We start from the raw sequence: 72089 nt of genomic DNA, 5'->3' as shown, positions 1-72089 counted from the left end.
AAACACGAGCAGCACCAAAATGACAGGCGAACAATAACACACAACACACGACTAACAAAACGAGAAACTTATAGGGGACATCATTAACCCAAACGGAAACAGGTGTACAATAAAGACAAAACCAAACAAACATCGATAACATACAATGGTGGTAGCTAGTACTCCGGGGACGACGACCGCCGAAGCCTGCCCGAGCAAGGAGAAGGAGCAGCCTCTGCCGAAACCGTGACAGTAACCCCCCCTTGACGTGCGGCTCCAGCCGTGCGCTGACCCCGGCCTCGGGGACGACCAGGAGGACGCGGAGCAGGGAGCGTGGGGTGACCATGGTGGAACTCTGTCAGGAGAGACGGGTCTAGGATGTCCCTCCTCGGCACCCAGCACCGTTCCTCCAGGCCGTACCCCTCCCACTCCACAAGATATTGGAGACCCCCCATCCGACGTCTCGAGTCCAAGATGGACCGAACTGTTTACGCCGGAGCCCCCTCGATGTCCAGTGGGGGCGGAGGAGTCTCTCCTATCTCACCTTCCTGGAGTGGACCAGCTACCACCGGCCTGAGAAGAGACACATGGAACGAGGGGTTAATGCGATAATCATTAGGCAGTTGTAACCTGTAACACACCTCGTTCAATCTCCTCATGGCTAAACCGCCGACCCAGCTTCCGGCAGGGCAGGCGGAGGGGTAGGTTTCTGGTCGAGAGCCAGACTCGATCTCCAGGTGCGTACACCGGCCCCTCACTGCGGTGGAGATCGGCGCTCGCCTTTTGTCGACGGATGGCACGCTGCAGATGGACGTGTGCAGCGTTCCACGTCTCCTCCGAGCGCCGTACCCACTCATCCACCGCAGGGGCCTCGATCTGGCTCTGATGCCACGGTGCCAGAACCGGCTGGTACCCTAACACACATTGGAAAGGGGTTAGGTTGGTGGAGGAGTGGCGGAGAGAGTTCTGGGCCATCTCTGCCCAGGGAATATACCTCGCCCACTCCTCCGGCCGGCCCTGGCAATACGACCTCAGAAACCTACCCACATCCTGGTTCATTCGTTCTACCTGCCCATTGCTCTCCGGGTGGTACCCCGAGGTAATGCTCACCGAGACCCCCAAGCGCTCCATGAACGCCCTCCAGACTCGGGAGGTGAACTGGGGACCTCGATCAGACACTATATCCTCGGGTACCCCGTAATGCCGGAAGACGTGGGTGAATAGTGCCTCAGCGGTCTGCAGGGCAGTAGGAAGACCCGGCATTGGGAGGAGACGACAGGCCGAGAGGTGAGACCAGGGTCGTTGTGGAACGGGCAGGGGTTGTTAACTTCCCCTTGGGCAGGTGTCTGGGCGCCTTACACTGGGCACACACCGAGCAGGAGGAGACATAAACCCTCAAATCCCTGGCTAACGTTGGCCACCAGTACTTAGCGCTAAGGCAGTGCACTGTCCGGCCAATACCTGGATGTCCAGAGGAGGGTGACGTGTGAGCCCAATAAATAAGTCGATCCCGAACCTCGAGCGGAACGTACGTCCGACCCACAGGACACTGTGGAGGGCTAGGGTCGGTACGCAACGCCCGCTCGATTTCAGCATCGACCTCCCACACTACCGGTGCCACCAGACAAGACTCCGGTAGTATGGGAGTGGGCTCAACGGACCTCTCCTCTGTGTCATACCGCCGGGACAGGGCGTCTGCCTTACCGTTCTGGGACCCAGGGATGTACGTGATTTTAAATACGAACCGGGCTAGAAACATGTTCCACCGAGCCTGGCGAGGGTTCAGTCTCCTAGCTGCCCGGATGTACTCCAGGTTATGGTGGTCAGTCAAAATGAGGAAAGGGTGTTGAGCCCCCTCAAGCCAATGCCTCCACACCTTTAGGGCCTGTACCACGGCTAACAGCTCATTGTCCCCTACTTCATAATTCCGCTCCGCCGGGCTGAGCTTTTTGGAGTAAAAAGCACAGGGGCGGAGTTTAGGTGGCGTGCCGGACCGTTGAGATAGCACGGCCCCTATACCGGCCTCAGACGCGTCCACCTCTACCTGAAATGGTAAGGCGGGATCCGGATGCGCTAGCACCGGAGCCGAAGTAAACAGGCCCTTCAGTCTCCCAAAAGCCCTGTCCGCATCAGCTGACCACTGCAAGCGCACCGGACCCCCCTTCAGAAGAGACGTTATGGGAGCTGCCACCTGTCCAAAACTCCGGATAAACCTCCGGTAGTAATTCGCAAAACCCAAGAACTGCTGCACCTCTTTAACAGTGGTTGGGGTTTGCCAATTACGCACGGCTGACACACGGTCCACCTCCATCTTCACCCCTGACGCGGACAACTGATAACCCAAAAAGGAGACCGACTCCTGGAAAAACAGACATTTCTCTGCCTTGACATACAGGTCGTGCTCCAACAGCCTCCTCAACACTCGGCGCACCAGGGCTACATGCTCGGCTCGGGTAGAAGAGTACACCAGAATGTCATCTATGTACACGACCACACCCTGCCCCTGCATGTCCTGGAAGATCTCATCCAACGAAGGATTGGAAGACTGAAGGAGCATTCATCAACCCGTATGGCATGATGAGATACTCGTAATGACCCGAGGTGGTACTAAATGCTGTCTTCCATTCATCGCCCCCCCTAATGCGCACCAAGTTATACGCGCTCCTGAGATCCAGTTTTGTGAAGAAACGCGCTCCGTGCAATGATTCCGTCATAGTCGCAATCAGAGGGAGTGGATAACTGTATTTCACAGTGATCTGATTGAGACTACGGTAATCAATGCACGGGCGCAACCCTCCATCTTTTTTCTTCACAAAAAAGAAGCTCGAGGACGCAGGGGAAGTGGAGGGCCGTATGTATCCTTGTCTCAGAGATTCGGCTATGTAAGTCTCCATAGCCCTCTTCTCCTCTTGAGACAGAGGATACACGTGGCTCCGTGGAAGCGCTGCTCCTGCCTGGAGGTCTATCGCACAATCCCCCTGTCTATGAGGAGGCAACTGCGCCGCCCTCGATTTACTGAACACAAGTGCCAAATCCTCATACTCAGGGGGAATGTGCATTGCGGGCCCCTGGTTTGGACTCTCCACCGAGGTCGCCCCCAGGGAAACACCTAGACACCGCCCCTCACACTGGGCAGACCACTCCTTAAGAGCCCTCTGTTGCCACGAAATGGAAGGATTATGGGTACTCAACCAGGGAATTCCCAGCACCACCGGATACGCAGGAGAGTCGATCAGATATAGCTGAATAGTTTCCTCATGACCCCCCTGCGTACACATCCTAAGTGGCGCTGTGACCTCCCTAATCAATCCCGATCCCAACGGACGGCTATCTAGTGCATGAACGGGAAATGGGGCGTCAACAGGGAGGAGGGGAATCCCTAACTCTAAACAAAATTTCCGATCAACAAAATTCCCAGCTGCTTCTGAATCTACTAGCGCCTTATGCTGGGAATGAGGTGCATCCTGTGGAAATCTTACAGGTATACAGAAGTGCACAACAGAGAGCTCTGGGTAAGTGGGACGCCTACTCACCTGGAAGGGCTCCCCAGTGCGTGGCCTGTTGTCCTCTCCCCTAGGAGACCCTCCCCAGCACCTAGCCGCGGTGTGCCCTCCACGGCCACAGTTGGTTTAGGGGACGGCCCCCCTCGGGCTCCTCCTCCTCCTCTCTCTAGCGCCAGCACCCCCGAGCTCCATTGGGCTCGGCTCGGAGGTGCTGGAGGGTGGAATGGACGAACCCCACTCGGAACGTCTGCGGGTGGCCAGCAGGGTGTCCAGCCGGATGGACATGTCCACCAACTGGTCGAACGTGAGGTTGGTATCCCTGCAGGCCAGCTCTCGACGGACGTCCTCCCGTAGACTACAACGGTAGTGGTCGATGAGGGCCCGCTCATTCCACCCTGCATCCGCCACTAGGGTCCGGAATTCCAGGGTGAACTCCTGTGCGCTCCTCTTCCCCTGTCGGAGGTAGAATAGACGCTCCCCCGCCGCTTTGCCCTCAGGTGGATGGTCGAACACGGCCCTGAAGCGGCAGGAGAATTCCGCGTAGGTGATGGTGGCGGCGTCTATCCCCCTCCATTCAGCATTGGCCCACTCCAACGCCTTGACGGTGAGACAGGAGATGAGGGCGGAAACGCTCTCGTGTCCCGAGGGCGCCGGGTGTACGGTGGCCAGGTAGAGCTCCACCTGCAGAAGGAACCCCTGACACCCGGCTGCGGTGCCATCATACGCCCTCGGGAGCGAGAGCCGAATTCCCCTGGATTCCGGAACTTGGATGGCAGGACTGGTCGAAGGTGGAGGTCTGGGAGGTGGAGGTGTGGGTACCCCTCTGTTATCCCATCGGTGGAGCGTGGTGATTACTTCCTGCAGGGCGACCGTGAGCTGTTGTATCCTCTCGTCCTGCCTGCGGACGCGCTCCTCCATAGGATCGTGCGCTGCTGCGGCTCCTGCTGACTCCAAAGAGGTGTGTTATTCTGTCAGTAACCGGCTGAGGTGGATGTGGTGGAGGAGTCACACGCAGGACACAGAAGCTAAGTTAACCGACTTTTACTGCACAAAACAATAAACAAGACACTGACCTCAAACAAAACAGGAGGCGAGTGACACGCACCAGTGCGTAAAATACAATACTCCAAGCGCACGAAAACACACATTGCGACAGACCAGGAAAATACAAAACACGAGCAGCACCAAAATGACAGGCGAACAATAACACACAACACACGACTAACAAAACGAGAAACTTATAGGGGACATCATTAACCCAAACGGAAACAGGTGTACAATAAAGACAAAACCAAACAAACATCGATAACATACAACGGTGGTAGCTAGTACTCCGGGGACGACGACCGCCGAAGCCTGCCCGAGCAAGGAGGAGGAGCAGCCTCGGCCGAAACCGTGACATATAGCCATTGAGTATAGAGATAATGTCCGGTTTCAAAAGGAAATGCCTCACTGATGAGGAGATACAATACATATTTAGTAATTCTGATGAAAAATCTTTGTATGAGAGTGAGTCGGCGCAATCAGATAGTGACGAGGAATATCTGCCCCAACCTTCTGGACTGTGAGCGTGAGATGTCTGAGGACAATGGTGCCCACGCCAACCTTGCAGGCAATGAGCACCCTTCACCTTCCCAAGATGCTGGTGCTGCTGCTAATCTTGTAGGCTGTGAGGGAGAAGAGGTTGAAATTGAGGAGGATGATCCCCGCTGCTTGAGATCCTGTCACTTCACACCATCAGAGATATACTTCAATGACACCCTGTCTGGCGTACAAAGCACCCTGCCTACCCCCTGCCTACTGTTCCTTCTTGAGGAATTGGTGGATAGTGTGGTGCAGGAAACCAACAGGTATGACCATTATCATATTACAAAAACCCAAGGCTCTCTTCAAATGTATCAAAATTCAGAATGCCTTAGTCTACTAAATATGCATATTTGTTTGGAGGTATTCTCATGCACTGAAAGAGAAGACTGCCCCCCTGGCGTAAAAGGGAAGCTCTCAAAATGGGTGAACTTGGGCAGCTTGGGCAGGGCATTTGGAATAGTGTTTGTGCCTCACAAGGACTTGTGCATTAATGAGTCTCTCATGGCTTGGAAAGGAAGGCTTGCAATCCGCCAATACATCCCATCAAAGCGCCACAGATTTGGAGTCAAGTTCTTTGTTTTATGTGACTGTCTGACAGGATACATTATGTACAGGACCTGCTCATCCACACCGACGCCACCACAGATATAAGGCATTTTGAGGGTCTTGGCATATCTGGATCAGTGGTGATTACCATGCTGCAGACAAACGCACATTTCCATGTTCTGTCCACTGTGAACACTTCTATAATGTTGGACACAGGAAAACTGGACTATGTCATTGGAGAGAGGAACATGAAGCCAGACTGTGTCTTGGAGTACAACAAGAAGATGGGGGCAGTTTACAAAGTGGACATGCAGAACAGTTTTGTTGAGTGTGCCAGAAAGTCCATTAAATGGTACACAACACTTTTTTTCCACCTAATAGACATAGGTCTCCTCAACGGCCACATTGTTCACCGACAGGTCAGAGGACAGATGATCTCGTACCAGCCGTACAGGATATACCTGATGCGGCAGCTCCTTGAGGACCTGTGGGGGAAAATTACAAAATGAGTCATAGAATCCCGTGTTTTACTACTGAGAGAATTGTCTCTTGTTATATGCTTGTGTTTTTATCTAACCTGATACAAACTTGTCTTTATGTGACTTAGTCACAAGACTGGGCATATACAATGAGGGAAATAAGTATTTGATCCCCTGCTGATTTTGTACGTTTGCCCACTGACAAAGACATGATCAGTCTATAATTTTAATGGTAGGTTTATTTGAACAGTGAGAGACAGAATAACAACAAAACAATCCAGAAAAACGCATGTAAAAAATGTTATCAATTGATTTGCATTTTAATGAGGGAAATAAGTATTTGACCCCCTCTCAATCAGAAAGATTTCTGGCTCCCAGGTGTCTTTTATACAGGTAACGAGCTGAGATTAGGCACACTCTTAAAGGGAGTGCTCCAAATCTCAGCTTGTTACCTGTATAAAAGACACCTGTCCACAGAAGCAATCAATCAATCAGATTCCAAACTCTCCACCATGACCAAGACAAAAGATCTCCAAGGATATCTTGGACAAGATTGTAGACCTACACAAGGCTGGAATGGGCTACAAGACCATCGCCAAGCAGCTTGGTGAGAAGGTGACAACAGTTGGTGCGATTATTCGCAAATGGAAGAAACACAAAATAACTTTCAATCTCCCTCGGCCTGGGGCTCCATGCAAGAGCTCACCTCGTGGATTTGCAATGATCATGAGAACGGTGAGGAATCAGCCCAGAACTACACGGGAGGATCTTGTCAATGATCTCAAGGCAGCTGGGACCATAGTCACCAAGAAAACAATTGGTAACACACTACGCCGTGAAGGACTGAAATCCTGCAGCGCCCGCAAGGTCCCCCTGCTCAAGGAAGCACATATACATGCCCGTCTGAAGTTTGCCAATGAACATCTGAATGATTCAGAGGAGAACTGGGTAAAAGTGTTGTGGTCAGATGAGACCAAAATGGAGCTCTTTGGCATCAACTCAACTCGTCGTGTTTGGAGGTGGAGGAATACTGCCTATGACCCCAAGAACACCATCCCCACTGTCAAACATGGAGGTGGAAACATTATGCTTTGGGGGTGTTTTTCTGCAAAAGGGGACAGGACAACTTCACCGCATCAAAGGGACGATGGACGGGGCCATGTACCTTCAAATCTTGGGTGAGAACCTCCTTCCCTCAGCCAGGGCATTGAAAATGGGTCGTGGATGGGTATTCCAGCATGACAATGACCCAAAACACACGGCCAAGGCAACAAAGGAGTGGCTCAAGAAGAAGCACATTAAGGTCCTTGAGTGGCCTAGCCAGTCTCCAGACCTTAATCCCATAGAAAATCTGTGGAGGGAGCTGAAGGTTTGAGTTGCCAAACATCAGCCTCGAAACGTTAATGACTTGGAGGAGATCTGCAAAGAGGAGTGGGACATAATCCCTCCTGAGATGTGTGCAAACCTGGTGGCCAACTACAAGAAACGTCTGACCTCTGTGATTGCCAACAAGGGTTTTGCCACCAAGTACTAAGTCATGTTTTGCAGAGGGGTCAAATACTTATTTCCCTCATTAAAATGCAAATCAATTTATAACATTTTTGACAAGTGTTTTTCTGGATTTTTTGTTGTTATTCTGTCTCTCACTGTTCAAATAAACCTACCATTAAAATTATAGACTGATCATGTCTTTGTCAGTGGGCAAACGTACAAAATCAGCAGGGGATCAAATACTTTTTTCCCTCACTAAGTTCCGTTTGGGTACGACCGCAGCATGTGACACATCCCATGGTTTTACTATCTGCAGGAAGTCAGCTGTATGGAAACTTTCAGGAAGGAGCACATTAGAGTGTGAACTGTGACAAACGCAGTTTGACAGTTGAGCCCTAGTGCTATCAATCTCGGGCTATCTTATTCTGCACAGACAAACCAATTGCCTTTTTATACTATGTTCTTCCCGTTTCCACCCATCTGCTAAACTGCCACGAAGACAAAGAGGTTGTACTTTCTATAAAAGCCGAGAGCCAACTCTGTTCGTTGGACTTTTAACTCTGCACTGTTGAGTGGATTGTTTACTGCTCCATTTTGCCAAATCTTATAATAAAGTTGCCATTTGAGGAATCTACAGTCTCTCTCTTCCTTTTGGTTAGAATTTCCACCACAATATTTGGCACTCCAGACGGGACAGCTAACTCCGCCTGCTGATCGTTCCTGGGGAGCCCAAAGTTAACCGTGCACGGAGGCTACAGTAGACGTGGCTAAGGGAGCCCACACTCCGATTAAGCAGAGCAGAAAGGGACCCACCAAGGACCCGGCAGGGAGCGTCAGTGGACGGATACGCCATCCCGAACAGACAGAGTTAAGGGTGAGACTGATTTTCTTAAAATGTAACCTCCAATTGGGGAATGTTCTGGGAACTTTTAGAAACTCCTGTTCTGGGAATAGGTCACATGTTAGAGATACCAGGACTCCTGATGAAAGTGATTCCAGGATAAGATCCTGAGGTACTATAGAGATACCAGGATATGTTCCTGAGGTAGAAGTAAGAAAATCATTGTAAAATAAAATTAATTAAATCAGTGGACTGATAAAACGGTTGGTTATGATTGGGAAACCAGCTATACATTTAAAACCTACATGGAAATGTGCATAGGAGGAACTACCATGTGGGTATAAAATCCAAAAATTACATGAGTAATGAAATAATATTTTGATGAAGAAGAAAAAAACTATTTGAATTATAAGAAAAGAAGACATTCCTAACTAAACACTGTTGTTTTGTGTTTGTGTCGGAGTGTGTGTGTATAGACTGAGTTTCACAATGGGAGCCAAGAGCAGCAAGGGAGAAACTTGCTTGCCCGACCCACTGACTGGACCGGTGAAGGTAATGGCGGATAAGTGTGGCAGAACATTCTGGAACAGGTACTGCTCTGGCACAAGGTAGCAGATTTTCCCTTAAAAGGCACATTGAGTTGAAGCTTTATTTGCAGAATGTAGAAAGAAGTTACAGGGCTTTGAGACAACCAAGAAAGGCAAGGCAAGTAAAGTAAAGTAGAATGGGGTTATTTTAGGAAGTGGAAAGAGAAGCAGAGAGAAGGGCAGACAGGAAAGTTAAAGGAATAATGGTGAAAGGAAGTAAGAAGGAGAAACAGTCCCGTGTAGCTCAGTTGGTAGAGCATGGCGTTTGCAACGCCAGGGTTGTGGGTTCGATTCCCACAGGGGGCCAGTATGAAAATGTATGCACTCACTAACTGTAAGTCGCTCTGGATAAGAGCGTCTGCTAAATGACTAAAATGTAAAATGTAAATGTAAATGTAAACAGACGGAGGATGATAAGAGAAGGAGAAACAGGGATGATGATGATAATGACTTTCCACCCCCCTATTATACCCCTGTCTCCACTGCACCAGCACCCACCCTGGTTGTCCAACAGCAGCCCGCTCAACCGTCTCCCCCGCCGCAGCTCTACCCCGAACAAGACCTGATACAACTGCAGGACCAGCAGACTCCTCGGAGGCGGCCCATGAGCAGTGGGAATCCGTTCCTTACACCGCCCACATTGACTCCTGTCTCTGGTGTTGATGGACTCTGATAACTTAGTCCACCATCGACGTCGACCCCTGCGACGCAGCTAAGTCCCTCACCCCCAACAGTCACGACCAGAACAGGTCAAAAAGGGGACCCAAATACTACCTTTCTCCAGGCACCTTTGGTAACGTTCCGCGACCTGTGGACGGTGAGGAGGGCCATGATGAATGGCACCCGCTCGTTGACATCCATATGACTTGGAGACAGGACGAAATGAAGGACATTGCTAAAGAACTTCCAGATCCTACAAAAGATGCTGGTGACTTTACCACACAGTTATTCAAATTGGTGTGACTGTAGAGACCATCAGCGGCCGAGTTCGCTCCCATTTGCCATATCAAGATGAGGCTGCGATGGGCAGACGTGGAAGGGGGATATGATGAAAATCACCTCTGGGAAGAAGATGGTGCCTGTCAGATCCAACTGACTACACTGTGTGATCGCATAAAATAACATTACCCGCCTATGACCGATTGGGCAGCTAGCCAGAGTTGCACGCAGAAAGCTAAAGAGTCGTTGGAAGACTACAGACATAGGCTGGAGACCTGCTACCGTAAGCATAGCGGGCTCAAACCAATGACTAATGGCCGGAGCAATGACTATGACAGCCTCTTGAAGGCTGCCCTAATGAATTGACTTTTGCCAGCCCTTGGTAAACAGGTTAAGACGACCTGCATTGGCTGGGAAACTACTACCCTACAGACAGTCATTGAACACTGTAAACACGCTGAGAGGTAACAAGATAAGACGAAACAGAGAATGGAAAAGGAGGCCTTCTATCAAGGACAGGGCCAGCAGCTGAAGGCTCAGGGAGCTCCTCCAAATGATGGACAGAGGGGAAGAGGAAGGGGTAGAGGAAGGGGAGGGGAAGTCAGTGCTGACGGACGGGCTGGACGACAATCACTACAGGGTAGGAAGTTTGCTTGTTACAACTGCGGAAAGGAGGGACATTTCACCAGAACATGTCGAAATGAACCTACCGAACAGGGGGCAGCGGGGGGAGGTTGGAAAACTGGATCATCACCAAAAACAACCCTTTACAACCCACATATGGACTGACGCGAGGTAGAGACAGTTGACACCCTTGGACATCATATAAATATTATTTCAAGCCCCCTTGAGGAGCCAATGGTTTGTCTCTTCGTCAATGGTGAGTCTGTTGATTTTCTAGTAGATACTGGAGCTGCAATGTCTGTCATAAATTCTAAATCCATGTCCAAACCTCCCATGTCAAATGAGTCAGTCAGCACTGTGGGAGCCACGGGAGTGACTATGAAAGAGTTGCTCACGATGCCCCTACCTGTTAAAGTTGATGACACATGCATAAAACATCAATTCATTTCCTCTACATGTTGTCCTGTAAATTTGTCAGGAAGAGATCTTCTCTGCAAATTGGGAATTAACATCCTTTGCAACAACAAAGGCTTCACTGTTGTACAGCCTCAGGAGACATGTCATCTCATGATGCTGTCCGACACGGTCTCAACATCTGATTGGTACTATGCATGGGACGTACAGGATATTGATGGGTCACAATATGACCCTATTGACAAAATGTTCTCAACTGCTCTCAGTTGTTGGAAAAAGAAAGGCAGTTTTATGTCACAAACTGACTTACATTGCACCGCCCATTTCTCACCATTGACAAGAGATTTACACTTTGAACAAAATTGGCTTAAAGGAACCCGAAGTGATACGTATAGTGGGCCCCTAGTTTGTTTCTTAGAGTAAACATAACCAAGGAACAGGCTTTATTTGATCCTTTTAGTGACAGGGTACCACGTTTCGATAGCTAAGACAGATGATGTTGCCTGGGAGGATACTGGTGTTTGGTTGAGGTCTGTCTTTCAGGTCACTGACTGGGAACTTAGGGCGGATGGGTCTAAATTTTCCCCCAGCACACATACACTATGTGTTCCCTATTTTTGGGTTGCGACTGTTCAATGAGGCATGCATGGCCTAGAGGGTGCTAAACCAACTAAACAGATGGTTTCTGTGGAGACTGAGTCTCCCAAACTCTCTGTGGGCTAAAGATAAGTATGACATTGGGCGAATGAGGGGGGTGAAACCGCTTACCGTCACACCATATAGACCCAGCAGAGCTCAGTATCCATTAAGTCAGTAGGCAGTGCGGGGGATAACCCCTGTTCATGCTTCATTGGTAGAAAGAGGAACTATTGTGCCTTGTCCAGACTCTCCCTGTAACACCACCATTCTTCCTGTCCGGAAGGCCTCAGGTGGTTGGAGTTTTGTTCAAGATCTTAGACCTGTTAACGATGCTGTTTATGCAAGGACTCCTGTTGTGCCAAACCCCATTACAATTTGATCTGCTGTGCCAGCGTCTGCAAAATGGTTTTCAGTTATCGATTTGGCAAATGCTTTTTTCAGCATTCCCGTTGCACCAGAATCACAGTTATGGTTCACGTTTACATTTTTAAACCAGCGTTGGACTTGGACCGCTTGGCCCCCAATGTTCAATGGAATCGCGTGCAGTGTTTTCTGCTGCTTTGGCGCAACATTTAGAGGGTTTCATAGCCCCTGCTGGGAGTACGTTATTCTGAAACCCTACAAGCATGCGAAGTCGACACCAGAGCTCTGTTAGTGTTTCTTGCTGAAAATGGCCACAAAGTTGAGCCAGACCGGGATGAAGTACCTGTGGCGACAGGTGTGGTAGACACTCTCAGTGTTTGCCATGATTTTGGACTGGTAAGATTGAGATTTTTAGAAAAAGTGGATTCCTGCTTTTTGGCCGACTCATACGTTGTTTCAGGCTGGGTAAAGGACAAACTGGAAGCGGTTACAGTGAGTGAAAAAAGTATTTGATCCCCTGCTGATTTTGTACATTTGCCCACTGACAAAGACATGATCAGTCAATAATTTTAATGGTAGGTTTATTTGAACAGTAAGAGACAGAATAACAACAAAAAAATCCAGAAAAACGCATGTCAAAAATGTTATAAATTGATTTGCATTTTAATGAGGGAAATAAGTATTTGACCCCCTCTCAATCAGAAAGATTTCTGGCTCCCAGGTGTCTTTTATACAGGTAACGAGCTGAGATTAGGAGAACACTCTTAAAGGAAGTGCTCCTAATCTCAGTGTGTTACCTGTATAAAAGACACCTGTCCACAGAAGCAATTAATCAATCAGATTCCAAACTCTCCACCATTGCCAAGACCAAAGAGCTCTCCAAGGATGTCAGGGACAAGATTGTAGACCTACACAAGGCTGGAATGGGCTACAAGACCATCGCTAAGCAGCTAGGTGAGAAGGTGACAACAGTTGGTGCGATTATTCGCAAATGGAAGAAACACAAAAGACCTGTCAATCTCCTTCGGCCTGGGGCTCCATGCAAGATCTCACATTGTGGAGTTGCAATGATCATGAGAACGGTGAGGAATCAGCCCAGAACTACACGGGAGGATCTTGTCAATGATCTCAAGGCAGCTGGGACCATAGTCACCAAGAAAACAATTGGTAACACACTACGCCGTGAAGGACTGAAATCCAGCAGCGCCTGCAAGGTCCCCCTGCTCAAGAAAGCACATATACAGGCCCGTCTGAAGTTTGCCAATGAACATCTGAATGATTCAGAGGAGAACTGGGTGAAAGTGTTGTGGTCAGATGAGACCAAAATCGAGCTCTTTGGCATCAACTCAACTCGCCGTGTTTGGAGAAGGAGGAATGCTGCCTATAGCCCCAAAAACACCATCCCCACCGTCAAACATGGAGGTGGAAGCAAATATAACCTATCCTGGACTTATCAGGTAAAAACTATGTCAAAGCTCAACAAGACAGACAGGGTTTTGCCACCGGGTCTACCTCTGTGCTTTGGGGGTGTTTTCTGCTAAGGGGACAGGACAACTTCACCGCATCAAAGGGACGATGGACGGCGCCATGTACCATCAAATCTTGGGTGAGAACCTCCTTCCCTCAGCCAGGGCATTGAAAATGGTTCGTGGATGGGTATTCCAGCATGACATTGACCCAAAACACACGGCTAAGGCAACAAAGGAGTGGCTCAAGAAGAAGCACATTAAGGTCCTGGAGTGGCCTAGCCAGTCTCCAGACCTTAATCCCATAGAAAATCTGTGGAGGGAGCTGAAGGTTCGAGTTGCCAAACATCAGGCTCGAAACCTTAATGACTTGGAGAAGATCTGCAAAGAGGAGTGGGACAAAATCCCTCCTGAGATGTGTGCAAACCTGGTGGCCAACTACAAGAAACCTCTGACCTCTGTGATTGCCAACAAGGGTTTTGCCACCAAGTACTAAGTTATGTTTTGCAGAGGGGTCAAATACTTATTTCCCTCATTAGAATGCAAATCAATTTATAACATTTTTGACATGCGTTGTCTGGATTTTTTTGTTGTTATTCTGTCTCTCACTGTCCAAATAAACCTACCATTAAAATTATAGACTGATCATGTCTTTGTCAGTGGGCAAACGTACAAAATCAGCAGGGGATCAAATACTTTTTTCCCTCACTGTACATCTGTAAAAGTTTTGAGAAGTGGAATTGTTTAAATTCTTTATGAGTCCTCCGCCCAGAGGCAGCGGGCGCTACGTGGCACGCATTTTAGGGCTCAACCTGTGTCATGCTTTGCTCTCCGGAGCAGGGCACTGCTCAAAGGAGTGATCAGTGTTGAGGTGGATCAAATGGAAAACTAAATTCCTGTCGTTTGTGACGCCCGCCGTTTGGTGAGAGGTAGACCCGGTGGCAATGGCGAGACTGAGAAAACCCTGTCTGTCTTGTTGAGCTTTGACATAGTTTTTACCTGATAAGGCCAGGTTAGGTTATATTTGCTATTCTGTGCTATCCCATTCACCTTCTGAATGGCACACATACACAATCCACGTCTCAGTTGTCTCAAGGCTTAACAATCCTTATTTAACCTGTTTCCTGCTCTTCATCTACACTGATTTGTATTTGTATTTATTATGGATCCGCATTACTCTTCCTGGGGTCTGGCAAAATTAAGGCAGCTATACAATTTTTTAAACATTACAATACATTCATAACAGATTTTACAACACACTAAGTGTGTGCCCTCAGGCCCCTACTCCACTACCACATATCTACAACAAAAAATCCATGTGTACGTGTGTGTATAGTGCGTATGTTATCATGTGTGTGTATGCATGTCTCTGTGCCTATGTTTGTGTTGCTTCACAGTCCCCGCTGTTCCATAAGATGTTTTTATATTTTTTAAATCTGATTCCACTGCGTAAGTTACCTGATGTGGAATAGAGTTTCATGTACTCATGGCTCTATGTAGTACTGTGCGCATCCCATAGTCTGTTCTGGACTTGGGGAATGTGAAGAGACCTCTGGTGGCATGTCTTGTGGGGTATGCATGGGTGTCTGAGCTGTGTGCTACTTGTTTAAAACAGACAGCTTGGTGCTTTCAAGATGTCAATACCTCTCACAAATACAAGTAGTGATGAAGTAAATCTCTCCTGCACTTTGAGCCATATTATTGTTTGCTCTCTGTGGACATCCAAGAGCCAGCCGTGATGCCCTGTTCTGAGCCAATTGCATAATTCCTAAGTCCCTCTTTGTGGCACCTGACCACACAACTGAACAGTAGTCCAGGTGCGTCAAAACTAGAACCTTTAGGACCTGCCTTGTTGATAGTGCTGTTAAGAAGGTAGAGCAGCACTTTATTATGGACAGACTTGATTACATTTACATTTACATTTTAGTCATTTAGCAGACTGAAGTGGATTTAACAGGTGACATCAATAAAGGATCATAGCTTTCACCTGGATTCACCTGGTCAGTCTGTCATGGAAATAGCAGGTGTTCCTAATGTTTTGTACACTCAGTGTAGATACACCATCCAAAGTGTAATTAATAACTTCACCATGCTCAAAAGCATATCAATATTTTCAACTTTTACCAATCTACCAATAGGTGCCCTTCTTTGCGAGGCTTTGAAAACCTCCCTGGGCTTTGTGGTTGAATATGTGCTTAAAATTCACTGCTCGACTGAGGGACCTTACAGATAATTGTATGTGTGGGGTACAGAGATGAGGTAGTCATTTAAAAATCACGTTAAACACTATTATTGCACACAGAGTGATTCCATGCAACTTATTATGTGACTTGTTAAGTTAATTTTGACTCCTGAACTTATTTAGGCTTGCCATAACAAAGGGGTTGAATACTTTTTTTTTTTTTAGGGGGTAGATCAGCTTTAATATTGCAGATAGATTATAACTTCCATCGATGTAATTGTCTGCATCACTTCCAATCCCCAATATGTTTTTTCTCTCACAAATATATACATACATATATACACATACAGTGGGGGGGAAAAGTATTTAGTCAGCCACCAATTGTGCAAGTTCTCCCACTTAAAAAGATGAGAGAGGCCTGTAATTTTCATAGGTACACGTCAACTAAGACAGACAAAATTAGAAAAAAAAATCCAGAAAATCACATTGTAGGATTTTTAATGAATTTATTTGCAAATTATGGTGGAAAATAAGTATTTGGTCAATAACAAAAGTTTCTCAATACTTTGTTATATACCCTTTGTTGGCAATGACACAGGTCAAATGTTTTCTGTAAGTCTTCACAAGGTTTTCACACACTGTTGCTGGTATTTTGGCCCATTCCTCCATGCAGATCTCCTCTAGAGCAGTGATGTTTTGGGGCTGTCGCTGGGCAACACAGACTTTCAACTCCCTCCAAAGATTTTCTATGGGGTTGAGATCTGGAGACTGGCTAGGCCACTCCAGGACCTTGAAATGCTTCTTACGAAGCCACTCCTTCGTTGCCCGGGCGGTGTGTTTGGGATCATTGTCATGCTGAAAGACCCAGCCACGTTTCATCTTCAATGCCCTTGCTGGTGGAAGGACGTTTTCACTCAAAATCTCACGATACATGGCCCCATTCATTCTTTCCTTTACACGGATCAGTCGTCCTGGTCCCTTTGCAGAAAAACAGCCCCAAAGCATGATTTTTCCACCCCCATGCTTCACAGTAGGTATGGTGTTCTTTGGATGCAACTCAGCATTCTTTGTTCTCCAAACACGACGAGTTGAGTTTTTACCAAAAAGTTATATTTTGTTTTCATCTGACCATATGACATTCTCCCAATCCTCTTCTGGATCATCCAAATGCACTCTAGCAAACTTCAGACGGGCCTGGACATGTACTGGCTTAAACAGGGAGACATGTCTTGCACTGCAGGATTTGATTCCCTGGCGGCGTAGTGTGTTACTGATGGTAGGCTTTGTTACTTTGGTCCCAGCTCTCTGCAGGTCATTCACTAGGTCCCCCCGTGTGGTTCTGGGTTTTTTGCTCACCGTTCTTGTGATCATTTTGACCCCACGGGGTGAGATCTTGTGTGGAGCCCCAGATCGAGGGAGATTATCTGTGGTCTTGTATGTCTTCCATTTCCTAATAATTGCTCCCACAGTTGATTTCTTCAAACCAAGCTGCTTACCTATTGCAGATTCAATCTTCCCAGCCTGGTGCAGGTCTACATTTTTGTTTCTGGTGTCCTTTGACAGCTCTTTGGTCTTGGCCATAGTGGAGTTTGGAGTGTGACTGTTTGAGGTTGTGGACAGGTGTCTTTTATACTGATAACAAGTTCAAACAGGTGCCATTAATACAGGTAACGAGTGGAGGACAGAGGAGCCTCTTAAATAATAAGTTACAGGTCTGTGAGAGCCAGAAATCTTGCTTGTTTGTAGGTGACCAAATACTTATTTTCCACCATAATTTGCAAATAAATTCATTAAAAATCCTACAATGTGATTTTCTGGATTTTCTTTCTCTCAATTTGTCTGTCATAGTTGACGTGTACCTATGATGAAAATTACAGGCCTCTCTCATCCTTTTAAGTGGGAGAACTTGCACAATTGGTGGCTGACTAAATACTTTTTTCCCCACTGTACATATCCTTTTTTAAATATATTTCCTTTTATTACTTTCCAACCCCACCACCTCTTCCCTAATTGGAGTAAACTAGTGAACAACAATGCTTAGGCCTCTACTTCCAGCTTATACATACTATATTAATTTGATGGATAATTATATTTTGTTTGTTTTTACTCCTGAACTTCCTCTACCTCGACCTCTCCGATAATTTTTATTAAATCCATCCGTTTTGCTTCTATATGCCATATCTTTCTAACTGTGCTCTTTCACAAAAGCTCTCAACCTATAACCTATATACTTATTATGGACACAGTATGCTTACATTATTAGTTATCTTGTTGTTATTAGTTGTTGTTATTTGTTATTAGTCCCATCCTTCAACTCCATTCAACACCACCCATCTATCTCTTAACACCATCCATATTGGATTTCTATTTGCCATATATTTTTCAACTGTACTGTAATGTTTTACAAAAGTTCTGAACCTTTCTATTCTCATTGTTTCTACAGATTGTACATAGAAAATTTAACCACAATATTTGTTGCATTATTTGTTCTGTCGTTTCTGGAGGATTAAATTGAAATTGCAACCAACTTTCTATGGCTTGTTTTAGAAATAGTGATATTTGGGAGATGACTTCATTTTCAAATTACTGAAAGTGAGAGGTTGTAATCTGAATATAGGAGAAAAGGCAATTCTTGAACATTGGGTGAGACAATCTTACTAATTTGCTAGAGAACGAGTTCGGATTTACAGTTGAAGTCGGAAGTTTACATACACCTTAGCCAAATACATTTAAACTCAGTTTTTCACAATTCCTGACATTTAATCCTAGTAAAAATTCCCTGTTTTAGGTAATTTAGGATCACCACTTTATTTTAAGAATGTGAAATGTCAGAATAATAGTAGAGATAATTATTTATTTAAGCTTTTCTTTCTTTCATCACATTCCCAGTGGGACAGAAGTTTACATACACTCAATTAGTATTTGGTAGCATTGCCTTTAAATTGTTTAACTTGGGTCAAACTTTTTGGGTAGCCTTCCACAAGCTTCCCACAATAAGTTGGGTGCATTTTGGCCCATTCCTCCTGACAGAGTTGGTGTAACTGAGTCAGGTTTGTAGGCCTCCTTGCTCGCACACGCTTTTTCAGTTCTGCCCACAAATGTTCTATAGGATTGAGGTCAGGGCCACTCCAATACCTTGACTTTGTTGTCCTTAAGCCATTTTGCCACAACTTTGGAAGTATGCTTGGGGTCATTGTCCATTTGGAAGACCCATTTGTGACCAAGCTTTAACTTCCTTACTGATGTCTTGAGATGTTGCTTCAATATATCCAAATACATTTCCTTCCTCATGATGCTATCTATTTTGTGAAGTGCACCAGTCCCTCCTGCAGCAAAGCACCCCCACAGCATGATGCTGCCACCCCCATGCTTTACGGTTGGGATGGTGTTCTTCGGCTTGCAAGCCACCCCCTTTCTCCTCCAAACATAACGATAGTCATTATGGCCAAACAGTTCTATTTTTGTTTCATCAGACCAGAGGACATTCCTCCAAAAAGTACGATCTTTGTCCCCATGTGCAGTTGCAAACCGTAGTCTGGCTTTTTTATGGCGGTTTTGGAGCAGTTGCTTCTTCCTTGCTGAGTGGCCTTTCAGGTTATGTCGATATAGGACTTGTTTTACTGTGGATATAAATACTTTTGTACCTGTTTCCTCCAGCATCTTCACAAGGTCCTTTGCTGTTGTTCTGGGATTGATTTGCACTTTTCGCTCCAAAGTACGTTCATCTCTAGGAGACAGAACGCATCTCCTTCCTGAGCGGTATGATGGCTGCGTGGTCCCATGGTGTTTATACTTGCCTACTATTGTTTGTACAGATGAACGTGGTACCTTCAGGCGTTTGGAATTTTCTGCAAAGGGACCAGGACGACTGATCCGTGTAAAGGAAAGAATGAATGGGTCCATGTATCGTGAGATTTTGAGTGAAAACCTCCTTCCATCAGTAAGGGCATTGAAGATTAAACGTGGCTGGGTCTTTCAGCATGACAATGATCCCAAACACACCGCCCGGGCAGCGAAGGAGTGGCTTCGTAAGAAGCATTTCAAGGTCCTGGAGTGGCCTAGCCAGTCTCCAGATCTCAACCCCATAGAAAATCTTTGGAGGGAGTTGAAAGTCCGTGTTGCCCAGCGACAGCCCCAAAACATCACTGCTCTAGAGGAGATCTGCATGGAGGAATGGGCCAAAATACCAGCAACAGTGTGTGAAAACCTTGTGAAGACTTACAGAAAACGTTTGACCTGTGTCATTGCCAACAAAGGGTATATAACAAACTTTTGTCATTGACCAAATACTTATTTTCCACCATAATTTGCAAATAAATTCATTAAAAATCCTACAATGTGATTTTCTGGAAAAATATTTCTCATTTTGTCTGTCATAGTTGACGTGTACCTATGATGAAAATTACAGGCCTCTCTCATCTTTTTAAGTGGGAGGACTTGCACAATTGGTGGCTGACTAAATACTTTTTTTCCCCACTGTAAACTTCCGACTTCAACTGTAAGTATAACTTTTGTATGACTGAAGCTTTTAGTGATAGGTCTAATGCTTTAATATTTAGTCATTTCTGTCCTCCGAATTCATATTCATTATATAAATAGGCCCGTTTAATTTTGTCTGGCTTGCCGTTCCAAATAAAATTGAATATTTTTTTCTCATAGAATTTAAAAAACTGTTCGCTAGGCCATAAGCAAATAGGTAAACTGAGATAATAGTAAAGAATTAATCAGGGTGATTTTTCCACAAATTGACAGGTATTTACCTTTCCATGGTAGGAAGATCTTATCTATTTTTGCTAACTTTCCGTTTAAATTTATTGGAGTGGGATCATTTATTTCATTTGGGATATGTATTCCGAGTATATCCACATCACCATCAGACCATTTTATTGGTAAACTACATGGTAATGTAAAAATTGTCTTTTTTAGTGATCCAATACGTAATATAGTACATTTATCATAATTTGGTTGTAATCCAGAGAGGTTAGAAAATTTATCTAGATCCTCTTTGAGGCTGTGGAGGGATTCAAGTTGTGGATTTAAAAGAAAACATGAATCATCAGCGTACAATGACACCTTTGTTTTTAAGCCCTGGATTTCTAATCCCTTGATATTATTGTTTGATCTGATTTTAATAGCTAACATCTCGATGGCCATAATAAATAGATATGCCGATATTGGACAACGTTGTTTCACTCCTCTTGACAGTTTAAAACTTTCTGAGAAATAGCCATTATTTACTATTTTACACCTAGGGTTACTATCCATGATTTTAACCCATTTTATAAGAGATTCTCCAAAATTGAAATGCTCCAGGCATTTATATATAAACCCCAGTCGTACTTTATCAAATGCCTTTTCGAAGTCTGCTATGAATAGCAGCCCTGGTTTCCCAGATTTTTCATAGTGTTCTATTATTTCCAGTACTTGCCTTATATTATCTCCAATGTATCTTCCATGTAAAAAACATGTCTGATTAGAATTAATAATGTCCGACAATACCTTTTTTAATCTATGCGCTATCCATTTTGCTAGAATTTTTGCATCACAAGACTGAAGTGTAAGTGGCCTCCAATTTTTTTAATGGACTGGATCTTTATTTTTTCCACTTGTATCCTGTTTCAGTAATAATGAAATCAGACCTTCTTCTTGAGTGTCTGATAATCTACCATTTACATAGGAGTGGTTAAAACATGCTAATAACGGTCCTCTGAGTATATCAAAAAAGGTTTGGTATACCTTGACTGGTATGCCATTCAACCCTGGAGTTTTCCCGGACTTAAAGTCTTTAAATGCATCCAGAAGTTCCTCCTCTGTAACTTCACCTTCACATGAGTCTTTCTGTATGGCTGTTAATTTTACATTATCAATAGAATAAAAATCTCTACAATTAGCTTCAGTTAGAGGAGATGGAGGCGACTGAAACGAAAACATATGCTTAAAGTACTTTGTTTCCTCCTTCAAAATATCATTTGGTGAATCATGGGTGACTCCGTCATTTGTAACTAGTTTTAGTAAAAAAAAATTGGTAGCATTCCTATGTTGAAGAATTTGGTGCATTTTTCCCCATATTCCATCCAGTTTGCTTTATTTTTATAATATATACACTTCATCTTTCTTGCATAAGTTTCCCCACTTCTTTTTGTTTTTCCTCTAATTTATTCTAAGCCTCTATGTTACCGTTTTTATTGCTATTTATCTGTTCTGTTAGACCTTCTATTTCCTTTGTTAGTATGGACTCTTTTGACCTAAATTGCTTTTGTTTTCGAGATGAGTACTGAATTGCATGGCCTCATTTAAAGGTGTCCCATACAATAAGGGGATTTGCTGTACCTATGTTATGTCGGAAAAAATCAGTTATAAATTCCTCTGTCCTAGTTAAAAACAAGTTATCATCCAATAAGCTTTGATTACATTTCCATTATCCTCGCCCACGTGGAAATTCAGTAAGAGTAATGTATATGCCAATTATATGTTGGTCCGACCGCATTCTGTCCCCATCAACACTTTTTAAATGTATGGTGCAAACGAGAATGACATAAGAAAGAAGTCAAGACGACTACCTTGATTGAGTCTCCGCCATGTACTGTATATCTCACTAGATCAGGATATTTAAGCCTCCATATATCTACTAATGTATCCATGACAATCACAATTTCCTTAAGAGCATGAAGGTGATTGTTTGTAGTGTGATTTCCTTTATGGTTCATTGAGCTATTTAAAACGGTATTATAATCTCCCACCATAATAATAGAGTCTTGAATTGCTTGCAGGGTTGACAATTTATTATATATATTGTCAACGAAGTGTGGATCATCATTATTTGGTCTGTAAAGGTTAATGAGCCATTTCTGTTTATGGTCCAATCACATATTTAAAATAATCCATCTACCTTGCGTATCTGTTTGGACAATTTGCAGATTCGGATCGAAATTACCTTTAACTGTTAATGTCATCACCCCTTTTGAGTTTCTTTGCCCATGGGGGAAGTATATTCCCCCCCATTCCTTTTTACATGCAACTTCATCTAGAATTGTTGAATGAGTTTCCTGTAAACAATAGATATTATATTCCTTCTCTTTAATGTAAATATTGTTATTCTTTTGTTATTATCTGCTAAGCCATTACATTTATAACTGGCTATACTTATTTCACCATATACCATAATGAGATACAAGTTTCAAATCTATTTATCATTATATATGTTTGTAAATTTACCAATAAAAAATACCATATTGATTGAGTTTCCATATAGTTGTACCATGATATTTGCATTGCTACTAAGTAACCCTCCAATTGTTCTCCACTAATTCCCCCACTTGGGCCGTCATCCCAGTGATCGGCATACCACCCCCGTCCCTCCGGATCCCTAGGGCCCCGAGAGGCCAGGACCCATCCATCGAAAACAGCACACAGTGCCACCCACAAAACAGAAGCAGGTCAACCGCCAAAATAATTTCCAATGCTCTCACCTTAATATATATATATAGCTATTTACAAATATATATCTATTCAAATATCTGGCATATCTTATTTTCCATCATTATCAATTAATATGCGTAATAATGTTGGCAGTTCATGCTCTAACACACTCAACCCTTTCCTCCACAATCAACCATAAAAGCAGATGCTCAACGGTGGTTACATCCCAGAGCCCAAATCCAAAAATGACCTGATTTACGAATGCATATACGAATGCATATACAGTTACAGCTGTTTGAGAAAGCATGCAAGATTGTGCAAAAATTGACAACAATGTGAGATTTGATTAATCTATTTAATCTATGTCATGTCCTAGGTGATGGAGATCAGATCCACCCTCTTCACCTGAGACACAAACACTCTGGTCCCCCGTTGTAAACATTTTTCCCAAGCATCTCCGTGCAGTCAGACCTTTGGCCACAATGATAAGCCCCCTCCCCATGGGTTACTGCAGCCAGTGTTGCCAGCACTGCCGCTACCTGGGTGGGGGTACCCCACCGGAATCCCCACCGGCTAGGTACAAGGTCGTCAAGGTTCTCATTAGCAGCTTTGAGAATTTCCTTGTATATTATGCTCTCCCATCAGGGGGGTCTGGCTTTGTAGGACCAACCATGCCATGGCAGGCTCAGAATCTTGAGGGGGCGGTGCTGCTCAAGTAGGTCTCTGACCGCATTTATTTTTCTGTTTTGGCTGCATTTAGGCGACTCATAGCAGGTCCATAAAACAGATGGGGACTTCTCTTTGGTGTATGGGTTGCTCAGGTGGGTGTCTAGGATATAGGGTTGGGGATTGTTCCATCATGACAATAGGACAATATAAAAAAATATTTGATATATATTATATTTTAAAATGTATATCCCTCATCTGCACAAAATTGAAAGCTCTCTCTCACAACTCCTGCTCACAGACACACGTTGGTTCTGGGATATGCAACCATTTCCTTTCTCACTCACTTAACGCCACACTTATTCAAACACAAAAACGCACACCACACCTTCCATCACAATTCATCCACACATACCCACATACTGTGCCTTCTGTTGTTGATTGAGTACTTGTGTTCTAATTTAGTTGTATTTGAAGATGTATTATTTTGCTTGTTATCTTTTCTTGTAATACCGTCTTATCCCTTTATAAACTACTATACCTACTATAAATGTGCTTTATTATTAGAATCCCCACCATGGCTAGTATTGGGTGTTCTATTATTCGACTCCTCTATTAGAACTTTCAGAATAGCCATGGAGTAGTCTTTGTGTCACGAACATTGACTGATGACTCGTGGAACCAAGGCGCAGCGTGATAAGCGTATATTTTACAGTACAGAACACACGAACAAAACAACAAAACGAACAATACGTGAAGTCCTGAGGTTACAACAACACAAACCTTTACGGAACAAGATCCCACCCCTAACTGGTGCCAACAGGCTGCCTAAGTATGGTCCCCAATCAGAGACAACGAGCTACAGCTGCCTCTGATTCGGAACCACCCTGGCCAACATAGAACTAAACGATCTAGAACAAAAAACATAGAAAACTAAACATAGAAAAATCCACACCCTGGCTCAACATTTAAGAGTCCCCAGAGCCAGGGCGTGACACTTTGTTTCGCGGAACATTTGGTTGTCAATATACAGTATCGACAACGAGAGCAACACCCTTCCCTTTTAATATATTTTCCTTGAAGATTGGGTTCAGAACTTTGCACCGTTAAAAACTACAGTTAAAACCATCTCTGGAGGGAAAATGCGCACAATGATTTTAATGCTGATTTAATAATATTCGCATGATAATCTGTTGCCAATTTGATGGAAACCTATAGTGAACAAAAATATAAACGTAACATTTAAAGTGTTGGTCCCATGTTTCATGAGCTGAAATAAAAAATCCCAGAAATGTTCCATAAGCACAAAAAGCTTATTTCTCTCAAATTTTGTGCAGGAATTTTACATCCCTGTTAGTGAGCATTTCTCCTTTGCCAAGAAAATCCATCCACCTGACAGGTGTGGCATATCAAGAAGCTGATTAAATAGCATGATCATTACACAGGTGCATCCTGGGCTGGGGACTGTAAAAGGCCACTCTAAAATATGCAGTTTTGTCACACAACAATGCCACAGATGCGTGTGCAATTGGCATGCTGACTGCAAGAATGTCCACCAGAGATGTTGCCAGAGAATATAATGTTCATTTCTCTACCATAATGTCACGATCGTTGCAAGAACCGGACCAAGGCGCAGCATGATATGTGTACATCTTTTAATGAGTACTTTAAACAATCACAAAAAACAACAAAACGATACGTGAAGTCCTAGGCTTAACCAAACACAAACCTTACGGAACAAGATCCCACGAATAACAAGTGCACACAAGGCTGCCTAAGTATGGTTTCCAATCAGAGACAACAAGCAACAGCTGATTCTCATTGCCTCTGATTGAGAACCACCCCGGCCAACACAGAAACACATAACCTAGAACATACCATAGAAACACGAAACATAGACTCTACACAACGAAACTAACACCCTGGCTCAACATACAAGAGTCCCCAGAGCCAGGGCGTGACAGTACCCCCCCCCCCAAAGGCGCGGACTGCGACCGCGCCAACATAAACCCAACAGGGGAGGGGCCAGGTGGGCATTCCTCCTCGGAGGCGGATCCGGCTCCGGGCGTGACCACCACCCTCTAACAACCCCCCCGTAGCGCCTCTGGTCTGGTCTGGCCCCACTGGCTGGAGCTGGACTGGACATCGGTGGAGCGGATTGCTTAGGCTCCGGTGTGGAGCAGCTGACTGGTACCTGACTAGGCACCGGTGAAACGGGCACGGGCTGTGCCGGACTGACGACGCGCACCACAGGCTTGGTGCGGGGAGCAGGAATGGGCCGGACCGGGCTGACGACGCGCACCACTGACTTGGTGCGGGGAACAGGAGCGGGCCGGACCGGGCTGGCGACGCTCACCACAGGCTTGATGCGGGGAGCAGGAACAGGCCGGACCGGACTGACGGAGCGCACCATTGGCTTGGTGCGGGGAGCAGGAACGGGCTGGGCCGGGCTGGCGACGCGCACCATAGGCTTGGTGCGGGGAGCAGGAACCGGCCGGGCCGGGCTGGCGACGCGCACCCTTTGCTTGGTGCGAGGGGCAGGAACAGGCCGGGCCGGGCTGGCGACGCGCACCATTGGCTTGGTGCGAGGGGCAGGAACGGGCCGGGCCGGGCTGGCGACGCGCACCATAGGCTTGGTGCGGGGAGCAGGAACAGGCCGGGCCGGGCTGGCGACGCGCACCATTTGCTTGGTGCGAGGGGCAGGAACAGGCCGGGCCGGGCTGGCGACGCGCACCATAGGCTTGGTGCAAGGGGCAGGAACAGGCCGGACCGGGCTGTGGAGACGGACTGGAGGTCTGGAGCGAAGAGCTGACACAACCCGTCCTGGCTGAATACCTATTTTTACACACTCTGTGTGAGGCATCAGCACAGGACGTATAGGGCTGTGTACTCGCACTGGCACTACATTACGTGACACTGGCGCAGGATATCCGGGACCGAGGAGGGGTACTGGAGGCCACGAGCGTTGAGCCGGCACACTCCGTCCTGGCTGCATGCCCACCTTAGCACGACACGTGCGTGGTGCTCGCACAGGACGTACCGGACTGTGCCGGACCACTCGCGGCACAGTACGCAGCTCCGCATACCTCGGAACCTGTCCAGTCTCACGCTGCCTAGCCTGAGTACGGGGAGTTGGCTCTGCTCTACCTCTAGGCTCTGCCAACCTCTCTTCCATCCCCCAAAACCCAGTGGCCTCCTCTCCTAATCCCCAAACTCGCCCTGTAGCTGCCTCCAGCAGCCCCGTCGTCCATGCCGTGTGCCCCCCCAAAATTTTTTATTGGGGTTGCCTCTTGCGTGTCCGACGTCGGCCCGGTTGGCGCCGCTGCTCCTCTCTATGGCATGCCTCCACCGTCTCCTCCCACGGACGGTGATCCATACCGGCCTGGATTTCCTCCCAAGTCCAGGACCCCTGCCCGTCCAAGATCTCCTCCCAAGTCCAGGCTGTCTGCTCCTGGGCACGCTGCTTGGTCCTGTTTTGGTGGGATCTTCTGTCACCATCGTTGCAAGAACCGGACCAAGGCGCAGCATGATATGTGTACATCTTTTAATGAGTACTTTAAACAATCACAAAAAACAACAAAACAATACGTGAAGTCCTAGGCTTAACCAAACACAAACCTTACCGAACAAGATCCCACGAATAACAAGTGCACACAAGGCTGCCTAAGTAACAAGCAACAGCTGATTCTCGTTGCCTCTGATTGAGAACCACCCCGGCCAACACAGAAACACATAACCTAGAACATACCATAGAAACACGAAACATAGACTCTACACAACAAAACTAACACCCTGGCTCAACATACAAGAGTCCCCAGAGCCAGGGCGTGACACATAAGCCTCCTCCAACATCGTTGTAAAGAATTTGGCAGTACATCCAACCGGCCTCACAACCGCAGACCACGTGTAACCACGCCAGCCCAGGACCTCCACATTAGGCTTCTTCACCTGCGGGATCATCTGAGAACAGCCACCTGGACAGCTGATTAAACTATTTATGTCTATAATAAAGCCCTTTTGTGGGGAAAAACTCATTCTGATTGGCTGGGCCTGGCTCCCCAGTGGGTTGGCCTGGCTCCTCTCACAGACCCACCCATGGCTGCAACCAACAGATGCATATCTGTATTCCCAATCATGTGAAATCCATAGATTAGGGCCTAATTTATTTATTTCAATTGACTGATTTCCTTACATGAACTGTAACTAAGTAAAATCGTAGAAATTGTTGCATGTTTTGTTCAGTATAGCTAGAGACATTGTTGTTGAACTAATTCATTTTCAGTTCTGTGGCCTTCACCAAGTGAGTTCCTAGGCCGGGGTGGGTAAACCTTTTGGCCAAAGGGCCACATCGGGATTTCGAAGTTCAACAGTTGGCTTTAGAGTTTTTTTGACCGATTTGTTCGTCAAAATAAATTTGAAGGCCAGAAAAATGGCAGTTATTTAAAAATAAAATGAACTAAAATATTAAAACTCAACATGCAACAATTCCAAAGATTTTACTGAGTTACAGTTCATATAAGGAAATCATTCAACTGAAATAAATTCATTAGCCCCTAATCTATGGATTTCACATTACTGGGAATAAAGATTTCTGTTGGGGAGGCAGGTAGCTTAGTGGTTAAGAGCGTTGTGCCAGTAACTGAAAGGTCGCTGGTTCTAATCCCCGAGCCAACTAGGTGAAAAATCTGTCGATGTGCCCTTGAGCAAGGCACTTAACCCTACTTGCTCCTGTAAGTCGCTCTGGATAAGAGCGTCTGCTAAATGACTAAAATGTAAAATGTGTTGATCACAGATACCTTAAAAAAAAGGAAGGGGTGTGGATCAGAAAGCAGTCAGTATCTGGTGTGACCATCATTTGCATCATGCAGAGCGACACATCTCCTTCATATAGAGTTGATCAGGCTGTTGATTGTGGTCTGTGGAATGTTGTTCCACTCCTCTTCAATGGCTGTGCGAAGTTGCTGGATATTGGTGGGAACTGGAACAATGTTGTCACACACATCAATCCAGAGCATCCCAAACATGCTCAATGGGTGACATGTCTGCGCAACAATTTGAGAGGAATAAGAGATTCGATATAGACCAATTGTTTTTATAGGTCAAGGTTTGGCTTTTTCAAGAGAGGCTTTATTACTGCCACTTTTAGTAAGTTTGGTACACATTCAGATGATAGGGAGCCATTTATTAGGTTCGACATAGCAGGGCCAAGCACAGGAAGTAGCTCTTCCAGTAGTTTAGTTGGAATAGGGTCCAGTAGGCAGCTGGAAGGTTTAGAGGCCATGACTATTTTCGTGAAAGTGTTGAGAGATACAGGATTAAAAAACTTGAGCATCTCCATTGATCCTAGTTCTGTGCAGACTCAAGACAAATTCGTTTTGGAGAAATACGCATTTTCAGAGAGGAGTCTGTAATTTGCTTTCTAATGATAATGATATTTTCATGAATTCATCACTGCTGAAGTTAAGGCCATTCTCACTTGGGGAATGCTGCTTTTTAGTTACTGTAGCTTGGTGACAGTATCAAAAATAAATGTTGGATTGTTTTTATTCTCCTCAATCAGGTTGAAAAGTAGGCTGATCGAGCAGCAGTGAGGGCTCTTTGATATTGCACGGTACTGTCTTTCCAAGCTAGTCGGAAGACTTCCAGTTTGGTGGAGTGCCATTTCCTAAATTAAATTAAAAAAGTTTTGTGAGGTCAAAACTAAGATGTCGGCAAACTTGTTAAATACAGAGTTTAATTAAATAGTTAAGAGTAAAAAGCTAAAAAGTTTGGCAGGTAGCTAAGTAGCAACAAGCAGTAGAGAGACAACGCGGAAGTTGTTGCGATATAGTGCTCTAGATATAAATTAAGACACATAGTTAATGTGGGCGGCAGGTACTTTAGTGGTTAAGAGCGTTGTGCCAATAACCGAAAAGTCGCTGGTTCTAATCCCCGAGCCAACTAGGTGAAAAATCTGTCGATGTGCCCTTGAGCAAGGCACTTAACCCTAATTGCTCCTGTAAGTTGCTCTGGATAAGAGTGTCTACTAAAATGTAAATGTGTTCAAGGGTGGCAGTGGCGTATTAAGTTGCAGCATTTGAAATGATAATATAGATCTATTTCTGAGTATAGAATGGTTCCCTATATGACTGGAGACTAGCTGGGCTACTACTCAGTGAGAATAATTGCCAATATAATTGTGTTTATTTGTATTCAAAATTAGACAGCACTCTAGGCTTGTTTTTGTTCTAGAGGGACAGCCAGATAGGAGCTTGTTTGGAAACCACTGTGCCTATTTGACTTGTCACACTGCCAGCACGGGTCCAGGTAAAAATGTATTCAAGGGACAATTGGAAAAGCCTACAGCTAGAAAGATACAATGTTGAATTAAATCAAGTTGCTCTTGCCTGGCTGGGATGGTAGTGGTTGCTTGGTTTAAAATGGGTCAATAATCAAAATTCTATTGGAAAGTTCACTGATGTTTTTGTTTGTAGCCTTGGCCCAAACCGCAGATGTATTTTATTAAAAGCATAAAAGCGTGCCGACCATGTTGTGAGTTGTTTTGAGTTCAGGTGGGAGGAACATTTTCATATTCATGGTAATTGTGCTTTCTGTTCCATTTGATGCAGGGTTGGTGTTGCTATGTTTTCTTGGGTTTGTAGATATATATATATATATATATATGGCTTGTTTTAAGTTTTATAAAGTCCCCATACACACTATTAGTGAGTACATCTGCTTTCTCAAATCATTTGTTACATGGTGCAAATTGTTCTTTGATCATTTGTGTTTGTGTTGGTATTGACAAACCTAACATGTACAAGCTTCGGAACACGCATTCCAAGCACACGCACAAACCCAGGGGCTTATGCACGCACAACATTGCCTCCCTCGCTCTCTCAATCTGTATGTTCCCCTATGTTGAAATGAAAAATCAAATTAGCTTCTGAACATTTATTTTGTCAACAACAACAGCAACAAAAATCAAGGCAACCAGCTGTAACACAATTTCTAGTTTACACAACTTTGGGGCAGGAAAGTTCTGCTTACACTCGTGGTCAAAGGTATTGGTCTTCACAAAGTTTGCTGCTTCAGTGTTATGAGATATTTTTGTCAGATGTTACTATGGTATACTGAAGTATAATTACAAGCATTCCATAAGTGTCAAAGGCTTTTATTGACAATTACATTAAGTTTATGCAAAGAGTCAATATTTGCAGTGTTGACCCTTCTTTTTCAAGACCTCTGCAATCCGCCCTAGCATGCTGTCAATTAACTTCTGGGCCACATCCTGACTGATGGCAGCCCATTCTTGCATAAACAATACTTGGAGTTTGTCAGAATTTGTGGGTTTTTGTTTGTCCACCCGCCTCTTGAGGATTGACCACACGTTCTCAATGGGATTAAGGTCTGTGGAGTTTCCTGGCCATGGACCCAAAATGTCGATGTTTTGTTCCCCGAGCCACTTAGTTATCACTTTTGCCTTATGGCAAGGTGCTCCATCATGCTGGAAAAGGCATTGGTCGTCACCAAACTGTTCTTGGATGGTTGGGAGAAGTTGCTCTCGGAGGACGTATTGGTACCATTCTTTATTCATGGCTGTGTTCTTAGGCAAAATTGTGAGTGAGCCTACTCCCTTGGCTGAGAAGCAACCCCACACATGAATGGTCTCAGGATGCTTTACTGTTGGCATGACACAGGACTGATGGTAGCGCTCACCTTGTCTTCTCCGGAGAAGGTGTTTTCCGGATGCCCCAAACAATCGGAAAGGGGATTCATCAGAGAAAATGACTTTACCCCAGTCCTCAACAGTCCAATCCCTGTACCTTTTGCAGAATAGTGTATGTAAACTTCTGACCCACTGGAATTGTGATACAGTGAATTATAAGTGAAATAATCTGTCTGTAAACAATTGTTGGAAAAATTACTTGTGTCATGCACAAAGTAGATGTCCTAACCGACTTGCCAAAACTATGGTTTGTTAACAAGACATTTATGGAGTGGTTGAAAAACAAGATTTAATGACTCCAAACTAAGTGTATGTAAACTTCCGACTTCAACTGTACTTACGGGCCCTTTATGTTACTTAGATTGATTCACTGGTGTGTCAATAGACTTAAACAGATAAAACAGGTAGAACAAATCCACATACTTTTTGCTGTATCTGGTTTAAAAAGGTACAATATGTAAGAATTGCTCATTCAAATAGCTTCAAATAGCCATAATAAAGTGGCAACAATCAGAGAATAAAATGCTTTGAACATTACGCAGGTTTGCGTTTTTCGTCATGAATCTTGTTCTGGAGGCAAATCTGCAGAGTAGCAGTATCACTAGCTGGCACAGCCACAAACTCATAACATAAACCACACTGCTAGCCCTAATGCCTAACCCTAAAACATTTTGTTTTCATGAATCTTTACAATATAGCCAATTTTGACTTTGCAGCTGGCCCATCTTATGGAAATCGCTCAGTTTTGCCTCCAGAACAAGACTCATCCCAATAAATGTCAACCTGCGAAGATTACATAACTTTAGACCCAAGTGCTAAAGGAAAAGTAGTCTGGTACGATATGACAGGTAAATATGGCTTGCGCACTCTCATGTAAGAGGCATGATAACTTTATTCTACCAGGACCGCAGACACATGGCCACAACAAGCATGGACAACATTAGCTACGGAGCAGACAAAAAAAGTTTCACGAAGGACTATGCTATTAACAGCAGACAGCAATTATCTGATTTAAAAAAATAAGTTTGGACATCAAAAAGGGAGTTGTATGAAGGTTGTGGATAGACCAGATGGAGTGGATACCCACCTGGCACGCACTGGTTGAATCAACGTTGTTTCACGTCATTTCAATGAAATTGCGTTGAACAAACATTGAATTGATGTCTTTGCCCTGTGGGTAGCTACTTCGGGAACTGATGGACTGTTATGTTAGTGCACTCAAACTGGTCAGCCAAACCTCAAAACTAATGTTACCAACATTTACTAGCTATTCCTCTGCTATAAATCATACCTATATATCTAGCCAGTCATCTAACGTTAATCGTACTGTTCCAGCAAAGCGTTAGCCTATATATTTTTTGGTAGAAAGCAGCTAGCTCGGCTAGCCTTCTTTGTTAAGCACGACATGAATTCGCTATGCTGAGTGTGGTGTAATTATGTTTGCAAATCATAGCCATTCATAGGTCAATGTCAGCCAAACATCTGTGTCATGTCAAAATGTACTTTTTAACCAACAACAGAAATGGCTGATAGAGACATGGGAGAGCCCAGGCTACCGCAATTGAAAGTAGTTTTGACCAAAGCTATAAACTATCTTTGGTTTACTAGCTAATGTGCATGAGATGTTGTCAATTTCCATTATTGAACTAAGAATTGTCTTATGTCATGTTAGCTGTGTACTGCAGTGGATGTGAGCAGCTTGTTGCTATCTCTAATGTTTACATGACTACACAAATCCACAGTGAAAAATATTCAAATTGTTGGGGAAAGTGTGAACATATATACAGCATGTCTAGATTAAATTCTACTTCAGAAATACATGTTTCTCGCTGTTATCAATTTTGCTCCACGAGAGTCCAAACATTTTCCTCCGTGACCATCAGTGAGTCCATGCAATTCTGAGCAGGCACTCTGTCAGACAGCCCTGTGAGTATAGCATGCTCATAGAATATGGGGCACGAGGGTGTTCAAGTGCAGGCATGCAATTACTCACTGCCATCGGCGTCAACATTACACCACAAGTTATTAACTACAAAGTGTACCTTTAATGCATCATCATTTTCAGCCTCTGAAATAAATGCTTTAGTTGTAAACTGGTCCCTAACAAGTACATTTACTAAAATACAACTTGCTGAAAGTCACACTGGGTAATATGTTAATGAGATAGATGTATTTAAGCCAACACAGTTTTGACTTAAATCTGCTTGAAAATCTATGGCAAGATCTGAAAATGGTTGTCTAGCAATGATCAACAACCAATTTGATAGAGCTTGAAGAATTCTAGAAAGAATAATGGGCAAATGTTTCACAATCCAGGTGTGGAAAGCTCTTAGAGACTTATCCAGACTCACAGCTGTAATCGCTGCCAAAGGTGATTATAACATGTATTGACTCAGGGGGTTGAATACTTATGTAAATTATATATTTCTGTATTTCATTTTCAATAAAAATATGTTTTCACTCTGTCGTTATGGGGTATTGTGTGTAGATGGGTGAGGAAAAAATCAATTTAATCCAATTTCAATTCTGTCTGTAACACAACAAAATGTGGAATAAACCGAGGGGTATGAATACTTTCTGAAGACACTGTATCTAATCCAGATATGAGTGGTAAAAAAAATCTATTTTATTTTTTACAAATTATATAATTTTTCTGAGGAGTGGTAGAGAGGTACTGAGGCAGATTTTGAGTCTTAGCTGAGGTTGTGTTAGGGAAATCTTCGGATGTTTTGAAGACCTGAAAGGAGGACGGGTACAAATATGTTTGAGTTGTACAGGGAGCTCTGCAGAGAGTCGTTTCCAGACAGGTAGTAGGAGAAGTATTTGTATAGAATGTTAATAATTTAAAAGAGATATGCGATGGTGTCAAAAAAAAGTTATGTCGAGAACAAATGTAGGTAGGGTGTGTGTGCCTGTCAACGTGTGAGTAGGCAATATTGAGTCAATTGGCCATAATAGTCATTAAAAACATGATTCATTCTTTATGCTATTTTAGGAGAATTATGGTTTGGACAGTCACAATTAGGTTTTCTCATATTTTTCTAATTATAATTGTAGCAATATACTGAAAGTATATTTAGCACATGCAAATTACAATATAACCGATGTTTGAGCAACCCATTTTCATTGTTCTGCTGATCCGACCTAATTAAAGCACCGTCAAACACAAACGCTAAATTGGTTTTGATTGAAGACACAATGTATCGAATCAAATCCAATTTACATAAATTACCTGCCTCTACTTTCACCCCCCCCCACCCCCACACACACACACACACACAACAGCTGTTGTGACAGTGCAGGCAATGTAACAGCAGCCCAAGTGCTGGAAAAAAAGGCATTCGCAAGGAATGTTCCCCATATTTTAGTGTCTCATTCGTTATGCCGGTGAAGACAGTTGTGCCTGGTATAGGCCTACCTTGAAAATCATTTCCTCAGTTTGGTGCTTGAAAAGTCCTTTTAATTATTGTAGCCTGCTTCCTTATAAACTGAACAAACATATAAACGCAACATGCAACAATGTAAAAGATTTTACTGAGTTACAGTTCATTTAAGAAAATCAGTCAATTGAAATAAATTCATTAGGGCCTAATCTATGGATTTCACATGACTGAGAATACAGATATGCATCTGTTGGTCACAGATACCTTTAAAAAAATGTAGGGGCGTGGATAAAAAAAACAGTCAGCATCTGGTGTGACCACAATTTGACTCATGCAACTCCTTCACATAGAGTTGATCAGGCTGTTGATTGTGGCCTGTGAAATGATGTCCCATTCCTCTTTAATGGCTGGATATTGGCGGGAACTGGACCACGCTGTCGTACGTCGATCCTGAGCATCCCAAACATGCTCAATGGGTGACATGTCTGGTGAGTATGCAGGCCATGGAAGAAGTGGGAAATGTTAAGCTTCCAGGAACTGTGTACAGATCCTTGTGACATGAGGCTGTGCATTATCATGCTGAAACATGAGATGACGGCGGCAGATGAATGGCACAACAATGGGCCTCAGGATCTCGTCACGGTGTCTCTGTGCATTCAAATTGCCGTCAATAAAATGCGATTGGGTTCGTTTTCCGTAGCTTATGCCTGCTGATACCAGTGGACGCTGCTGAAGGGAGGACGGCTCAAAATAATGTCTGGAACAGAGCAAATGGAATTGCATCAAACACATGGAAACCATGTGTTTAATGTATTTGATACCATTCCACTGATTCCGCTCCAGCCATTACCAAGAGCCCGCCCTCCCCAATTAAGGTGCCACCAACCTCCTATGGCCCATACTATAACCCCACAGCGTCCATGGGGCACTTTGTTCACAACATTGACATCAACAAACCGCTCGCCCACACGACACCATACACGCTGTCAGCCACCTCCCCGGTACAGTTGAAACTGGGATTCATCCATGAAGAGCACACTTCTCCAGCATGCCAGAGACCATCGAAGGTGAGCATTTGCCCACTGAAGTCTGTTACGATGCTGAACTGCCGTCAGGTCAAGACCCTTGTGAGGACGACGAGCACGCAAGGGAGCTTCCCTGAGACGGTTTCTGACAGTTTGTGCAGAAATTCTTCGGTTGTGCAAACCCACAGTTTCATCAGCTGTCCGGGTGGCTGGTCTCAGACGATCCCGCAGGTGAAGAAGCCGGATGGGGAGGTCCTAGGCTGGCGTGGTTACACGTGGTCTGCGGTTGTGAGGCCGGTTGGACGTACTGCCAAATTCTTTAAAACAACGTTGGAGGCAGCTTATGGTAGAGAAATCAACATTAAATTATCTGGCAACAGCTCTGGTGGGCAGACATCTGTGGATTTGTGTTGTGTGACAAATCTGCACATTTTAGAGTGGCCTTTTATTGTCCCCAGCACAAGGTGAACGATCATGCTGTTTAATAAACGTATTGATATGTCACATGTCACGTCTCCTCCTGTTGCTCCCCTCCGGCGCTCTGATTCGCGGGTCTACTGAGCCACCGGTCTGAGCGCACCACCTAGGCAACACCGGAATGGAAACCCAACGCACCCTAATTACCTCCAGCGCACCTGCACCTCATCATCTCATCACCACCCCTATATAGCCCTGGACTGTTCAGTGTTGTGTTGTGTGTGATTGTTAGTGTCTTGTCGTATACGCACGCTGTTGTTCTCTAGCTCAGGTTTAAGTAAACCTTTACATTATTGATTCCTGCGTCTGCGTCCTGCCTCTTCGTATCCTCAGTAATCGTCACACCACACCTGTCAGGTGGATGGATTATCTTGGCAAAGGAGAAATGCTCACTAACAGGGATGTAAACAAATGTGTGCAAAAAAAATGTAGAGAAATAAGCTTTTTGTGAGTATGGAACATTTCTGGCATACTTTATTTCAGCTCATGAAACATGGGACCAACACTTTACATTTTGCTTTTTATATTTTTGGTCAATATAATTATCCGTGATTTCATTTTCGATGAGTTTTTGTGAGAGATGTGGCCACTCATTTGTTTCCTGCTGCTTCAATTGAAGGGTGTTTCTTTACTCTGTTGCGGTGAAACCACATGCGGTTATTATGAGGATGACAACATAATGCTGGATTCAACTCGTTTCTTGGTCGTTTCTAATTATAAAAACAGCGATGGTGAGTTTAATGTGACGACTATTCATGGATTTATTATGTGTGCCTGCAACGGCCACATAGGACACAAATGCATCCAATTTTTTTGTCAGGCAAGTCCACATTATTCTCAAATTTTTTAGAATGTAATACTAACTTGAATATCAATTCATTGGCGTCTATATTAGGCCCTGTATGTACAATTATATAAATTATACAATTGTATAACATTGAGGTCCTTTAAATATTAGTTAAGTCCTTGAAATGATGTACAGTCGTGGTCAAAAGTTTTGAGACTGACACAAAATTGGTCTTCACATAGTTCGCTGCTTCAGTGATATTTTTGTCAGATGTTACTATGGTATACTGAAGTATAATTACAAGCATTCCATACGTGTCAAAGGCTTTTATTGACAATTACATTAAGTTTATGCAAAGAGTCAATATTTGCAGTGATGATCCTTCTTTTTCAAGACCTCTGCAATCCGCCCTGGCATGCTGTCAATTTCTTCTGGGCCACATCCAGACTGATGGCAGCCCATTCTTGCACAATCAATGCTTGGAGTTTGTCAGAATTTGTGGGTTTTTGTTTGTCCACCCGCCTCTTGAGGATCGACCACAAGTTCTCAATGGGATTAAGGTCTGGGGAGTTTCCTGGCCATGGACCCAAAATTTCGATGTTTTGTTCCCCGAGCCACTTAGTTATCACTTTTGCCTTATGGCAAGGTGCTCCATCATGCTTGAAAAGGCATTGGTTGTCACCAAACTGTTCTTGGATGGTTGGGAGAAGTTGCTCTCGGAGGACGTATTGGTACCATTCTTTATTCATGGCTGTGTTCTTAGGCAAAATTGTGAGTGAGCCCACTCCCTTGGCTGAGAAGCAACCCCACACATGAATGGCCTCAGGATGCTTTACTGTTGGCATGACACAGGACTGATGGTAGCGCTCACCTTGTCTTCTCCGGAGAAGGTGTTTTTCGGATGCCCCAAACAATCGGAAAGGGGATTCATCAGAGAAAATGACTTTACCCCAGTCCTCAACAGTCCAATCCCTGTACCTTTTGCAGAATATCAGTCTGTCCCTGATGTTTTTCCTGGAGAGAAGTGGCTTCTTTGCTGCCCTTCTTGATACCAGGCCATCCTCCAAAACTCTTTGCCTCACTGTGCGTGCAGATGCACTCACACCTGCCTGCTGCCATTCCAGAGCAAGCTCTGCACTGGTGGTGCCCCAATCCCACAGCTGAATCAATTTTAAGAGACGGTCCTGGCGCTTGCTGGACTTTCTTGGGCGCCTTGACGCCTTCTTCACAACAATTGAACCTCTCTCCTTGAAGTTCTTGATGATCCAATAAATGGTTGATTTAGGTACAATCTTACTAGCAGCAATATCCTTGCCTGTGAAGCCCTTTTTGTGCAAAGCAATGTTGACGGCATGTGTTTCCTTGCAGGTAACCATGGTTAACAGAGGAAGAACAATGATTTCAAGCACCACCCTCCTTTTAAAGCTTCCAGTCTGTTATTCTAACTCAATCAGCATGACAGAGTGATCTCCAGCCTTGTCCTCGTCAACACTCTCACCTGTGTTAACGAGAGAATCACTGACATGATGGCAGCTGGTCCTTTTGTGGCAGGGCTGAAATGCTGTGGAAAAGTTTTTTGGGGATTAAGTTCATTTTCATGGCAAAGAGGGACTTTGCAATTAAATTCAATTCATCTGATCACTCTTCATGACATTCTGGAGTATATGCAAATTGCCATCATCAAAACTGAGTCAGCAGACTTTGTGAAAATTAGTATTTGTGTCATTCTCAACTTTTGAACACGACTGTATAGTTATGGGCCAATTTGCAAATATTCCTCCAAATACACCTGGAACTGCATAAAAATGCATTTTATTTTATTTTCAAACCATTTAGAAATATTGATCCCCATTGTCACACATTGGCCCCATTTATTTATAGAAAGACCCACATATGATTCATGCTGCAGAACGACAGTGAGGCCCGGGGTGTCTGCTATGTAGGGATCCTGCCAGTGTAGCTGTAGAAAACCCTCTCTCTGGCCCTGGGACTTGGAGACAAACTTTGACGTCTTACAGCTGAGGTAGACAGCCAATCAGTAGCCTAGTTTGGGGTTGGAGACCGCTACTCAGCCTCTTAACTCTTTAGTTGTTTTCAGGAGACCGGGTTAACCACATCTCTATAAACTCCTGGGCTCTACACCAACCTACTCTCTCCCCACATGGACAAGCCCCTCTTTGTACTTCCTGATGGTGTTTAGTGTGTCTTTGACCAAGTAAGTGGACTTACTGCTGGTTAGGGTTAATTTGGTGTTTATTAAATCTGTATACATGTTATCATCCTCGCCCCCATAGCCACTGCTATAACTAGCCTTGCTAGCCACTAACTGTATACCATTTGCTGTGTTTGCTATGCCAGCTCATAGCCTGTGGCCTACTAGCCTTGCATGCTAGCCTCTTGTTTATCATGTTTGCGACTACCCACAACCTGTTGCCTTCTAGCTTAGCATGCTAGCTTCTCCTGTATATATTCTGTACCATGCTAGTTGCTAATTATACATGTATACTGTTCCATTCTATACTATGCTAACCCCTTTTACAGTATGCCATCACTAATGCTATGTAGGCTGTTGGCATACACTAGGGCTTTGTAGCATGTTAGTCTACAAGCCTTTGTATTACTGTATGCCTATTCACAACATGCTAGCAAAGCCAATGCTGCTATAGCCATTTCTATTGTGTACTAGCCCATTGCTATTCTATTGCAGCTACTCTATGTATATGTTACATCATTGCCATTTCATTGTACAGCCTTACATTGCTATTACTCTGGTGTAATATATATATTCCATGTTTCTTCTGTTCTACAGAAAACCACTATACATTATCACATTCACTAGTCCACTTCCTGTTTGCTGTGTGTGTGCGCATGTCTTGATCATGACAATAAACGTGTTTTGTGTACATCTGCCTCCTAATGGTCACATCTGTCCTCTTACGGGACGCTCGGTAAGTTGCACTTATACCTAAACTGGCACCTCTTTCGGAGACCACCACTGGGAAGTCCAGCAGACTGAGGTCCTACATTCAGGGAGACCATGGCACTGAGCAGGCTCAGAAGACCTGTTCCTGCCCTGCCGCCGGAACCAAACCGGCCTCCACGACTTCAATCACCAGACCTCGAGCCAGCCGAGCAGTAGCCAGAGCTGCACCCAGTCTTGCCATCAAATGCGCTCCAGACAGCCAACCCAACGCCAGTGGTGCAGCCCGACCAGTGACTGCCAGTGCTTGAGCCTGCCCCGCGACAGCCACAGAGGCCCAAGCCGTTCCAGCAGCCGGCCAAGCTCCATTCCGCAACCCAGCCTGACCTGACGAGCAGCACCTGAGCCAGACGAGCAGTTGCCAGTGCTGCAGCCTGACCTGCGACCAACCGAGCTCCAGAAAGCCAAGACATCGCCAGAGCTGTAGCCCGACCAGCAACCGCCAGCGCTCCAGCCTGCTCCACCCCTGCCTGCAGACTGCCAGCCAGCCCTGCAGCCACTGGTGCCCGAGCCAGCACCCCAACTGACTACCGAACAGACACCAGCTGGTGTCTCTCATGGACCAGCCATCACCAAACTCAACTCCGGTCCTGGTCCCTGAAGACACATTTCAGTTGAATGCATTCAGTTGTACAACTGACCAGGTATCCCCTTTTCCCTTTCTACACCTTCTGTCCATGCAGATATGCCTGACCTGGGTCCATCGCCTGACCAATCAGCAACCATGGGTCCGATGTCTGGCCCTGCCGGCCGACCAGGTTCCAGTCCGGTGATTGTCAAGCAAATAACTTTCGGTCTCACGGTAATTGACCATTAATTAAAATAAACACGTTTAGCATCTCCTGGCTTCCACACATAGCCTACAAGCCACTGATGCAGATCTACATTAAAAAAAAGTATATTAAATCCATGTAATATAGCCTACACCATCACAATAAATCAATTGTTTATTTTAGACAGGTGTAAAGAAACATGATATGAAGAAAATGCAGTCTATTTCAGAAGAACAGAAAAGCATACTCTGAGTTGTCCTTATGTTAGGCCCTGATCTGGCTATGCCATATGGCTGTGGGCTACACTAGTTCATTTAGCTGACAAGATTTGCTTAGAATTCTGTGGCATTATTTTATAGTATGAAGGAGGCTGTACACACTTCATCAGTCTCTCATTCACAATTTGACAGCACATAATAATGCCTCGAATTTCCCGGCCGCATCCCCTTTGGCTGCATCCCCTTTGTGTGTCCATAATGCCAATTAAAAAATCAATGTCTTTTGAGGCCAGTGGCCGTTGTGCCCTTGGGCTGAATATAACAATTATAATTCCCGGCTGCTTGCAGAAGCACCTCTCAATCACATGGCTCTCCGTCACATGATTAGGTCTTTCTCACAGGCTACAAGTGAAGACAGACACAACGGGGACGCAACTGCGCGTGTCCTTATCCAATTCCGAGGTGCATATTGAAGATATTGGAAGAATTGTCAATATTTACATTTCGTCAGCCAACAAGATGAGTAGGCATAATGAACAGCAAAAGCACTAGCCTATGTCAATCTACTATCCCCCATAGTACAAAAGTTGACCTATTCTGTGCGAGAAATAAATATACCACACATTGTCTGGGACAGTACTGGGATGCAATAGATCCCAAATGAATACTACCACTAGCATCAAAAACCCTGTTTTAAGCAATGAGCCTGAAGCATCCGGTGAGAACATTTAGCTTAAAACGTTCATAAACTATTAGACAATTTCTTCACATTATAAGCCGAATGCTCCATTAGCAGGAAAACAATATTCTCAAAAGTGATCACAAATGCGATTATGCATGTAACGCTTTTATAAAGCTGAATTTCAATGGTGAAAACTATCATCCCCAAACTTCAAACTCATGCGTTGTGTATGTATGCCAGTTAGGCTCTACACCCGTTGTAAAGCAGATTAATGTGCTTCATTTTTAGAAGTTATTTGGCCACTTTAGTTGCGATACAAACCTTATCAAAACATATAGGCCTATGGGCTAGGCTACATGAGGTGTGATGATTCGAAAAGTCACAAAAACAAACATTAGCTGTTTCTTGCCTTAAGATGGGCATCATTCACAAGTGATAGACTAATATTGTCACCCATCACACTATTCTTGATTTAATCTTGTCTTTCAACAGTTGAAGTCGGAAGTTTAAATACACTTAGGTTGGTGTCATTAAAACTAGTTTTTCAACCACTCCACAAATTTATTGTTAACAAACTATAGTTTTGGCAAGTCGGTTAGGACATCTACTTTGTGCATGACACAAGTCATTTTTCCAACAATTGTTTATAGACAGACAGATTATTTCACTTATAATTCACTATCACAATTCCAGTGGGTCAGAAGTTTACATGCACTAAGTTGACTGTGCCTTTAAACAGCTTGGAAAAGTCATGGCTTTAGAAGCTTCTGATAGGATAATTGACGTCATTTGATTCAATTGGAGGTGTACCTCTGGATGTATTTCAAGGCCTACCTTCAAACTCAGTGCCTCTTTGCTTGACATAATGGGAAAATCAAAGGAAATCAGCCAAGACCTCAAAAATAAAATATTGTAGACCTTCACAAGTCTGGTTAATCCTTGGGAGCAATTTCCAAACGCCTGAAGGTACCACGTTCATCTGTACAAACAATAATACGCAAGTATAAACACCATGGGACCACGCAGCCTTCATACCGCTCAGGAAGGAGACGCGTTCTGTCTCCTAGAGATGAATGTACTTTGGTGCGAAAAGTGCAAATAAATCCCAGAACAACAGCAAAGGACCTTATGAAGATACTAGATGAAACAGGTACAAAAGTATCTATATCCACAGTAAAACTTGTCCTAAATCAATATAACCTGAAAGGCTGCTCAGCAAGGAAGATGCCACTGCTCCAAAACCACCATTAAAAAAGCCAGATTCACAAAATAGGTGGCATCATGAGGAAGGAAAATTTTGTGGATATATTGAAGCAACATCTCAAGACATCAGTCAGGGAGTTAAAGCTTGGTCGCAAATGGGTCTTCCAAATGGACAATGACCCCAAGCATACTTCCAAAGTTGTGGCAAAATGGCTTAAGGACAACAAAGTCAAGGTATTGTATTGGCCATCACAAAGCCCTGACCTCAATTCTATAGAAAATTTGTGGGCACAACTGAAAAAGCATGTGCAAGCAAGGAAGCCTACAAACCTGAGTTACACCAGCTCTGTCAGGAGGAATGGGACAAAATACACCCAACTTATTGTGGGAAGCTTGTGGAAGGCTACCCGACATGTTTGACCCAAGTTAAACAATTTAACGGCAATGCTACCAAATACTAATTGAGTGTATGTAAATTTCTGACCCACTGGGAATGTGATGAAATAAATAAAAGCTGAAATAAATAATTCTCTCTGCTATTATTCTGACATTTCACATTCTTAAAATAAAGTGGTGATCCTAACTGACCTAAGACACGGAATTTTTACTAGGATTTAAATGTCAGGAATTGTGAAAAACTGAGTTTAAATGTAGTTGGCTAAAGTATATGTAAACTTCCGACTTCAACTGTATATACTAAATAATATATGCGTGAAATTTGTTTTAATTTAGAATGGACCATTATCATGCACCTGTCTCAACATGGGCAGTGGAAAAAAATACATAATCTATGCACTTAAATAGCTTTTCCAGTGGTTCATTTTCATGCCAGTCATGTAGGCATATTCCTGTTGTAAAGAGAAGCAATGTGCTTAATTTTTGGAAATAGTAAAAATAAATATAGTAGGCCTAGCCTGTAGAAAGCTGACGGGATCCTCGTCTTTTTAATAGAGACCATCACTCTTTCTCATGCAGTTGCATAGCCTATATAAATGTAGCGCAACATGGGCTCTCATGAAGTGTTTGATTAGATTTTCGATTACATTTGCATTTATGTCAGAGTAATTAGTCGGACAATAGCGTGCTGAGGACCAGGCAGTTAGCAAGTTTGGTAGGCTACTAATGACCATCAGAGCTTGGAGAAGCCCAACTACTGTGACTAAACGGTTACGTGGAATTTGACTGCCATCATGACTCGTGACTGCTGGTGTGGCGGTAGTACGGTCACCGTATCAGCCCTAGTCCTGGGTCTGCCATCCACTCCTGTACCCAACCCATCAGCTGACCCAGTCCTGGGTCCAACACCTTCACTTATCCCTGAGGACACAGCACAGCACAGCCACACCCACAACCAGCACTGGATCTGATGCTCAAACCTGCCCTCCGGACACCGCCAGATCCAGCGCCCTGGATCCACCACCCAGACTAAATCTGGGCCTCCCTCTGGTTCTGGACCTGGATGTACACCCAGCCTCCGTGGGAGAGTCTCCACCTGACCAGCGCTCTTGATCTGCTCTGGCCAAGGATGCCTGGCCAGACTTGTGGGATGGCCTCCTCCACAAGCCTGGAAAACTCCATTAGCATGGGCACGGACCGCCTTGTCCCGCACTGCCTGCTCCATCCAGCCCACCGAAAGGGACTTCCACCTCCTTTGGTGCCCTACAACCACCACTGACCTTCACTGAGCGTCAGAGAGAACACACAGCTGTGTCCTCACAATAATGTTTTTCTGAGTTAAAAATGTACTTCATACATTGTGTGGGTATTGGAGGGCATACTGTAACTGACAACTTGTACTCTACATAAACCTGCCTTAGGATGTCAAAGCAGATGGCATGAATAGAAATCTTAAGCTGTTATTATAAAGTATTAGTGCCTAAATCTTCAGGTTTTTAGGTTTCTAGTCAGCATGGAGCTTATGTTGGCTGTGATTTGTGGAGCCATGAAGCCCCGGGAGTCTTAGTTTGAATCAATTCTGCCCTGCGATGTTTGCGTTGATCAAGCAGTGTTTAGTTTGTCAACAAAAATAGACTAAAATATTTGTCAAACCTATTTTTCAGTGGCAATTGACGAGACTATAACTGACTACGCAGATCCAGAAATGATTATAACTAAACAAAAAATAATTTCATTTCAGTTGACTAAAATGAGACGAGACCAAATTATCTCTGTGACTAAAGTCTGACTACTAAGGTGACTGGGCAATAGTTTTTGGAGAGATTAAGAGCTTTTCAGTGATTAGCACAATTAATTTTAGCAGCACAGATGCACAGCACAGTTCTGTTCAGCAGTGGGAAAGACATGTCACACCCGGCAAACATAAGCTGGTGAGCTGCGGGGGGGCAAGCAATGTATGTAGGCAGACCGGCTCCGCTCCGGCTCCGATTATACACATCGTGCAGGCGACTCTTGCTTTAGCTAACCAGTCACCACCAGTCAGTCACCACCAGCCTTCTAGTTGCACAATTGGCCCAGCGTCGTCCAGGGTAGGGGAGGGAATGGCCGGCAGGGAGGTTGCTCAGTTGGTAGAGCATGGCGTTTGCAACGCCAGGGTTGTGGGTTCGATTCCCACGGGGGGTCAGTATGAAAATAAAAAAGAATAATGTATGCACTAACTGTAAGTCGCTCTGGATAAGAGCGTCTGCTAAATGACGGAAATGTAAATGTAGTTAGCTACCCTTTGCCTGGTTAAGAAACTCAAGCTGCTTTACTAAATTAAAAACAATAGCATCATTGAGTTTAATAGTTAAACAACAGTCTAGCTATGTTTTTCTCTCAATTGAGTAGGCTATAGAAAAGTAGTCCGTCTTTGAATTTGTGGTCTTGCTCAACCCTCCCACTGTATTTCATTGACAGGTTCTGTAGCCAGTGTACCCAAGTCTCCCTCTTTTCCTCAAATGTCTTGATTCTAGTTCAAAAGACATGACCAATAATAGCTGGACTATGTTTTTTTCTTTCTTTCATGGATTGACGGGCTGCATGTTAGATTCATAAAATGGGGCACGTTCAGCAGGACGCAACATTTTGGAACGTTCAGATAACATTTCTATGTAGAACAAACATGACTCTGACATGTTGAATAACGTCGGCTCTAGTCATGGAATTTCTCTCTGCAACATTCTAAATGTATTTCAACTGAACATGGCCCTGAAACATTACCAGTAGCCTATATGCAAACATTTGGTGGCACAAAAAGAAAGGAAAAGGGATAGCAAACAATTTATTGACTAAATTCCTCTTGCCGCTATGCTATATCTGAACTTAATTGAGTTAATGTGGAGCAGGTGACTCAGACTTGAGCACTTGGACCAGGACTCTAGCACATGGGTCTTGGGACTCGATTCGACTCGAGGTTTAGTGACTCGATTACATCACTGGGCGAAACGGTCATTAGCTTCCGTTCAAAGTCATTAGCCCACATTCTTCTTTTGGAATCAACGTGGCTGTGGAATGTTGATAACAATGGCAATAACGTGACCGAGTGATATGGAGGTGCAACCCATGCTACTTTGCCAATACTTTGCAGCACCATCTGGTTATTGTGCTTCTCTCGCTCTGAGCTTGTGTGTCTCTGTTTGTTTTACAGTGGGGAGAACAAGTATTTGATACACTGCCGATTTTGCAGGTTTTCCTACTTACAAAGCATGTAGAGGTCTGTAATTTTTATCATAGGTAAACTTCAACTGTGAGAGGGCCGCCAACCAAAACTCACGGACCAGGCAAGGAGGCCAATCTAGAAAATCACATTGTATGATTTTTAAGTAATTGATTTGCATTTTATTGCATGACATAAGTATTTGATCACCTACCAACCAGTAAGAATTCCAGCTCTCACAGACCTGTTAGTTTTTCTTTAAGAAGCCCTCCGGTTCTCCACTCATTACCTGTATTAACTGCACCTGTTTGAACTCGTTACCTGTATAAAAGACACCTGTCCACACACTCAATCAAACAGACTCCAACCTCTCCACAATGGCCAAGACCAGAGAGCTGTGTAAGGACATCAGTGATAAAATTGTAGACCTGCACAAGGCTGGGATGGGCTACAGGACAATAGGCAAGCAGCTTGGTGAGAAGACAACAACTGTTGGCACAATTATTAGAAAATGGAAGAAGTTCAAGATGATGGTCAATCACCCTCGGTCTGGGGTTCCATGCAAGATCTCACCTCGTGGGGCATCAATGATCATGAGGAAGGTGAGGGATCAGCCCAGAACTACACGGCAGGACCTGGTCAATGACCTAAAGAGAGCTGGGACCACAGTCTCAAAGAAAACCATTAGTAACACACTACGCCATCATGGATTAAAATCCTGCAGCGCACGCAAGGTCCCCCTGCTCAAGCCAGCACATGTCCAGGCCCGTCTGAAGTTTGCCAATGACCATCTGGATGATCCAGAGGAGGAATGGGAGAAGGTCATGTGGTCTGATGAGACAAAAATATAGCTTTTTGGTCTAAACTCCACTCGCCGTGTTTGGAGGAAGAAGAAGGATGAGTCAACCCCAAGAACACCATCCCAACCGTGAAGCATGGAGGTGGAAACATCATTAGTTGGGGATGCTTTTCTGCAAAGGGGACAGGACGACTGCACCGTATTGAGGGGAGGATGGATGGGGCCATGTATCGCGAAATTTTGGCCAACAACCTCCTCTCCTCAGTAAGAGCATTGAAGATGGGTCGTGGCTGGGTCTTCCAGCATGACAACGACCCGAAACACACAGCCAGGGCAACTAAGGAGTGGCTCCGTAAGAAGCATCTCAAGGTCCTGGAGTGGCCTAGCCAGTCGACACACCAGAACCCAATAGAAAATCTTTGGAGGGAGCTGAAAGTCCGTATTGCCCAGCGACAGCCCGGAAACCTGAAGGATCTGGAGAAGGTCTATATGGAGGAGTGGGCCAAAATCCCTGCTGCAGTGTGTGCAAACCTGGTCAAGACCTACAGGAAACGTATGATCTCTGTAATTGCAAACAAAGGTTTCTGTACCAAATATTAAGTTATGCTTTTCTGATGTATCAAATACTTATGTCATGCAATAAAATGCAAATTAATTACTTAAAAATCATACAATGTGATTTTCTGGATTTTCAAATCAAATCAAATTAAATCAAATCAAATTTCACAGTTTAAGTGTCTCTCACAGTTGAAGTGTACCTATGATAAAAATTACAGACCTCTACATGCTTTGTAAGTAGGAAAACCTGCAAAATCGGCAGTGTATCAAATACTTGTTCTCCCCACTGTACATGTAATGTACAATATCTAGATAGGCCGATTTATTCTTATATATGTTTGTGATAATTTTCCATGAGTTTGTGCAGATTATGCTTATTATCTCAGTATTTATAAATGTTGTCCCTCCATGAGACTTTTCCCAAGGTCTCAATAAATCAAATCAAATTGTATTTGTCACATACGTGTTTAGCAGACGTTATTGCGGGTATAGCGAAACACTTGTGCTTCTAGCTCTGACAATGCAGTAATATCTAACAAGTAATATCTAACAATTTCACAACATATACACACACATCTAAGTAAGGAATGGAATTTAAGAATATATACATATATGGACAAGCAATGACCGAGCGGCATGGACTAAGATACAGTAGAATACAGTGCCTTGCAAAACTATTCATCCCCCTTGGCGTTTTTCCTATTTTGTTGCATTACAACCTGTATTTAAAATGGATTTTTATTTGGATTTCATGTAAAGGACATACACAAAATAGTCCAAATTGGTGAAGTGACATGAAAAAAAATTACTTCTTTCAAAAAAGTCAAAAAAAATAATAACGGAAAAGTGGTGCGTGCATATGTATTCACCCCCTTTGCTATGAAGCCCCTAAATAAGATCTGGTGCAACCAATTACCTTCAGAAGTCACATAATTAGTTAAATAAAGTCCACCTTTGTGCAATCGAAGTGTCACATGATCTCAGCATATATACACCTGTTCTGAAAGGCCCCAGAGTCTGCAACACCACTAAGTAAGGGGCACCACCAAGCAAGCGGCACCATGAAGACCAAGGAGCTCTCCAAACAGGTCAGGGACAAAGTTGTGGAGAAGTACAGATCAGGGTTGGGTTATAAAAAAATATCTGAAACTTTGAACATCCCATGGAGCACCATTAAATCCATTATTAGAAAATGGAAAGAATATGGCTCCCCAACAAACCTGCCAAGAGAGGGCTGCCCACCAAAACTCAAGGACCAGGCAAGGAGGGCATTAATCAGAGAGGCAACAAAGAGACCAAAGATAACCCTGAAGGAGCTGCAATGCTCCACAGAGGAGATTGGAGTATCTGTCCATAGGGCCACTTTAAGCCGTACACTCCACAGAGCTGGGCTTTACGGAAGAGTGGCCAGAAAAAAGCCATTTTTTGAAGAAGAAAATAGGCAAACACGTTTGGTGTTCGCCAAAGGGCATGTGGGAGACTCCCCAAACAAATGGAAGAAGGTACTCTGGTCAGATGAGAATAAAATTTAGCTTTTTGGCCATCAAGGAAAACGCTATGTCTGGCGCAAACCCAACACATCTCATCTCCCCGAGAACACCATCCCCATTTCTGCTGTTAGGAAGAGAATAGGATGTTATGCAGAAAACTGTGTTGGTAGGACAAGGATATGTATGTTTATGCACATGGAAGTCAGTGATTTATGTTTACTATAGGTTAATGAGTCAATAAAATGTGGTACTAAAATGTGACAAAAATTAAAGGGAATTTTGTTGACTGAAATGGCCCACTGTTTTCGTCATTTTGACTAACTACACTAAATCATTCTTCAAATGACAAATGTGACTAAGATTGAATTCTATTTTTGTTAAAATGACTAAGACTAGACTAGAATCTAAAAAAAGAGTGCCAATATTAACACTGGGTTCGAGCCGAACTCCGACGCCCTGAGTAGGTGTGTGTGTGTGTCTTCAGGGCAAGATCTGAGGATTAGCCAAGGGCTGAACTTGAAACAGGGAAAGGACAGAGCAGTCAATATGCACTGATTACTGATAATGGCATGCAAGCCAGGGAGATAATCTTTATAAGCTCTTTTTATCTTAAGAGAGTTTGACTGACAAAAGGGAGCGCGTGAGCCTGACAATCCCAAAGCAAATGGAAATGCTTCAAAATGGGATAAATGTTTGTTTCTGCTGGTTTAAGACAAACAAGATGGGAAAATGTGTTGACCTGTAAAATCACTGTTGTGTGTAAAAGAAACAGCTGTTCATTTTGGTTGTTTACAAGGAACTATCATCAAAGCTAATGTTTTGCCTAATGGTGGAAATTGGTGTGTGCTCTTATTGTTACAATAGTTTATTTAATAAGATTAACTATTTGAAACATACTGTATATCTAATGTGGAAATAATTTTCCATGAGTTTGTGCAGATTATGCTTATCTCAGTATTTATAAATGTTGTCCCTCCATGAGACTTTTCCCAAGGTCTCAACAAATCAAATCAAATTGTATTTGTCACATACACGTGTTTAGCAGACGTTTTTGCGGGTGTAGCGAAACGCTTGTGCTTCTAGCTCTGACAGTGCAGTAATATCTAACAAGTAATATCTAACAATTTCACAACATATACCCAATACACACACATCTAAGTAAGGAATGGAATTTAAGAATATATACATATACATATATGGACAAGCAATGACAGAGCGGCATGGACTAAGATACAGTAGAATACAGTGCCTTGCAAAAGTATTCATCCCCCCTTGGCGTTTTTACTATTTTGTTGCATCACAACCTGTAATTTAAATGGATTTTTATTTGGATTTCATGTAAAGGACATACACAAAATAGTCCAAATTGGTGAAGTGACATGAAAAAAAATTACTTTTTTCAAAAAATTCAAAAAAATAAATAACGGACAAGTGGTGCGTGCATATATATTCACCCCCTTTGCTATGAAGCCCCTAAATAAGATCTGGTGCAACCAATTACCTTCAGAAGTCAAATAATTAGTTAGATTGCACACAGGTGGACTTTATTTAAGTGTCACATGATCTCAGTATATTTACACCTGTTCTGAAAGTCCCCAGAGTCTGCAACACCACTAAGTAAGGGGCACCACCAAGCAAGCGGCACCATGAAGACCAAGGAGCTCTCCAAACAGGTCGGGGACAAAGTTGTGGAGAAGTTCAGATCAGGGTTGGGTTATAAAAAAATATATGAAACTTTGAACATCCCACGGAGCACCATTTAAATCCATTATTAGAAAATGGAAAGAATATGGCTCCCCAACAAACCTGCCAAGAGAGGGCCGCCAACCAAAACTCACGGACCAGGCAAGGAGGGCATTAATCAGAGAGGCAACAGAGACCAAAGACAACCCTGAATGAGCTGCAAAGCTCCACAGCGGAGATTGGAGTATCTGTCCATAGGACCACTTTAAGCCGTACACTCCACAGAGATGGGCTTTATGGAAGAGTGGCCAGAGAAAAGCCATTGCTTAAAGAAAAAAATAAGCAAACACGTTTGGTGTTCGCCAAAAGGCATGTGGGAGACTCCCCAAACAAATGGAAGAATGTACTCTGGTCAGATGAGAATGAAATTGAGCTTTTTGGCCATCAAGGATTACGCTATGTCTGGGGCAAACCCAACACATCTCATCATCCCGAGAACACCATCCCCACAATGAAGCATGGTGGTGGCAGCATCATGCTGTGGGGATGTGTCACGATGTTCACCGAGGCTGCCCCTCCTTGTTCGGGCAGGCTTCGGCGTTCGTCAGCACCGGAGTACTAGCTACTGCCGATCTCATTCTCATCACTCCACTTGTCATGTCTTGTTAATCACACACACCTGGTGCTCATTCCCCTAATTAGTATATGTATAAGTGTTCCCTCTGTTCCCCTTGTCTTTGTGAGTGATTGTTTATTGTGAGAGTATGTTAGCTCGGTTGAGCTACTCAACATTGTATTTATACCAAGGTGGATGTTTTCCCTTGAGCTTGTTCCTTTTGACGCTTGGGGCGTTTGATATATGTGAAGGCAATAAACTCTGGACTTCGGTATTTTACCTCCTGCACCTGACTCCTTCATTTCACCTTGTCACAGGATGTTTTTCATCGGCAGGGACTGGGAAACTGGTCAGAATTGAAGGATTGATGGATGGAGCTAAATACAGGGTAATTCTTGAGGGAAACCTGTTTCAGTCTTAACCCTCCCGTTGTCCTAGGGTCAAAATGACCCGCCACTGTGTTGAACCAACTTTATTTAATTTTTATATTTTTGGGATCATTTGTGAGAATGAAGCAGTGAGACTTTAAAGAAAGTATCACTGCCTCCTTCTCACAAATGATCCAAAAAATATAAAAATTAAATAAAGTTGGTTTAACACAGTGGTGGGTCATTTTGACCCTAGGACAACGGGAGGGTTAAAGAGATTTGAGACTAGGACGGAGGTTCACCTTCCAGCAGGACAATAACCATAAACATACTGCTAAAGCAACACTTGAGTGTTTTTAAGGGGAAACATTTAAATGTATTTTAATGGCCTAGTCAAAGCCCAGACCTCAATCAAATTGAGAATCTGTGGTATGACTTAAAGATTGCTGTACACCAGTGGAATTGAAGGAGCTGGAGCAGTTTTGCCTTGAAGAATGGGCGAAAATCACAGTGACTAGATGTGCCAAGCTTATAGAGACATACCCCAAGAGACTTGCAGCTGTAATTGCTTCAAAAGGTGGCTCTACAAAGTATTGACTTTGGGGGGGTGAATAGTTATGCAGGCTCAAGTTTTCTGTTTTTTTGTCTTATTTCTTGTTTGTTTCACCCCCCCCAAAAAATGGTATCTTCAAAGTAGTAGGCATGTTGTGTAAATTAAATGATACAAACCCCCCAAAAATCTATTTTAATTCCAGGTTGTAAGGCAACAAAATAGGAAAAATGCCATGGGGGGTGAATACTTTCGCAGGCCACTAGTTGCAATGCTGTTACTAAGCAGTAATGTATTACATTAGTGTTATGTTACGACACCTAATAGGAAGTGTACGTGCACACTATTGGGTCGGGGGCTGTAGGGCACGAGATGTTTTTACTAAACAACACTAAACTGTACTCCTACTTGGTAATTTTCTCTACAACACAAATATTACATGTTGCACTTCACTAGCAATAGCTCAGGTCTAGACAGATAGAAAGGGAGTTAGACAGGCAGAGTAGAGAGATCAATGCGATTGAAAGAACCTGAATTTTCATCAGGATGTTTTCTACTGTATTTATTTGTCGTCTTAAGGCCTATGTATTTTACTTAGTTGACGATGTAAGTTATAGGCCTACTGCTGCATTGGCCTATAGGCTATCTCTGAGTTCCATGCGCTGATTTCTGTAGCCGCCAATGGATCACAGTGTATCAGTGTGTCCATATGGCTGAGGCTGGTGCTCTCGCATTAGTTTAATTTCAACTTTTAGATTTGTATAACTTTAATTCCGATTTTTATGATTAACCACGTGACAATGATTTTGAGAAACAAAAACATTATTATTGAAATAAAACTGTTCTACTAAAATGCACATATGAAAATAATAACTGTCCCACAGATTAGTAGAAATGGTAGGATAAATTGTAAGCTTCCTAAACTTGAAACTCACGCTCTGCCTATAATCTTTACTATAGGACACATAGCATAGGAGGTCCGGTGAAAAAAACGTGCCCCCGTATGAAAATCAAATGCCCTTTGAAGATAGTTCAGCAGGCTCTGCCGTTCTTTCGGTGCGGTGCGGGTGAACAACGCCTCTGTTTCATGCACTGTGCCAGAGAAATTATTCCACTGTAGGGAGAAATGGTAATACATATTCATATACAGTGTCAGTCAAAAGTTTGGACACACCTACTCATTCAAGGGTATTTCTTTATTTTTACTATTTTCTACATTGTTCCCACATATGCTAAGCACTTGTTGGCTGCTTTTCATTCACTCTGCGGTCCAAACCATCTCAATTGGGTTGAGGTCGGGTGATTGTGGAGGCCAGATCATCTGATTCAGCACTCCATCACTCTCCTTCTTGGTCAAATAGCCCTTACACAGCCTGGAGGTGTGTTGGGTCATTGTCCTGTTTAAAAACAAATGATAGTGCAAACCAGATGGGATGGCGTATCGCTGCAGAATGCTGTGGTAGCCATGCTGGTTAAGTGTGCCTTGAATTCTAAATTAATCACTGACCGTGTCACCAGCAAAGCACCCTCACACCACCTCCTCCATGCTTCATGGTGGAAACCACACATGCAGAGATTATCCGTTCACCTACTCTGCGTCTCACAAAGACACAGCGGTTGGAAACAAAAATCTCAAATTTGGACTCATCAGACCAAAGGAGAGATTTCCACCGGTCTAATGTCCATTGCTCGTGTTTCTTGACCCAAGCAAGTCTCTTCTTCTTATTGGTGTCCTTTAGTAGTGGTTTATTTGCAGCAATTCGACCATGAAGGCCTGATTCACGCAGTCTCCTCTGAACAGTTGATGTTGAGATGTGTCTGTTACTTGAACTCTGTGAAGCATTTATTTGGGCTGCAATTTCTGAGGCTGGTAACTAATGAACTCATCCTCTGCAGCAGAGATAACTCTGGGTCTTCCATTCCTGTGGCGGTCCTCATGAGAGCCAGTTTCATCATAGCGCTAGTGTCACGATCGCTTAAGGAGGGAGACCAATGCGCAGCGTTGAAGGTGAAGATATTTTATTACTATAAATGATCACACGATCAAAAACACAAACGAAAACGTGACGTCTACGGTTTCACACCAACCGAAATGAACAAGAAACCACAAACACAACGTGAAAGACAGATAGTTAAATATGGCTCCCAATCAGAGACAACGAGCCAACAGCTGACACTCGTTACCTCTGATTGGGAGTCACTCAAAAAAAGAAATACAATAACCTAGAACCCACAACAAAAACATAGAAACTAACACCCTGGCTCAACATATGAGAGTCCCCCAAGCCAGGGCGTGACAGTACCCCCCCCTAAAGGCGCGGACTCCGACCGCGCCAACGAAACACAACAGGGGAGGGACCGGGTGGGCACTCCGCCTAGGCGGCGGATCCGGCTCCAGTGTAACAGGCACGTGCCGTGCCGAACCGACGACGCACACCACTGGCTTGGTGTGGGGAACAGGCACGGGCCGGACAGGGCTGACGAAACGCCCCACAGACTTGGTGCTGGGAGCAGGAGTGGGCCGGACTGGGCTGGCGACGCGCACCACAGACCTGGTGCGGAGAGCAGGAACGGGCAGAGCCGGGCTGACGAGACGCACCACAGACTTGATGCGGGGAGCAGGAATGGGCCGGACTGGGCTGGCGACGCGCACCACATACCTGGTGCGGAGAGCAGGAACGGGCAGAGCCGGGCTGACGAGACGCACCACCGACTTGATGCGGTGGGCAGGAATGGGCCGGACTGGGCTGGCGACGCGCACCACAGACCTGGTGCGGAGAGCAGGAACGGGCAGAGCCGGGCTGACGAGACGCACCACAGGCTTGATGCGGGGAGCAGGAATGGGCCGGACTGGGCTGGCGACGCGCACCGCAGGTTCGGTGCGGGGAGCAGGAATAGACCGGACCGTACTGGGGACACACACCACTGGCTCTACACCGGGATCTGGAACGGACCGGACTGGCAACACACGCCAGTACCTCTCGCCGTGCCTCCACACCTTCCATCCCCTCTTCTACCAGTGGCCCCCGTAACCCGGCGGCCTTCTCCGGCAACCCACTGGACCGCTCTATCGCGGCCTCCTGCTGGTCCGCCGTCGTGAGCCCCCCCCTAAAAATTTTCGGGGCGTCTCTCCTACCCGTGGACCACGTCTCCATATCCCTCGCCAGCTTCTCGCCCTTCTGCCATAATGTCAAGCCCTTGTCTTCCTCCCTCGGCTTGACCCAGTCCAGGAGGCGAAGGAGATCTGTGAGGGATCTCCCTGGCGATGGCTCCTGAACACGCTGCTTGGTCCCATCTTGGTGGTTTCTTCTGTCACGATCGCTTAAGGAGGGAGACCAATGCGCAGCGTTGAAGGTGAACATATTTTATTACTATAAATGATCACACGATCAAAAACACAAACGAAAACGTGACGTCTACGGTTTCACACCAACCGAAATGAACAAGAAACCACAAACACAACGTGAAAGACAGATAGTTAAATATGGCTCCCAATCAGAGACAACGAGCCAACAGCTGACACTCGTTACCTCTGATTGGGAGTCACTCAAACAAAGAAATACAATAACCTAGAACCCACAACAAAAACATAGAAACTAACACCCTGGCTCAACATATGAGAGTCCCCCGAGCCAGGGCGTGACAGCTAGATGGTTTTTGCGACTGCACTTGAAGAAAATGTTCCGGATTGACTGACCTTCATGTCTTAAAGTAATGATGGACTGTTGTTTCTCTTTGCTTATTTGAGCTGTTCATGCAGTAATACAGACTTGGTCTTTTACCAAATAGGGCTCTCCTCTGTATACCACCCCTACATTGTCACAGCAGAACTGATTGCCTCAAACGCATTAAGAAGGAAAGGAATTCCACAAATTAACTTTTAACAACGCAAACCTGTTAATCGAAATGCATTCCAGGTTACTACCAAGAGTGTGCAAAGCTGTCATCAAGGCAAAGAGTGGCTACTTTGAAGAATCTAAATTACAACATATATTTTGATTAGTTTAACACTTTTGTGGTTACTACATGATTCCATATGTATTATTTCATAGTTTTGATGTCTTCACTATTATTCTACAATGTCGAAAATAGTAAAAAATAAAGAAAAACCCTTGATTGAGTAGGTATGTCAGAACTTTTGACTTGTACTGTATGTAATGTATTGAATGCAAATAAAGGTTGCTTCGCTACCACACCCACAACTGCAGCACAATCAGGAGGTGTGTTCAGTTCGCTTGAACGTTTGCTACGTTGCGGAATGGTTTGTACTGAATTACAAATTTTTTCAAAACTTTCTTGAACGTTCTTGAACCGACTTTGAGGTACACTTACCCACATTTAGGTGGGTGTGGTGAGGTATGGCTTGACGCAATGAGTGAAGTATTTAAAGGGCAGTGACCATGCTGACAGCGTTCCCCAACCCACAACCCCTCCCTGTTTTTCAACTGGTCGTTCAGTACAGCACTGTTTCCGTTAAAACATACTCAACGCATCCATGGCCTCCGATTCGCAGGTGGTGACGTTAAAACAGACCCAGGGTCTGTTTCTATCATGGCAGAATCGCTTAGGCTCATGGTTAATGTCGTTTTTGGTGCTCTTTTGAAACCAGGAACTGACGGTAAAAGCATGACTTCTCAAAACAGAGGTTGAAACATTCAAAACCAAGGAGACTCTTTGTGATTACTTAGTAAAAGGGAGTTATGAAATCTGAAGACAAGTTACGTTAACTGAGTCACATTAAACTGATCATGTTTCATTTACATTTACATTTTAGTCATTTAGCAGACGCTCTTATCCAGAGCGACTTACAGGAGCAATTAGGGTTAAGTGCCTTGCTCAAGGGCACATTTACGTCATTTAGCAGACGCTCTAGTCCAGAGCGACTCACAAATTGATGCATTCACCCTATAGCCAGTGGGATAACCACTTTACAATTTTTATTTTTATTTTTTTATTTTTTATTTTTTTTTTGTGGGGGGGGGGGGGGGGTAGAAGTATTACTTTATCCTATCCCAGGTATTCCTTAAAGAGGTGGGGTTTCAAATGTCTCCGGAAGGTGGTGCGCGACTCCGCTGTGTGTGTGGGGGGGGGGTAGAAGGATTGCTTTATCCTATCCCAGGTATTCCTTAAAGAGGTGGGGTTTCAAATGTCTCCGGAAGGTGGTGAGTGACTCCGCTGTCCTGGCGTCGTGAGGGAGCTTGTTCCACCATTGGGGTGCCAGACATTAACTTCCACGCTGCACAGGTGTGTGAATCATTTTTCTTTGTTTTTTAGTGCAATAAACCTTTTATTGCAATAAGTCTGTAGTGGTGAGAGCGGTTGCATGAAACCAATCAGTATGTCAAGCAATTTCTATTCAGTTCAACTCGCCATAAGTATGAAATGTGCGTTAGTCAGCCATGTCACGTCAGAAGAGATATCCATTCGACCACATGCCACGGAGACAGTAGACCGTCACATTAAATCTCTGTTATTATCATAACATTCTATTCCTCCTTGCGTTTTCCATTTCATCCCTCCATCCCCTCCCTGTAATCAAATGCTTATTGACAGTTATGAAATGGAAATGATGTCTTATCCCATCCTAGCCTAGTCTCATCAATCTGTATTCATCTCCCCATTGTTCAGCTGAAGGCTCCGAGTGGGGGATTGAAGGGGACTGATCCCACTCCCAAAGCCCCAGCTACTCTCCTATGGATTTGTGGCAAAGCACAGCTAATTTATGCACACTCATGGATGCAATTACTGCCCGTGTCCACATTCTCAAACTACATCCCTGTCGCATCTGCATGAAACAGATGAGATGCTGCTCCAGTATTTATCTGAGAGCCTCATCATCTCCCAGTTTATCTGAGATTAATGTCTTCGTCAGCAGTCGATCCCATGCAAGGCCTGCTGAGGATGAGCCACAGGCAGTTGGAGGCCTTTGCTCACTGTAATTCCCCTTGTAGGTCCCACTGAGAGCGGATACGCTACTGCTAGCATAGATGGGGTCAATTCCATTCCAATTTATTCAATTCAGGAAGTAAACTGAGATTCCAATTCCCTTAAGTTTATTTCCTAAATTGACTGAATTGATATGGAATTGGCCCAACCTTAGCTGCTAGCAACAAACATTGGCCCAATGTGGTTATTTTTGGACAATGTGGGTAGGGGCCAGCTTACACAAAGCCCACATACACAAAGCCCACACCAGCCAAACAGAACGGGCTAGCCCACAGCAATCCCACATCAGCACAACACGGTCTAGCCCAGCACGGGCTAGCCCACACCAGCCCAACACAGGCTAGCCCACAAGAAGCCCACATCAGGCCAATATGGGCTAGCCTACACCAGCCCAACACAGGCTAGCCCACAAGAAGCCCACATCAGGCCAATATGGGCTAGCCTACACCAGCCCAACACAGGCTAGCCCAGGATTTGTGGAATCTAGCTCGGACTACATTGATTAGCCCAACATAAAAACATTTTTGTGAACTATTAACAGAATATATGTGACTCGTTTCAGGAAACTAGGCGTATATCGCACGTCACTACTTCACAGGAGCGCCATTTGAACGTAAATGCGTTTTTTGGCAGAAATGCAATCTGGAACATGTGAACTTTCATGTGCCTTAATAACAAACTTGTATGCCTGTAAATATGAATACAATTGTTAAATTACGAGCCTATTTAGTTTAGCCATGGAAAACAGCAACCTTCCCACTAGCCATGATTGGCTGAGATAATGAGTGGGCTGGACATGCCGAGAGATGAGTTCGGATTGGTCTGCCATGTAGCACGCTTCTGTCTATAATATCAGCTGGTGAGTAGGTGTAGGTAATCCTTTCTAACGTGTGGCTTTTTTGAAAGATATCACGTAGTAGAACTGCATAGGAGGACTGAGTTTTGAAATCAGTGGAATTAGAGTATGATAGCTAAGGAGATGGAGAAAATTCTGGCGTTTGATTGCAAATATGCAGACAAAAGACTCCGTTATGCGAGTAACTATTTCAATAGAATGTTTATGATGTCACTGCGACAACCGTTGATAGAGCACTCTCATCTGCTTGTGCCAGAGCGCAGAATAACTGACGAATTTACGATCACTCAACACCCATTGAATATGGCCGGTGTCAGTAAACATTGGCAAAAAAACATAATTACATTGTTGCCAGTAGCACAGTTGCAGTCACCAACGCTCTGGATAACATATTTTTAACATCATCCACTTAAGAGTCACAGCAGAATCTTTTGTATGATCTCTTATACACCATTTTAGGCCCAGCTTTTGGAACTTTGGCTTTCCTGGATGTAGCCACTATATTGTGATCACTGCATCTAATAGGTACGCATACAACTTTAGAACAAAGTTCTACAGTATTAGTAAAAATGTGATCGATACATGTGGATTATCTTCTTCCTGTAGTGTTTGTAAACACCCTGGTAGGCGGATTAATATCCTTAACCAGACTACAGGCACTGGTTACAGTGAGAAGCTTCATCTTGAGTGGACAGTTTGATAAAACCAGTCAATATTCAGGTCCCCATGAAAGTAGACCTCTCTGTTTACATCACATACACTGTCAAGCATTTCACATATATTATTTAGATACTGACAGTTAGCACTTGGTGGCATATAGCAACACCCCAAAATAAAATTATTTAGATGTGCCAAGTGAACCTGCAACCACAACACTTCAATAACACTTGACACAAGATCTTCTCTAAGCATTACAGGGATATGGCTCTGAATATATACAGCACACCTCCCCCATAAGCATTTCTGTGTCTTCTATAGATGTTATATCCTTGTATTGCTACTGCTGTATCATCAAATGAATTATCTGAGTCTCCGAAATGGCTAATATATGAATGTTATCTGATGTTAGCAAGTTATTGATTTCATGAACCTTATTTCCAAGGCTACATATATTAATATGGGCTAATTTCAGCCCTTTCCTGTGTAGCTTATCAGAGATAGACAGAATATGGAAAAGAGCAAACAAAGCAAGAGAAAAATATATACATTCAGCAGTCCATTAATCAATTGGTGTGTGTGTATGTGTGTGTGTGTGTGTGTGTGTGTGTGTGCTGAGGGGTTTCAGATCTCTCCAGAGATGTTCGATCGGGTTCAAGTCCGGGCTCTGGCTGGGCCACTCAAGGACATTCAGAGACTTGTCCCGAAGCCACTCCTGCGTAGTCTTGGCTGTGTGCTTAGGGTCGTTGTCCTGTTGGAAATTGAACCTTCGCCCCAGTCTGAGGTCCTGAGCGCCCTGGAACAGGTTTTCATCAAGGATCTCTGTACTTTGCTCCGTTCATCTTTTCCTCGATCCTGCAGCTGAAAAACATCCCCACAGCATGATGCTGCCACCACCATGCTTCACCATAGGTATGGTGCCAGGCTTCCTCCAGTTGTGACACTTGGCATTCAGGCCAAAGAGTTCAATCTTGGTTTCATCAGACCAGAGAATCTTGTTTCTCATGGTCTGAGTGTCCTTTAGGTGCCTTTTGGCAAACTCTAAGCGGGCATGTGCCTTTTACTGAGGAGTGGCTTCCGTCTGTGGTACCATGAAGGCCTGATTGGTGGAGTGCTGCAGAAATGGTTGTCCTTGGAAGGTTCTCCCATCTCCACAGAGGAACTCTGGAGCTCTGTAAGAATGACCATTGGGTTCTTAGTCACCTCCCTGACCAAGGCCCTTCTCCCCCGATAACCCAGTTTGGCCAGCTCTGGTCTTAGTGGTTCCAAACTTCTTCCGTTTAAGAATGATGGAGGCCACTGTGTTCTTGGGGACCTTCAATTCTGCATAAATGTTTTGGTACTCTTCCCCAGATCTGTGCTTTGACACTATCCTGTCTCGGATCTCTACGGACAATTTCTTCGACATCATGGCTTGGTTTTTACTCTGACATACACTGTCAACTGTGGGCCTGTCATGCCAAATAATGTCCCCCGGCCAAATAGTGTCTACTTCTGCGTCACAATGGGATTCGATAAACTATTAGCGTCTGTTGCTACATCAACGGTGTGATGACCTAATGATTAGAATTGTGGAGATCATTATAGCCTAAATTTCCTTATTTTCATCATCACTATGCAAACAAGGCTGATTTCCGCGACAATTTCGCTGTTTAATCTCTTAAGGATCGGACCATTGTTTTCAATTTTCACCTGAAATGACATACCCAAATCTAACTTCCTGTAGCTCAGGACTTGATGCAAGAATATGCATATTCTTGATACCATTTGAAATGAAACACTTTGATGTTTGTGGAAATGTGATATTAATGTAGGAGAATATAACACATTAGATCTGGTAAAAGATAATACAAACAAAAAAGTGTTATTTTTATTTCTTTATGTCTTTGAAATGCAAGAGAAAGGCCACAGTGTAATATTGCCATTTATATTTTGGCCACTAGATGGCACCAGTGTGTGTGCAAAGTTCAGATTGATCCAGTGAAGCATTGCAATACTGAACTATTTTGAATGAAGTCTTCCCAAATGTGCCGAATTGGTCAATTGATATATTTTCAAGTACATACCTATAGAGAACATACAAAAATGATATGGTAATACAAAATATACATTTACACACTCCCAGGAATGTAATACATGATGGATCATTAGCTTATACACTAACTTTCACACATCCAGATGGCCGGGCGGGGTGGGTGTGGAGCCAGAGACAGAAGGGGTTTAAACTGTAGAACTCAGTTCCTACATTTGAATATAAAAATAGATTTTATCAAACAAAACTATGCTACATTTTATCTCTGGGACCCTTAGGATGACAAATCAGAGCAAGATTACTGAATGTAAGTATATTATTTACCTTCAGAGGTGAATGTATCAAATCAGTTGCCGTGATAAGTTTTTTGTTGTTGTGCACTCTCCTCAAACAATAGCATGGTATTTGTCGCTGTAATAGCTACTGTAAATTGGACAGTGCAGTTAGATTAACAAGAATTTAAGCTTTCTGGCCATATAAGACATGTCTATGTCCTGGAGAGTTTGCTGTTACTTACAACAGTCATGCTAATCACATTAGCTCAACCGTCCCGTAAACGGGACACCGATCCCGTAGAGGTTGAACAAGTTTTGTTTAACTAATAAAATTAAAACAGTAAAATCAAACTACCTTGTTAACATTACAACATGAAATCCATGTCTTAAACGTTGCTAAATTTCAGAAATGGCAAAGAAAACAGGTAATCTGCGCAACACATTAAAGTTACTTACCTTACAGATCACCAAGTCAGCTAAGCTCCACTCCATTCATATGCAAATCCTTTTGATTCAAACACTGGCTTGTCTGGCTATCATGTTTTTATTTTAACCTGCCCTTCCCTTACCTACACTGAAATAATATAATTTCAGTAGTCCTCTATAATAATTCATTTTTTTTCTATCTCGCACAGCTCATTAGTACACCCTTGTGGTTGAATATATAGCTATCTATTGTAGGTCCTAGGATAGAACAATGAATAATTTGGAACAAATAAATACCATCAAAATATACCTTATAACTTATAATAATGATCACCTTGTGAAACAGCGGTGAAAACCAACTTGGCAATATTTAAGATTTTAATACACAAACTTTGATAGTTTTTGGTGCAGTTGTGTCATTCATTTATTTTCACAGATTTTTTGTACACATGGCAATCAGACAAAAATACTGAATTCTGGTGTTTGGAATATAGAGGTGGTGGTTGCTGTGTGGGTGGGAGGTTCTGCCTGTCACTTGATCTCAACAGGCAGCCAGTCTCTGAAGGGGGATTTGAAGAGGGAGACTGCAAAGTCCAGGCACTGCTGCTCTCTTTGTTCCGAGTGTTTGCAGTACTAGTGTTTTTAGTTAATCTGTGTATGATAGAGCAAAAAAAAAAACTTTCTCAGCAGATCATGACAACAGTCGTTGTAGATGATGTAATGAAAAGTTGGAGGGTGGTTGGTCATGGAGGACATCAGGTGGATCCACGTCTGGGTGTTGGGCAGAACCCCTAGCTCCTGGAGAACAGGAGCAGAGTTAAAGGGAACAGGGTAGGAGACAGAGACGTAAACAAGCAAACACACAGGTTACACTTTACTGTGAGAACATTTTATGGATTAATGCAGTGTTAGAAATGGGAGATATGTACTTCAATACTTTTGGAAGGTATAGCCTACCTCAAGCTGGTCCCCCTCCGACTCAGAACACAGAGAATCAGACTGATCCGAACTCACTGGTTCTGGTGGATGGGATACCTCCTAGGGGGCTCATATAGTCGACGGTCCTAAAGTCATTTGGAGAGGAACATTTTTATAAGCTCAGCATAAATACAATTTCTTGCTTAAATGTCAACCAAAGCTTAACATACTTTCTCTATTGGGCTTCACTGAAGTGTAGGGCATCAGTGCTTTTAGTGGTCGACCGTCCAACTGCTCCAACTGTAGAATATTGTTGGCTTCCACCGAGGTAACCCTAGGAAGACAAAGAAAAATATCAGTGTTAGGGAAACTAAAACTAGCTTCAGGTTATTTTGTGTGCCAATGCAAATAGTTATCTGAGATTTTTTATATTCACTTTAACAGATGGTGACCCCAGATAGGAGCGAAAGAGCAGCGAGGTTTCCCAGGTCTCGCCTTCCTTTCGTCCTTCTTCCAAACCAAGTAATTCGCCCGGATGTCGTAGCACTTGGTCCCCTTCTTGATTCTGCTCCGGTAGCTCTCCTTCTGTTTCTCCTGCGCCTAGTCCATGTTCAGTCTCACCTTGATTGATAACAGGAATAAATGCAATTATATTTCATATTACAAATACATTTCTTACATATCTCTTGGAGGGCCAGAAAATACATTAACAGCGGAAAATCATTTTTACCTGGTCAAAAACCTCCACATCCTTCTCAGTCTGTGCCTGAAGGTGGTCCTCAAAGGCGTTCTGATCTGGTTCGACAACTTCCACCACATCAGGTGGGGTTTCAGTGATCTGAAAGTACTTTATACAAAAATAGCAATAGACAAACAACAACACTAAGTCAATCACAAATTTGAAAGACTACAGTATATGCAATAATTGTATATACAATTGCATAGTTTACCTCAGTCAACAGCTGTGGCTTCCGTCCGTACTCGGTGGAGGCCTGGATGCTGCTCTTGTGTGCAAAGAGAATTACCTTCAGGTTGTTCTCCCACCCTTCCTGGTACCAATCATGAGGGTCTGGTTGGTCCATTCACCAAACCTGGAGGAGGGGGTAGGAAAGTGATATCTATTGACAATGTACGATGTTGAAATGTGTCTGGAAAAACAAAAACAAATTGTAAAAAATAAATAAAACAAACCATTGGTGACAGAATATAACCTATAACATCCGTACCTTGTTCCAGCGTTCATGACCTCGGTCACTCAAGATGACCTCAAGGGAACCGTGGGTGTTGAAGATGTCCACCATCGCCTTGGAGGTGGCCTCACCAGCCTAGTCCTTGATTGGTATCACACAAAACGAAAATCTATTGTTGGTTCCAAGCACCATTTTTAATGGTTACAGAAGGGAATTTAGAGTTAAGCACGTACTCTTCCTTTACTGACCTTAATGGGTATTGCCTCCACCCACTTGGTAAAGTGATTGGTCACCGTCAGACACCAGCTGTTGCCATTCCTGGATTTCGTGAAGGGTCCGATGAGGTCCACCCCTAACATTTAAAGTGTTAGAGAGAAGATTACTTTATTCTTAACCGTATCTGTGTCATACACTATGCAGATTTTCATATTTGTAAGGATACTGACACATACACATTCTATAATATTGAACTCTGCTGTGATCAAATCGTGTAGCTCAGTTGGTAGAGCATGGCGCTTGCAACGCCAGGGTTGTGGGTTCGATTCCCACGGGGGGCCAGTATGAAAAATATATGCACTCACTAACTGGAAGTCGCTCTGGATAAGAGTGTCTGCTAAATGACTAAAATGTAAATGTCAAATAAAGCAACCATTACAAAACAACTTATCAGGGCAAAATTTGAATTGGGACACTTACCGATCATATGCCATGGTGAAACAACTTTGATCGGCTTCAACTCCAATGGCACAGTCTTCGCCCTCTGGCAGGCTAGACAGGGTACTGACCTTTAAGCAAAAAGTGACACATTTAAACATTGTGTGCTCTCTGATATGACATTCTTTGCAATCATAATAATTTCAGATATAATAGAACGTGATTGATAAACAAAAGGTTATTTTCACTTGCCCAGCTGTCCACCTCCTTGACAATTCCCCATCAGAAGAAGATTAGGTTAATCTCGGTCAGCACGGCCTCCTTCTCCTAAGTAAAAATCATCCTCCTGTGTGGCTGGCCATCCATCTCCCGTAGGTAGATACAGTTGAAGTTGGAAGTTTACATACACCATAGCCAAATACATTTAAACTAAATTTTTCACAATTCCTGACATTTAATCCTAGTAAAAATTCCCTGTCTTAGGTCAGTTAGGATCACCACTTTATTTTATGAATGTGAAATGTCAGAATAATAGTAGAGAGAATGATTTATTTCAGCTTTTATTTATTTCGTCACATTCCCAGTAGGTCAGAAGTTTACATACACTCAATTAGTAATTGGTAGCATTCCTTTAAATTGTTTAACTTGGGTCAAACGTTTCGGGTAGCCTTCCACAAGCTTCCCACAATAAATTGGGTACATTTTGGCCCATTCCTCCTGACACAGCGGGTGTAACTGAGTCAGGTTTGTAGGCCTGCTTGCTCGCACACGCTTTTTCAGTTCTGCCCACAAATGTTCTATAGGATTGAGGTCAGGGCTTTGTGATGGCCACTCCAATACCTTGACTTTGTTGTCCTTAAGCCATTTTGCCACAACTTTGGAAGTATGCTTGGGGTCATTGTCCATTTGGAAGACCCATTTGCCACCAAGCTTTAAGTTCCTGACTGATGTCTTGAGAGGTTGCTTCAAAATATCCACAAAATTCTCCTTCCTCATGATGCCATCTATTTTGTTAAGTGCACCAGTCCCACCTGCAGCAAAGCACCCCCACAGCATGATGCTGCCACCCCCGTGCTTCACGTTTGGGATGGTGTTATTCGGCTTGAAATCAACCCCCTTTTTCCTCCAAACATAACGATGGTCATTATGGCCAAACAGTTCTATTTTTGTTTCATGAGACCAGAGGACATTTCTCCAAAAAGTACAATCTTTGTCCCCATGTGGAGTTGCAAACTGTAGTCTGGCTTTTTTATGGTGGTTTTGGAGCAGTGGCTTCTTCCTAGCTGAGCGGCCTTTCAGGTTATGTCAATATATGACTCGTTTTACTGTGGATATAGATACTTTTGTACCTGTTTCCTCCAGCATCTTCACAAGGTCCTTTGCTGTTGTTCTGGGATTGATTTGCACTTTTCGCACCAAAGTATGTTTATCTCTAGGAGACAGAACGTAGTCCCCTGTAGCTCAGTTGGTAGACCATGGCACTTGCAACGCCAGGGTTGGGGTTTCGTTTCCTACGGGGGGCCAGTATGAAAATGTATGCACTCACTAACTGTAAGTCACTCTGGATAGGAGCGTCTGCTAAATGACTAAAAATGTTTTAAAAAATAAATAAATCTCCTTCCTGAGCGGTATGATGGCTGCGTGGTCCCATGGTGTTTATACTTGCGTACTATTGTTTGTACAGATGAACCTGGTACCTTCAGGCGTTTGGAAATTGCTCCCAAGGATGAACCAGACTTGTGGAGGTCTACAATTTATTTTCTGAGGTCCTGGCTAATTTATTTTGATTTTCCCATGATGTCAAGCAAAGAGGCACTGAGTTTGAAGGTAGGCCTTGAAATACATTCACAGATACACCGCCAATTGACTCAAATGATGTCAATTTGCCTATCAGAAGCTTCTAAAGCATGACATAATTTTCTGGAATTTTCAAGCTGTTTAAAGGCACAGTCAACTTAGTGTATGTAAACTTCTGACCCACTGGAATTGTGATACAGTGAATTATAAGTGAAATAATCTGTCGGTAAACAATTGTTGGAAAAATTACTTGTGTCATGCACAAAGTAGATGTCTTAACCGACTTGCCAAAACTATAGTTTGTTAAAAAGAAATGTGTGGAGTTGTTGAAAAACGAGTTTTAATGACTCCAACCTAAGTGTATGTAAACTTCCGACTTCAACTGTTGATTCTAACAAGTTGGAAGAGAATGGTTGTTAAAATTTATCTCGCTCCATCTCTCTGTCTGTCTTCCACTCTCTTCCCACCTCGCTCTCCCTCTCTCACTTTCAACCTTTCTTTCTCACTTTCTTCCTCTAATAGAAGTTAACTGCTTAATGTTACCCTGAATTGTGAATTTCTCTGAATGTTGCGCCTCTTGTCGAGATCAGTGGTGTCTTCATAGTACTTTGTCTGGTTGGAAAGAAAATAAAATCTCCTCGAGGGATGCCATTGAAGGGCAAGCTACATACAAACAGAAAACTACAATAACAGTTACAGTAGCTAGCTAACGTTAGCTAAGTAAAACAGTCTGGCTAGGTAGTCAGCTACTGTAGCTGGCTAGCTGACTAGGCAGGCTGAGGTAAACAAGTACAGTAGCTAGCAACATCAATCTAAAAACAGATTAAATTAGTTATTTCTATATAACAATATTTACTTATATAAAGACAAAATATATGGTAAAGAAAGAGTTCTCTTTCCAGTCTTTTCGGTCCTCTGAAGCAGCAGGTAGTCAGCAGGTTGTCACCGTCAAAAACACCGTCCTTGGAGAGCAAATCTGAGGTAGTAATTTTGCGCAGACAGAGCAAGCGTTTATGCGGTGAAATAGAACTGCCCGCATCCTCCTTCCTTCGCGACCGCTACGAGGTAAAATATGCAACCAGCATAGCAACGGACCCTTTGGTTCATTACATAATCCGGTCAGAATTTCGCAAGTTCTAGCAACAGCCCTATCAACAGAAGCTAGAACTCATCGAATCCCATTGTGACGCAGAGGGGGACACTATTTGGCCGGGGGACACTATTTGGCATAACAGGCCCTTATATAGACAGGTGTGTGCCTTTCCAAATCATGTCCAATCAATTGAATTTATCACAGGTGGACTCCAATCAAGTTGTAGAAACATCTCAAGGATGATCAATGGAAAAAGGATGCACCTGATCTTAATTTCGAGTCTCATAGCAAAGGGTCTGAATTCTTCTGTAAATAAAGTTTATTTATTTATTATTTATAAATGTGCAAAAAAATATGAAAAACATAACATAACACATGAAAAATATAAAAATAAAGGCAACATGAAAAATAATGCACATAAATGTATACAAAGGACGTGCGTAAAGGGATACTCTATCAGAGCTGGGTGTATAAAAGACAGTATATGCACTGGTGCATAAATTACATTGTATAAAAAAAAACAGCCTGGTCTCATAGACTAGACGTAACATAGTAAAGGCAAATCCGGGACACTCAAACCAGCATGATATGTTCCGTTTGGCATGATTACACAAGAAAGATGGTTACTTAAAGCAAAAACAAAAGGAGAGTGGTTGGTTGGGGTGGATGGCTCAGCGTATAACGCGAACGTCTAGCAACCCAAAGGTTGCAAGTTCGAATAGTATCACGGATGACTTCAGCATTTTAACTACTTTTCAACTCCTTACTACTTTTTAGCTACTCTGCAACTACTTAGCATGTTAGCTAACTCTTACCCTAACATTAACCCTTTTAGCTAACCCTTCCCCTTCCCCTAACCTTAACCCTTAAACCTAACTGCTAAACTTAACCCTAACCCCTAGCCTAGCTAACGTTAGCCACCTAGCCACCTAACATATTGTACATTTAGCATAGTATAATACAAATAGTAATTTGTAACATATCATACGAAATTGGTGATGGACATATTTTTCATGTTTTGAAGAATTTACCTTGGGCTAATCGATTTAGTCTGAGCTAGATTCCACAAAACCTGGTCTCGGCTCCACGCCGTTGGTGAAGTTCATCAAAAACTTCCTTCACCATGGAGTGGAGTTTAGTCCGCTATCCTACACCAGCCCAACACATGCTAGCCCACACAAGCCCAGCATGGGCCAGCCCACTCTAAAGATGAATACAAGTTCTACGCACAAGCAAGATTCAGAGTGTTACAATGTTGTTTTTTTTGTCACAAAAGGGGCAGCTCCTTATAATACACTCTGGCATTCAACATACTTTTTTACTACCTGAAAATTGAGACTCACTGTATCAATCCTTCTACAGCCGTGCAGTCAATGTTGTCGTTTGGTTCCTTGATTTAATCTAAAGGCTATATAGGATATTTACAGTGGCTTGCGAAAGTATTCACCCCCCTTGGCATTTTTCCTATTTTATTGCCTTACAACCTGGAATTAAAATGGATTTTTGGGGGGTTTGTATCATTTGATTTACACAACATGCCTACCACCTTGAAGATGCAAAATATTTTTTATTGTGAAACAAACAAGGAATAAGACAAAAAAACTGAACTTGAGAGTGTGTAACTATTCACCCCCCCCCCCCCCCCCCCCAAAATCAATACTTTGTAGAGCCACCTTTTGCAGAAATTACAGCTGCAAGTCTCTTGGGGGTATGTATCTATAAGCTTGGCACATCTAGCCAGTGGGATTTTGCCCATTCTTCAAGGCAAAACTGCTCCAGCTCCTTCAAGTTAGATGGGTTCCGTTGGTGTACAGCTATCTTTAAGTCATACCACAGATTCTCAAATGGGTTGAGGTCTGGGCTTTGACTAGGCCATTCCAAGACATTTAAATGTTTCCCCTTAAACCCCTTGAGTGTAGCTTTAGTAGTATGCTTAGGGTCATTGTCCTGCTGGAAGGTGGACCTCCGTCCCAGACTGAAACAGGTTTTAGCGCCATCCATCATTCCTTCAATTCTGACCAGTTTCCCAGTCCCTACCGATGAAAAACATCTCCACAGCATGATGCTGCCACCACCATGCTTCACTGTGGGCGGCAGGTAGCTTAGTGGGTAAGAGTGTTGTGCCAGTAACCGAAAGGTCACTGGTTCTAATCCCCGAGCCGACTAGGTGAAAAATCTGTCGATGTGCCCTTAAGCAAGGCACTTAACCCTAATTGCTGATGTAAGTCGCTCTGGATAAGAGCGTCTGCTAAAAATGACTTAAACTGTGGGGATGGTGTTCTCAGGGTGATGAGAGGTGTTGGGTTTGTGCCAGACATAGCTTTTCCCTTGATGGCCAAAAAGCTACATTTTAGTCTCATCTGACCAGAGTACCTTCTTCCATATGTTTGGGGAGTCTCCCACATGCCATTTGGCGAACACCAAACGTGTTTGCTCATTTTTTTCTGGCCACTCTTCCGTAAAGCCCAGCTCTGTGGAGTGTACGCCTTAAAGTGGTCCTATGGACAGATACGCCAATCTCCTCTGTGGAACATTGCAGCTCCTTCAGGGTTATCTTTGGTCTCTTTGTTGCCTCTCTGATTAATGCCCTCCTTGCCTGGTCCGTGAGTTTTGGTGGGCGCCCTCTCTTGGCAGGTTTGTTGTGGTGCCATATTATTTCCATTTTCTAATAATAGATTTAATGGTGCTCCGTGGGATGTTCAAAGTTTCAGATATTTTTTTACAACCCAACCCTGATCTGTACTTCTCCACAACTTTGTCCCTGACCTGTTTGGAGAGCTCCTTGGTCTTCATGGTGCCGCTTGCTTGGTGGTGTCCCTTGCTTAGTGGTGTTGCAGACTCTGGGGCCTTTCAGAACAGGTGTATATACAGTTGAAGTCAGAAGTTTACATACACTTAGGTTGGAGTCATTAAAACTCGTTTTTCAACCACTCCACAAATTTCTTGTTAACAAACTATAGTTTTGGCAAGTCGGTTAGGACATCTACTTTGTGCATGACCCAAGTCATTTATCCAACAATTGTTTACAGGCAGATTATTTCACCTATAATTCACTGTATCACAATTCCAGTTGGTCAAAAGTTTACATACACTAAGTTGACTGTGCCTTTAAACAGCTTGGAAAATTCCAGAAAATGCTGCCATGGCTTTAGAAGCTTCTGATAGGCTAATTACATTTACATTTACATTTTAGTCATTTAACAGACGCTCTTATCCAGAGTGACTTACAGTTAGTGAGTGCATACATTATTATTAATTTTTTTTCATACCCCCCATGGGAATTGACCCCACAACCCTGGCGTTGCAAACGCCATGCTCCACCAACTCAGCTACATCCTTGCCGGCCATTCCCTTCCCTACCCTGGACGACATTGGGCCAATTGTGAGCCGCCCCATGGGTCTCCCGGTCACGGCCTGCTACGACAGAGCCTGGATGTACCTGTGGATGTATTTCAAGGCCTACCTTCAAACTCAGTGCCTCTTTGCTTGACATCATGGGAAAATCAAAAGAAATCAGCCAAGACCTCAGAAAAAAATTGTAGACCTCCACAAGTCTGGTTCATCCTTGGGAGCAATTTCCAAACGCCTGAAGGTACCACGTTCATCTGTAGAAACAATAGTATGC

The sequence above is a fragment of the Coregonus lavaretus genome (assembly GCF_964263955.1).
Source record: "Coregonus lavaretus genome assembly, chromosome: 19".
NCBI classification, from domain to species: domain Eukaryota; kingdom Metazoa; phylum Chordata; class Actinopteri; order Salmoniformes; family Salmonidae; genus Coregonus; species Coregonus lavaretus.
The sequence above is the reverse complement of the archived record's forward strand: the minus strand, read 5'-3'. Positions refer to the sequence as shown.